Source organism: Peromyscus leucopus, chromosome X (genome assembly GCF_004664715.2).
Source record: "Peromyscus leucopus breed LL Stock chromosome X, UCI_PerLeu_2.1, whole genome shotgun sequence".
Taxonomy (NCBI): domain Eukaryota; kingdom Metazoa; phylum Chordata; class Mammalia; order Rodentia; family Cricetidae; genus Peromyscus; species Peromyscus leucopus.
The window spans coordinates 73,623,215-73,695,303 of NC_051083.1; the positions used below are offsets into that span (position 1 = coordinate 73,623,215).

At 36.7% G+C, this 72,089-nt stretch overlaps 1 pseudogene; it reads right to left on the reverse strand.

Moving 5' to 3' along the window:
* Positions 1-32,275: 32,275 nt before the first annotated feature.
* Positions 32,276-34,025, reverse strand: LOC119086638 (annotated as a pseudogene).
* Positions 34,026-72,089: the final 38,064 nt, after the last annotated feature.

Genomic DNA, 72,089 nt, shown 5'->3' on the forward strand with positions numbered 1-72,089 from the left:
AACACAATTAAAAATACAACTTATAAAGTTGATAAAGTAAATACTGTTTTATGACAGGGGGAAAGAATGCTAAGTTTCATTTAGTAACATTCCACATATTGAATAATAAATATTTAATAGGAAATGGCAAACTTAGGCCTTGAAATTTTTCAAAACATACAGCAAGGAATGGGGATTTTTATGTGATAAATCCAGATATATATCCTTTCAACTTTGTCAGTTTCTGAATGTTTATTTGCCAGGTATCTTTAGTTCAGCCTCTGTAGCATAAAAATAGCTATGAATCATACAAAAACAAATGCATCTTCACAAAATTTTCATGTATGGAGTCTGACATTTGAATTTCACAAGATTTCACAAGCCATGACACATTCTCTTTTTCACTTAAACTTTTAAAACATAAAAATACCTTAGCTTATCATGTATAAAAAGTGATTGCTGGTGTATTCTGTGGACCTTGGTTTTCTGACTCCTAATTTAGACTATAGCTGTCACTAATGGAATGCATAAAAATGATTTAGATAATAAAACTATGTAACATGAGTCATATTTACTATGATGTTTATTAAAAACCTTTATTTTCCTTTCAGAAATGTTTCCCCATTGGCTTTCAATATAAATATTTGGCTGGAGAAAAAAATAATATCATATTCAAGTATTCTCTGAATGAGTACATTATTCTTTCCATGGTTTATTCAAATATTAGAGATATTTACTTCTCTGGTTACAATATTTGAGTTCTGAGAACACTAAAAGAACGTTACAGACTTTAATAGAAAGATTTATGATATGATTGTATAAACATACAGTTTGAAATATTAATTAGTGGGCTATTTTTGTTTTCTTTAACTAAATGGAATATTAGATCTAAAAATTATATGCTGAATTAATTTAGATTCCTAAGTTATATTTATATTTACCATTACATTAATTTGAACGATGATCTTTTTATTTGGTGTTTATATTATTGTATATTCATTGTCCAAAATAGTGTTTAATATTTTTCATATTCAAGCATGTATAACATTAACATTGATCATGTTTATACCCAATTACCTTCTCTTACCCTCCACTAATCCAATTGTACTTGCTATTATGACCTCTCCACCACCTTCCCTTCATTTTCTTTGAATACATACGTTGAAATGAACTAAATAAGGATGCTCACTTTAACTTCTTAGGTTTAACCTAAGAAGTTAAACAAGAAAAGCACTGGGTACCCTGACAGATATCAGAACTAGCTCCCACCATCAGGGATTCATTGTTGATTTCCACCTAGGAAAATTATTTTCTGAATGTATGCCATTGAAGGATTTTTAACAAACACACAATGGTATAGTAATTACATTCTGAAACTTTAGTGAAAATAATAAATACTTTATGTGACAGAAAAGTATAGCATTTGGAACATGATACTAATGATTATAATTTATAATAATTTACACAACATCTTGTGTATTCTTTTTTTTAGTGGTAAACATTTTTATTAATTAAATTTGTTCATTTATTTTACATTTATTTTACTGCAATTTCCACTCTCTCCTCTCCTCTCATTGCCTCCATCCAGCCACTCCCCTGCATTCCACTCTTCCTCTGTTTCTGTTCAGAAACTGGCAGGCCTCCGGTGGGTGTCAACGAAGCATGGCATATCAAGTTGAAGTAGGACTAAGCTCTGTAGTTAAAGTTTCCTTCAGTCCTGCCCAGCTCCACAGACCCCACAGCTACTTATAAAATAATCACTCAGAAGCTTATATTAATTAAAACTGTATGGCCTATTTGTTCAGGCTTCTCACTAGCTAGATCTTCATTATAATTTTTTGGTTATGATAAATGATAAATTGGATATGATATTTTAGATTCACAAATATAGGATAGATAAGATATTTTCTTTAATTTTACAAAATACAAATAGACTAGATATTGTAACTGTAATTCTTGCTTGATACATAATTTTATCGAACTAGAAAGGAGGAAGAGCAAGGTAGAACAGAGGAGACGCTGCCAGCTGCCACCATGAGTAGAGGGCAGGGGAATCCGTGGTTGATATGTAAGACGAATAGAAACTCTCTTAATAAAAAGGGGGGGAAAAGCAGAAAAAAAAGATACTAGTGAGCCACAAGTCACGTAGTAAAGTATAGATTTATAGAAATGGGTTAATTTAAGATGTAAGATCTAGCTAGTGAGAAGCTTGTTGTGTATTCTAAACATGTACTTAAGCAATTAATACAGGTTAGCACACTTAACTCTTTTTTGGGGGGGGGGAATTTTGGGACAGGGTTTCTCTGTGTAGCGTTGGAGCCTTTCCTGGAACTCACTCTGTAGCCCAGGCTGGTCTCAAACTCACAGAGATCTGCCTGCCTCTGCCTCCCAAGTACTGGGATTAAAGGTGTACACCACCACTGCCCAGCTTGCATACTTTACATTTTATCAACAAATTAAAGTATATGTGATTTTATAAACTAGCATTCCATTGGTAGTTATTCAAAGTCATTAAATATAATAATTTACCTTAGGTAGAATGTTATGAATCTAAAATATTATTCTGAATAATTTCATATATTTCATCAGGCTGCTAAGAAATCCATGACTCAAAAAGTGTTCAAAGTTAATAATGACAAAAATTATAAATTAGTCCAAAAGAGTATTGTGGAGCCATAAAGTTAAAAAAAAAACTCTCTAGCAACAAATGTTCTATAATTAGAATGGTGTTGAGAAGATTACCATGAATTAATTGATTTAAAACTACTATCACCTAACTTCACTCTAAATAAATGTAATTTAGAATCAGTAGACTGCACAAGTTCCAAATACATGAATACTGATATCTATTACTTTAGTCTACATATGCACAAATTATGATATACAACATGAAAGTCCTTATGAAATACATTCATTGAAATAGGCAACAAATTTAATAAATAGCTATTTGGGTTCCCACAACCAGTAGCCTTTATGACTCTCTGGAACTTGATCTCTCTTTTCTAATTTATTAAAGAAGTTGAATTTGAAGATCTTTAAAGGGGCTTTCAGCTCAAAAAGTTTGTGATTACTTAATGATGATGTTACTAAATCAATAAAAATCAATAACTCTTGGTGACTTTGGTTCACTGACTTTGATGAGCGTATCCATTCTAGAGAAGCAATGTAATTTAAAGTTGGTTTTGTTGGTTAAGTTACCAGCATATAAAGGTGCAGTTCAATTTTGAAAGTTCCTATGATCATGGGAGATGCCATCAAGCCACAAAGACAGACATCCTCTTTGTGGAATCTCTTATAATCCCTTTGTACTGACAAGTGATAATGAAACACTCGGAGGACTCCTCTTCAAGTTCTTACCAAACTAAGGCTGTGCATTTTCTTGAGTCCTGCAGACAGGAATAAATCATCCTATAATAAATGAGAATATTCCTATAGGAGGGAGCTAGAAGGAGGCCACTCAATTAGTTTTCAAGACTGCATAGACTGCATAGAAGGGGCAAGTCCAAAGAAGCTATTTTTTGATGAAAAAAGTAAAAGACAATTTATAAAAAAATTGATACCCATTAGAAAATTTGCTAAGTGATTTACAAAACTAGTTTTCTTTCTCCTTTGACTATAAAAAAACATTGTGTTTTTAAAAGGATCTGTCACTTTCAGAACAGAATTATTTCATAAAAAGACAAAAAACTTTCTTTCCTTGTGTTGACCATTAATCTTCTAAAAGTAAAGGAAAATACTTGCTTTGTTTGTCTGCAGCCCAAAGTTAGAAATTATATAACTAAATATGTAGCTAATCTTGGAAATAGAGCTTATTGTTTCATAATATAACAAACATCCTAAAACTCAGGAATTACTTGATAATTTAGCATAATATATTATGTTTGATACATGCATATAATGTTGGAAAATATTTAAGTAAAATACAGATCTTAAAATTTAGGATACTATAGCAATTAATCAAATGTGAAATATTTATTTACTTAGAGATTCCTAGCTAGTGACCAAAAGAGATTTTCTACTCTGGGAAGTTTTATTGTCACGGTTCCACCTCTGTTTCTGTGGGGAGGGGAAGTGAGAGATATTAAGTCAGCAGATGACTTCTCACAGAAAGTTCTCAGCATATATTGCGTTTAAGGATTATGATTCTAAAACCAGTGAGGACAAAAAGAGAAGACGGGGACTGACTTCTGCATTAAGAAATCTAACAGGGATAACTGTTGTCGGCAAGCAAGGCTTTCAAACCCCTTATGACAGAGTTATTCACAAACTATTCAAGATTTACTTTTTATTATAATTACTTATCCTTAAAATAGCCTTTTTTTAAATCATATTAAATAATAAGGGGAAAATGTTCTAGATAGGAAGGAAAAGAGTAATGAACTCAATAAAGCTAATTTCAATCATATAACAAAGTCCTTAAAGAAGAAAAGCTTACAAGGTAGGGATAGGAAACATATGCAAATGTGAAAATGGAGAAAACTTTGGTAATTTGTGTTTATGACTGTTTTAATTAATTCTAGGAGGATATCGACCCCACTGATGAAGAATGAAGATATTCCTTTTCTTATTGAAAGGAATTATCAAGATTTTAATTAATCTACAAATGTGAAACCTGCTAATCTCTTTAAATATAATAAATAATATTCCTATCAAAACTAGTATTTAGGGTAAAGATGACAAGGAAGTTGTGAATGGCAATGGAGTAGGTTTAAAACAAGCTGACTCAGTAGAGAGATGAGTATAGTTGCTGAGATCTTTGTCTGCTGATTAGGCAACTAATCATTCACCATAAAGTAAAAAGGATTCTTTAAAATAAAATTTGACTTTTATACACATCATTAGACAATTTTTACATTCATACCTGCTTATGTACAGTTAAGGATATGAAGGTGTACAGTAAGAGCACAATGTTGGTACCAATATTGGAAAAGTGCTCAAGTGTTGAGTGACAATTTGGAGGCTGCAGACACCTCTGTATTTGCATCATACATATTCTGAATTGCAGGCTTTCATAAAGCTATTTATGCTTTACCCATGTTGTTTTTTCTAAGGATATACTGCTGGGTACCTAGTGACATTATTTTTTTTAAGAAGTGAATGTGCAAGCCTGACTGAAATATCAGATTTCTGTATCATGTTTCTACACTTCCAAGAATACATGAATATTAGAGAAAAGACATGAATCTGAGTAGTCCTCAGTGTACATAGCCCATTCATTTATGCTTTTCTCCTCTCAAAGATGCACTCTCAATGTTTCTTTCTTCCTACGGCTTTCAAGAATTCAAAGCTGGAAGTAATCACTCCAACAAACAAGATTATGTAAGACTTTATCAGTACTGTTTAGATTCTCCTTTGTATGCATTTGTGTCATTAAAACATATGCATGACTTCTTTTATATTCTTCTAATACTTCAAGGCAAATATTTTGTTCATATATATACATTGAACTGGTGTAATATTAATTTATTAATTTAGTTATTCAACAATTATTTTGACTGTCATCTGTATTTATTATATTACATTACTATTTATATACAAAGACTGAAGAAAGAGAGGGATAGCAAGGATGAGTAATGATGGAACAGCAGGAGGAATTAAATCATGTGAACACTTTGTTGTTGATTGTTTACCAGTGATGGGCACTGGGAGAATGGAGCCAATAAATAATGCAGACTAAAGTCCTGATGCAATAGACAACTGCATCTAGAGCATCAGACAATTTATACTCTGAGGGTTAAGAAGAATCACTAAAATAGAGTGTACAATCACAAGAACAAGCTTCACTTGGCAAAAACATGTTTTTCTGTAGAGGCATATAAACAAACAACAATAGACAGTTGATATGAATAATCTGAAGTAAACTCACCCCCATCCACTACACCTGGGAGGAGCACAGAAGCACATTTCAAGAACAATTCTGTGTTTTAAAAAACTGAGTTCACAAGACTCTTCTTTTGTTTTCTTCTTTTCTTTGAGTCTTCTAACAAGCACTCAGAATTCTCCTCCTGTGGACCATGTTCCAATTGTTGATGAGCAAAGGATATTTCAAATGTTAATGAATTAAAGGAAAAGAGAAAACATGAGTGATATTTCCTTAAAAAATCTTGTTGAATATGTATATACCGAAATATAATACAATCTTATCTATTTCTATATAGTGATTATGTTTTATATTTTAAAGGAACTTACAATATTTTAGATTTTATTAGCAGTATTTTTTTAAATTTTTGTTCTGGTTACTGATCTTTATGTACTTGAAAGGCATTGGCCCTGTTTCCCACTTTATCATTATTATTGAATGTGATGTCAACAGTACAGAAAGTTCAGAGTTTTTTTTTTAAAAATCTTGGATATGGTTTTGTAACTGAATCTTAGTAAGCAAAATCCCAAAAGCACACTCACGATAAAAAACTAGAGAGAGTTTTATTACTTGCAACAGACAAGTGTTACTGGAATTGTTTACAAAGCAACATTTTCCCTAAAGAGAGAGCTTATGAGAATTTAATTATAGAGATTATATTTAATCACAGGAAAGCTCAGGAAGGGAAAGACAAATTCTTGAGAATGTTCAATTCCAGGCATACATTTTTGAGTAGGCTCAGTTTAACACCATGTTCAAAAAGTAAATAAGATTGACATATTTCTGAGTAGAGAATTTCATATTATACTGAGCCAAGTTTACTCTAGGTCACCTAAAAATGAAACACAATGACTCAACAACCTTAGCTTATTCTTTCTCAGATTCTCCAATGCTTTTAGTTGAAACAAACAACAAATAAACAAAAAACACAACTGATACTGTGCTAATGCTCTCTTAAAGGAGAAACAATTTCTTCAACTGTGAATATAGAAATTTGTCTCTAAAAGTACCAGTCTCACATAGAAGCTAACAGTATCTATAAATTATTCCCCCTAAATTATGTTATCTAGCAAGGGTCACTAAATAGTAGAATTACCAACTGGGCTTTTTAAATTTTTATTGACTATTTAACAGCTCCACACACATATAAAATGTACCTTAATCATTGTCCACTTTAACCTCCTCCCCTCTTTTTCCCTTCAATAATCCTCAGTATATCCCCCTACACCTTCAAGGCTTCTGGGTTTTTTGTTGTTGTTTGGTTGGTTTTTTTGTCTTTTGAGAATATTTTTTTTAAATTTTTTCATTTATTTTACACACTGACCACTTTTCCCCTTCCCCTTCTCCTCCAATCCCCTACCCTACCTCCCAACTATCCCCCAATCCATTCCTCCTCTGTCACCTTTCAAAAAGGGAAAGGCCTCCCATAGGAGTCAACAAAGCATGGTATATCAAGTTGAGGCAGAACCAAGCTCCTCTCCCTACATCAAGGTTGGGTGAGTCAACCCAGCAAGGGGAATGGGTTCCCAAAAGCCAGATCAAGTGCCAGGGGCAGGTCTAGATCCCAATCCCAGGAGCTAAACAACAGTCACATAAATACAGAGGGCTTACTTTAGTATCATGCAGGCTCCCTGGCTGTTAATCTTGATGAGGGGGAGAGGGCATTATTGGGTTAATGAGAAACCTAGTGCCAGGGAAACTCCCAGAAATCCACAGGATGACTGCAGTTGAGACTTCTAGCAATAATGGAGAGGGTACCTGAACTTCTCCTGTAATCAGATTGGTGACTACCCTAATTGTCATCAGAGAGTGTTCTTCCAGTAAGTGATGGAGGCAAATACAGAGATCCACAGCCAAGCACTGGGATGAGCTCCAGGAGTCATGTTGAAGAGAGAGAGGAGGGATTGCACCAGTCAGGGAGGGGATGTCAAAGTCTTTTGACAACTTTATACATCACTGTGATTGTTTTGGTTTAATATATCCTTCATTCACCCCTCTCCAGTTCCTCTCCTATACCCTCAACTACTTATCCCTCCCAACTTCATGAGCTGTTTTCATATCTACTGGCATCACTTAGTGATAACTGTATGAGCATTTGTGTATATTTATTTAAAATGACTTTTTTCCAAGCAGCCATCAACTGACAATAGTTTTACAGCTAGAGATGGGACTTAATGATAGTCTCCTCTACCAATTCTTGGATTTTGGCTGGATTGATCTTTTGCAAGTCTTTTGAATGCACTCACAATTTCTATGAGTTTTTCTGTGAAACAACCTTGCTATACTAGGCTAACATTATTTCATTGTAAAATACTTCTGGCTCTTACAATTTTCCCAACACCTCTTTCATGATAATCTGAGCCTTCGTCAGAGGACTTTGATATGGATATTCCATTTAGTACTAAGCACTCCACAGTTTCTTATTATTGCCATGGTGATCAACTGTTAGTCTATGTATTAACTGACAAATACTACAAAAGGAATGATGATAGCTGATAGAAACTCAGAACTGTGTGTATAAAGATTAGAATTTAGGTGTCAGCTGATTGATTCATCCATTAAACAGAATAACAGTGTTGGATTCTCCCCTCAGGTGGACCAACTCTGCTGCTAGAATTTTAGTTCAGATAATAGTACCAGGCATTTTCTATATTATAGAATGGGCCTTAGATCTAATTAGAAAGTGATAGGTTACTTTCATAACATTCATGCCATCATTGCACCACTGGGCATATTTTACTAGATTTGTCATAATTATAGCCCACAGGATTCAAATCTGGATAAGACTGCTGGGTGTTTTCTTCCCTAGTAATGCACACAGAACCTTCCATCACATTGAAAGTTAGCCAGTAGGGAATGAAGCTTCCATGTTTAGTAGGGATTTATCTATGTGCCGTGAATCATGTATGTGGTGTATCTTCAGAAATAAGGTTTTGCCTAGAGGGAAACAAAGAGCAATGGAAATAGCCTATAATGTTGGAGGGAACCATGAGATCCCACTGACAAATAACCAGAGATGAGTTATCCCATGCCTAACTTGGGCTTTGAATTTGAATGCCTATGGTATTTGGGAGATGCTATTTTCCTCATTATACAGTAATTCCATTTCAAACTTTTAAAAATACATGTGTATATATTTTGGGAGCCTTCTACAGTAGTATGTGGTTTTTCACTCTAGAATTTTATTTTTATTTACCTGACTTTACTCATTATACAAATGTTGAAGATGTTGAGGAGTATAGCTCATGGAAATTAAAGACCGGAAGTCTCATAACTCCATTAATCCTACTATGAAAATTAAGAGCCAACAGGAAACGATAAGTAATTCCTTAAGAGTTTGGGAAGAACACCAAGAATTTTCCCACTATAACAGTTAGAAGATTCAAACTTGGAGAAGAGAAGCTGGGGTTGCTTGTAAGAAGGAGCACCTGAGTTTCTAATGGGTGCTTACTCTCTCTACTGCTGACTTAAAGCATATTCAGGCCTGTTCCTGCAGACTGACCACTGTTTCCATTTAAAGAATGTTTTTATTGGACTTTTCTGAGGTTACATAATGTGTCATCACTCTTTACATTTGCAATAATCTGGAATGGATCCATGTCATAATAAGGATTGTCTTAGTAGAGAGAGTAAATGGTCCAGTCTTCAAGAAATTCATTCTAGTTAGAAATTTTAGAACTTAAGATTTATTCGGTACTGGGAAACTACAACCACTGTGTTAGAAATGATAACTCTAACTTATCTATCTTTGTTCCAGAATTTCTAAGCATATGTAGCAATACTAAGGCATATCTAACTTTATGTATACATATGAATTCCCATTTCATAAGTATACAAATACATATTGTATGCAAAGCATTTAAAGTTGTGAAATAAGTAGTACCAATTCAAATAAATGGAAGTACACATTGTAGCAAGCAAAGACCTCAATAAACTTCATTAAATACTTTGCTAGATTTATATTTTTTCTTCAGAAATCATTTCTTACCCAAAAATGTTAAAAATTAATTTTATAAAAAAAATATAGTCTGATATATAAAACTGCATTCTTATGGTATAAACCACTAAAAACAGCTCAAGTTCTAAGTCACTAGCTTCTACAAATGTATTCATGGCACATGAATTTTCTGTTCGTTAAAATATACCAGAAAGGAAAAAGAGGCAGAGCCTCCAAAGGACATGAATGTACATGAATCTCATTATTTTACAACTTGAGGAGTCTTTCATTTGCCAACATGGGGCCACCATGGGTTCTTTGGTATTATCTTTAAAAATTGTCAGAGGTGTGCATAACTTAATTATCTTTCCCAACAGAACATTTACAGAATACAGTAAGGGAGAGGGGGAAATGGACCTCCAATGTGGCCTGTAGTGTCTCTTTCAACCAGTAACAATGATAACATCATATTCAGGTGGTAGCATAAAGTTAGATATGCCTTAGAAAAGCTGTAGTAAAACCACTTTTTTCAAAAAAATTGAAAATATGTTTTTTTTTCTGATACAATGCATTCTAATCATGGTTTTTCCCTCCCCAAATCCTCTCCACATCTCTACCTACCCATATCTACACTATTTCTTTCTGTCATTAGAAAACAAACATGGATTTAAAATTATAAAATAAAATTTAAAAAAATATAATAAGATAAAACAAACAAACAGAAAAAGTAAAAGACAAAGGAAAACCACAAGAAATATATGTAGTTACAAGGATATATGCATTCATACAGAGAGAAATCCCATAGAAACACAAAAATCAGATACTATAATACTTAAGTAAAACACAAGTTAGACTTTTAATAATTCCAAACAAAGCATTTTGAGAAAAAATGTCAAAAAGAAAAACAAAACAAAACACTGAGTTCAATTTGTGTTGGCCAGCTACTGATGTCCATGGAAACCTACTACAGAAGAAGCTTCTTAACTTATATAAGTATATGAACGGAATCTAAAAGGATTCGCCAAATAACAAGGGAGGCAAAGCCTCAACTAGACATCTTTTCTTACTGAATGAAATTTCCAGTATCAGAAATGGGTCAAACTTAATTGATTTGTTGTCCCCAAAGTACTCTCAAACACACACACACACACACACACACACAGAGAGAGAGACAAACGGGCTATTGCCAAAGTTATTTGTTGCTCTCCACAAATAGCTGGCAAGGCTCTATTGCTAAAGATAACACCTACACACCACATTGAACACAGAGAAGATGAACTGGTGCCTACCTACTGAAAAGTGGTAATGGTACTGGAGGGTAATCTGCATACTAACAAAGGAGAAAGGCAAACCTAAGCCCAGATACAAATCTGCAGTCTACAATGGTGTCCTGCCTACATGATATGCTGTTGCAATGGTGGCACAAATACTGTGGGAGTAATCCACCAATGATAAAGGCCCACTTCATTAGATATAACTCATGATAAACACTGCTCAGGTGTCCAAGAACATGGGGCTAGATAGGCCATGGACATATTGGAAACAAATAATGATGTTCTGCTAAAGGATCATGGCAATAAAATGACTTCTACCAATATTCTTCTGTACTCATTGATAATATCTCGCTCATCTATCAACAGAGAACCTTCTACCTGCAGTAGATGGGAAAAATACTTTCTGTTTTGTTGTTGATCAATATTAACATATCTTTTACTGTATGTCCATATATACTGATTGGCATTGCTCCCATCCCTCAACTCAGAAATGTCATTTTAACTCCCAGGTATGCCCCCTCCCATTGTACTCTATCTCTGGGAGTTGCTTTTGATATACCATATCTTGCTCTTTCATTCTTCCCTCCTTCCTTTTCTTTCTTTTCTTTAATTTCACATCAATAAACCGATAACAAATCCCTTTGCAAAAATGAACCCTCCTTATAGTCCATGAAATTCAGTCTATGAATTTCCAAAACAAGAAACCAGAATCATTGTCTCAGTGCAAGTTGTATGTGACCCTTAATTCCAGCATCCTAACTAGTGACTTAATTATATCAAAAGCAAGAAAGTTCCTATCCTTTTTTCTCTGTTTAACATTCAGACACTTACATTTTTTTAGGAAGAATTCTCCAGGTAATTCTCTCAGTTAGAAAACTTTAGCTAAATAATTTACACAGACACAGATGTACACACACACACACACACACACACACACACACACACACACACACCACTACCACCACCACCATCACCGTCACCGCCACTGCCACCACCACACCTTAATGGGCAGCTGAAATATATTACTTAAAGCAATTCAAAGAGAAATAAATTTATTTAGATCTTGATACCATTCCTCACTAGCTATATGCTATTGTTTTTCATCTTTAAGTTTTTATTGTTTGATGCATAAGGCATTAAGAATTGACTAGAGAAAGGAAACTTTGCCTTTAGCTAAACTTCTATGCTAGTGCTAATATAAACTTTTGGAGTGTGCTTTGATCTTGGGTGAAAAAAGAAAAGACAAATGAGGCCCCAATCTATGCGAGGAGAATCAATAATGGCGTAGGAAGACAGAATATAATCAAGCACCTAGAAGGACTTAAAAATATAGCCCTCACATGCCTAGTCCCTCAAATATGGATGAATTAGGTGTTATTAGTGGCACAGATCTTTATATCATCTACTAGGAAATAAAATTGAAACTGACACAACCCTGTGCTTTAACTTTCTCCCACTTCCATTCATCTGTACCTGACTTTCCCCCAAGCTGTGTCAGCACAGATTAAATTCCTTGCCTTGAAGTCTTGTTAGGTTAACACTAGTGGTGGGCGAGTTGTGAGCTGTAATTGAAAAGAGAACCTTAAAATCACAGAACATATACTGCTCACTTCAATTTGTTAGTCACTGAAGGTAGAGGCAAGCATGACAAAGAAAAGGACAAAGTCTGTCAGATCGATTTTTCTGAAGCATGATAAATAGGTGGAGTAAGCTAAAAATGGTCTTACCTTTCTGAGTCAGGGTTACCTCAGTCAGAATGATTATTTCCAGCTTCACAAATTTGCTCAAAAATTTCACAGTTGAATAATATTCCATTTTGTATATGTACCACATTTTCATTATCCATTTTTCAGTTGATATCTAGATTTTCAATTTCCTCTCTATTGTGAATAGTATGGCAATTAAGATGGCTGAATAAATATCACTGTAGCAAAATATAGAGTCCTTTGAGAGCATGTTCAGGAGTGCTATAGCTTTTGGAGGAATTTCCACATTGATTTCCATAGAATATGTATATGTGTACATCTCCACTAACAATGAATAAGCATTCTTATTTCACCACATTTATGCTGATGATTGTTGCTCTTCTCATTTGACAAATTTCATAGCATCTTTGGATATTATGAGAACGAGTCCTCAGGGAATAGGTCCCAAAGTCAGTTCCAGCTAGATTCCTCCAATTCTTTTATCTGATGTTTGTGGTGTCTTCAGCAACAGGATATTACCTTCAAGTTCCAGGAGGCAAGATAAGGAAATGGGAATAACCTATATTATTCTGGAAATCTCTTCAACTACCTTATCCAACAATTCATGTGGAGAGTTACTATGCATGGTACTAGTTTTTTTTTTTTTTTTTTTTTTTTTTTTGTTAGTCTGGTTCTTGTGAGGAGATTCATATCCATGATTGACATTATTTTGATCAAACTACGTATTTCATTCAAATATATAATCTCAAATTTCTATTTTGTTATTTCTTTGTGTATTAAGCACTAACCTTCTACCAGATGTATAGCTGGTAACCATTTTTTCATATTCTGTAGGCTGCCTTTTCACTTGAACAATGGTCTTCTTTACTTTACAGAAGCCTTCTATTTCCTTGAGGTCCCATTTGTCAACTTTTAGTCTTAATGCATAGACTACCAAGGCCCTATTTAGATAGTCTGTACCTGTACCTAAAAGATGAAGTATATTCCCTACATTTTCTTATATCAAATTAAATTTATCAGGTTTTTTTTTTTTCCATGTGGAGACTGTTTTCTCTCATATGTTGCTTTTAGGTTAGAATCTTAAGATATGTGTGTTCAAATCCGAGTATTCATAGGAGTCATTAAACTAGGAAGGTGTCATGGAGAAGGGCGATTTAGGAAAGGGGATAGAACACAGGTACTAAAAAATGATATTATAAATCATTAAGAAAATGCTTTACAGCCTTGCCTACAGCCTGATCTTATTGAGGCATTATCTCAATTAAGGTTCTGTCCCTCAGATGACTATAGTCCCTATCAAGTTGACATCAAACTAGCTATCACATGGGATTTGTTGATCAAATTCCTTCCCTCAAGACTCAGGGATCAATGCAGATTTGGTAGAAAGATTGTAAGAACCAAAGGTGATGGATAACTCTAAGCAAATATGTCTTCTAGACACAACAGTGCTGAACATGTTAACTCTGAGAAATGAAAATAGCATGCACAAGACATGCACAAGTTCAAACCAGAAAGAAAGTCCCAGCACTGAGAAGAGAAAGTGCTCACAGAATCCTACCCATAACCAAAAAGTTATTTGCAATTGATACCTATTAGGAAAGTGAAAATCAGTGTTTTCCATGGAATGTCACTGGCTATCTCAACCATATTCCAGGGCAGGCTCTAAACCTAGACTCTATAAAGTTTTGTTTGTTTTAGTTTGTGATTGTTGTTTGGTGAGTTCTTTGTTTTGTTTTGTTTTTTATTTGTTTTTATTTTTCCCTATTTTGAAATTTTAGAGATAGTGAGAGAAAAAGAGAAATAGATATGTAGATAGATAGATAGATAGGTAGGTAGGTAGATAGGTAGGTAGATAGATAGATAGAGAGAGATAGATAGATAGATAGATAGATAGATAGATAGATGATAGACAAAACAAATAGGAAGTTGGGTGGGAAAGGAGATAAAAAAGATTTGAGAGGAGTTGTGGGAGGGGAGATACACTGGATGAAACATTTTTGAAAAAAAATCCTGGGATGAATCCTGATCCTAATGCTAGGGTGCCCCTTAAGCGGATTAAGCTACTCAACTGTCTCGTCTATTTAGAAGGCCTAATACAGTTGCATTCAGGCTCCACAGCTGTTGGTCTAAAGTTCATGAGTTCGCACTAGTTGAGTTTGGTTGTCTCTGTAGGTTTCCCCATAATGATCTTGATGCCCCTTGCTCATAGAATCTCTCTTCTCTCTCTTCGGGCATTTTGGAGCACATTGCCTATGGTGGAACACCTTGCACAGCCTTAATGCAGGGGGAAGAGCCTTGGACCTGCCTTAACTGAATGTATCAGGCTCAGCTGACTCCCCACAGGAGGCCTTACCTTGTATGAAGAGAAAATGGTGGGTAGGTTGGGGTAAAGGCTGGGGTGTGGGAGGAGGGAAGAGAGGGGTTTCTGTGGTTGGTATGTAAAATGAATAAAAAGATTTCTTAATAATAAAAATACTTTTAAAAAATCATGAGAACATGCAGAGTTCAAATACAAAACAAAAACAAACAAAACATAGCTACAAAAGAAACTGGATTTATAATGAATAACACTGGAAAAAATCAGAAAGCACAGCCCCTAAGGTTTCATTAGTTAATTCTATCAAATATTTAAGACAGAATTGGTAGTAATCTCTCAAAAATTCTTTGAGAAAATGCAAATACTTCCTAATTTATTATTGTCATTATTTTTCAAATATTAAAACCATGAAATATTATAGTATAATATATATTGCACATTTGATACATATATCACACATTTATATATCACTGTTCATCATATATATACATATATATATCAAAAATAAATATAACATATTTAATAGCAAATGATGACAATTTGAATCCAATAAAACATAGAGGTGTAACATATCAAAACTAATGGAATTCATTCCTTGAGTTCCAAGTTCATTTAATATTCATAAATTAGCATAATCATCTTGTTAAAGACTATATAAGAGAAAAATGATTTTATCTAGAAATTTATAGTTGACAAAATTCAGCAGACATTCATGACTTAAAAGAAGAATGTGACTCTTCTTTTTCTATTGAGTTTTTTTATTCATTTTAAATAGCAATCACAGATCTCTCTCTTCCATCCTCCCAACCCTCCAGCCTCCTCCCTCAACCCACCTGCCATTCCCTCCTACAAGAAGGTATAGCCTCCCATGAGGAGTCAGCAGAGCTTGGTACATTCAGTAAGGGCAGATCCAAGTTCCTCCCCCTGCCTCAAGGCTATATGAGGTGTCCCACCCTAGATAGTGGGCTCCAAAAAGCCATTAAATTAGGAATAAAAGTGAAAAGATAAGTTCATACAAACTGGAAAACATCAAATATTTTTCTTCTAATTGGGAAAGAAGAAATAATACATTCCCTTAAAGAAGAAATAAAAACTTTCCTTAAAGAGGAAATGAAAAACTCTCTTAAAGAGGAAATAAAAACTTCCCTTAAAGAGGAAATGAAAAACCCCATTAAAGAGGAAATAAAAAACTCCCTTAAATAAATGGAAGAAAAAACGAACAAAAAATGGGAAGAAATCAAATCAAGCCAAGAAAAAGCAATTAAACAGATGAAAGAAACATTCCAAGATCTGAAAAATGAATTTGAGACAATAAAGAAAACACATGCTGAGGGAATGCTGGAAATAGAAATCCTGACTAAATGAACAGGAACTACAGAAACAAGCATAACCAACCGATTGCAAGAGATGGAACAGAGAATCTCTGACACTGAAGACACGATAGAGAAAGTAGATTCGTCAGTCAAAGAAAACACTAAAGACAAAAAAGTCATAACACAAAACGTCCAGGAAATTTGGGACACCATGAAAAGGCCAAACCTAAGAATAATAGGGATAGAAGAAGGAGAAGAACACCAACTCAAAGGCACAGAAAATATATTAAACAAAATTATAGAAGAAAACTTTCCTAACCTAAAGAAAGAAATACCTATGAAGATACAAGAAGCTTACAGAACACCGAATAGGCTGGATCCAAAAAAAAGTCCCCTCGCCACATAATAATCAAAACACTAAACACACAGAACAAATAAAAAATATTAAGAGCCGCAAAGGAAAAAGACCAAGTAACATATAAAGGCAAACCCATAAGAATAACACCAGACTACTCAATAGAGACTATGAAAGCTAGAAGATCATGGACAAATCTCATGCAGACACTAAGAGACCACGGATGCCAACCCAGATTATTATACCCAGCAAAACTCTCAATCACCATAGGCGGAGTAAAAAAAATATTCCAGGATAAAACCAGATTTAATCAATACCTGTCCACAAACCCAGCCCTACAGAAAGCACTAGAAGGGAAAATTCAACCCAAAGAAGCTAAACACATCCATGAAAAATCAAGCAAGAGATAATCCCACACCAACATACACCACAGAAGGACAACACAACACAACCACAAAAAATAACAGGAATTAACAATCACTGGTCATTAATATCCATCAATATCAATAGTCTCAACTCACCTATAAAAAGACATAGGCTAACAGAATGGACTTTGCTGTTTCTGGCTTGTTTCTTGCAGAGTGAGAAGTCATTCTTTGAAGAGTTTCTTTTTTCAATGGATGGTTGATGTTGGGATGGTTGCTCGGATCAAGTGATGAGTGATGAACTCCAGGTCATCCTTGGAAATAGCAGGTCTGTAGCCCAACATAATTATCCTTTAAACTAGAGAGTATCACTTGTGAGAAAACCATCATGGCCTCATGGATGATCTAGAGTGGAGTGCTGAGTTCTGGCAAACAGCTGCATCTTTCTTCCAGTGAGTACCTGAAGAGGGCTGATGTGAATTATGTACAGTCCAGATTTTAAGAATCATACTTTCTCAGGGATCTCCACAAACTAGTGGGTGTCCTCGCTGCCCCTGTGAGACAGCCTCTGTATGGGAGAGGCCTCACGTGACTTTGTCCCTGGTGTTCCTCTGGGGACACTTGTGTGAGAAACTGCATGCTCCAGAACCAGCTCTCGTGTCCTTTGGCCAATGCCGGAGTGTGAAATAGTCCAAAGTGGGATTTTTCTTACTAGTAGTAAACAAAGGATGATCCCAATCGGGAATCGTGACATTTTTTTTTTTTTCTTGATGATGGTCATGTTCTGTTTTGAAATAACCTCTGTGTATTTCATTTATTTTCTTTTACCTGGTGATCTCTGAGCAGGCTTCAGATTTTGACAGTTGATGAAAGATACGACAAGCATTAATGTGTGGGTGAAAAGCTTGGTGAAATTCTGAGTGAAGTTTTAGTTAAAGTTGGTTGAACTTGGGATTGACTGGGAGGCCAAAGATTTAAAAAGCAGAAGATTCTCTCAAGACACAAGTTGTGTGATAATAGTGTGTTTTGTGTGTGTGAATGAGAATTTGTAAATGTTGAGTTCTAGGCTCCGACAATTATTGTCAGTGCAGATCAAGCTGCAAGTATTTATGTTTTAAAACTTAAATTATAAAGCTAGTTATGTCTTTCTAACAACTAGTTTTAATGTTTATGAGCATATTTTACCTACATTACTTTTTCAGGATGTTGAGAAAGCACAGGCTGGAGGCTGGGGGCTAGATGGTTTTGAGGAAGAGGTCTTGGTGGACTCTTTCATAGAGCAAAGGGAAGCAATGCCTTCTGGGAAATGAGCTAAGTTTTAATCTATTCTTTAAGATTAGAAGTCAAAAACAAAAATATTAAGGAAATGAAAACCTAATTGATCTTTGAAGTATTGTTATGTGGAATTGAGTGGGACTTTTGAGGCCTTTCTTCCAGAAAACAAGGACTTGGTTGTCAGGCCTATATTAGGCCTAAACCTTGGTGCCATGTAGTTGTACTTAAATCATTTCAATGGAAAGTGTCTTAGTGATTGGAACTTCTAGTGCAGTTTGGAGTTCTGCCATTTGAAAAATGTGATATTTGCATGGGATTGTTTGAATCTTGTTTTCTAGTGCCTCCCCATCACCACCCTCATAGTCTGAGTGCTGTGGGATGTTCTGTATGTCCTGTGGGAGCCCTTCTTGGGTTCTTTGTGGCGTTACCCAGCAGGTCCATATAGAGGATAATTAGGACCATGGGCCTGAGTGCAGGTGTTTGAGATGGTCTGCACTTGGCTGTTCTGGGGGATGGTCTGTATGTCAAGTTGTTCTGATTGGTTAATAAATAAAACCTGATCGGCCGTGCCTTGGCAGGAAAGATAGGCGGGACTAACAGAGAGGAGAAATAAAAGGCCCAGGAAGGCAGAAGGACTGGCTGCAGCCGCCACCAAGACCAGAGACACTGCAGCCGCCGCCATGACCAGCAGCATGTGAAGATGCCGGTATGCCACCAGCCACGTGGCAAGGTATAGATTTATGGAAATGGATTAATTTAAGCTATAAGCACAGTTAGCAAGAAGCCTGCCACGGCCATACAGTTTATAAGCTATATAAGTCTCTGTGTTTACTTGGTTGGGTCTGAGCGGCTGTGGGACTGGCGGGTGGCAGAGATTTGTCCTGAATGTGGGCAAGGCAGAAAAACTCAAGCTACATCTGAAGGTAGATTTTTCTCTTGATAAAGGAACAAAAAAAGTAAACATCTTGTTTGTAAATAGGTATCTAGTAACTAGTGGTAAACTTGAAATGGTAGAATTCTTTAAAGCCTAATTCTAGTTAGCCTTAGAAAAATGTATCTTAATTATTTTTGAACCTGTTTTTTTCGAATATCTTAAGCTATATTTTCTTTTTCAGAGCTGCTTCTTATTTGTGGCTACTTTTTTTTTTAATTGAGGCATAATTTATAAAAGGGTAGATTGTTTTGATGAGACTTTTTACAACTGTGGCTGGATGTCTTTCTTTAGTCTTCCAAGAAGGGCCATTTTCCTTTTTTAGAGTTACTTTTTAAAGTCATGAGGTCAACAACTTGGACTACTATGCATGTAAGTGCTAATGCAAATTAAAGCCCAAGTTGACCTCCAGCAGCAGTTTATTCTATGTTGACAGTGAGAGAACACTTTGCCTGTTAGGATACTGTTACTCGTGGACTGAAATGCTGAAGAAATCCCTCCCCCTATTTTGTTTTTTGCAAAATTCAAGATATATTCTAGGGTTTACTGGTTGACCTCAACAGATAAACTGAGATGATAGTCTTAGTTCAGAAATGATCTGAATGTAGATTTACAGTCTACGTGTATAGCTGGCTAAGTGAGATCGCTTTCACAGTTCTGCATGTATCCCATCTGCTCCCCATTAGTCACTGAACTCTTAAAACTGGTATTGTAACATTACCACAATGTTTTGCGCCAATTTTATAAACTTTACAGTGCAATATATGTTCCTTTTCTGAGGCAAACCAAAGGTATATTTCTCAAGGTTCTGCTGCTATCAGCAGCGTTGATGGAGGATTTTTTATACATTTGTAATAGATAGAAATAAACCAGAAAAAAAAAGTGGATGAGGAAAAAGTAAACACTGCAAGAATACTCAAAGGGGCTGAGAATTGCAAATACCAAGAATGGCTTTGCATAGTAAATGGAATAGAACAGCTCTGAACTATAGCTTACTTTTCCTGGTTTGGTCTGACAGAATGATTGAATGCTTTTGTACAAAAATCAGAGCCTTAAAAACAAGGATTTGGTGAGATTGTAAAATGGTGTGCCACTTTGGCAAAACAGTTTGGTGGTTGGTCAAAATGCAAAACATTGTTACTCTGTTACTCAACAATTCTACCCTTAGGAATATGTCCTCAAACTACTGAAAATGTGCACCTATGAAACATGTACATGAAGGGTTACAGCAGTGTGTTGCTAATAGTAAAAAAGTTAAAACAACTCAAATAGCTATCAAATACTGGAGAGAAATAAAATGTGGCTTATTCATACAATAGAATATTATTAAGACATAAAAATGAATGAGAAACTGACAGATTAAATGACTTTGGTGAACCTTCATAATTTCATTTGTAGATCTTTCCATTTCTAATTTATAAATACATTTGAGGTTATAAATTATAAATGTACTGTCTCCTGTCAACATTGTATACTTCTATTTGATGATTTCTGTGTCAAACATTATATGGAAATGTTTCCAAGTATTTTCTGTATTAACTGTGAATGAATAGAACAAAATAAATTGTCTGTGATGGAAAAAAAAAATAAATAAATAAATAAATAAATAAATAAATAAATAAAAAACCATAATCATTAAGCTGGTATCACATACATGAAAGACTAGGTCAAAATAATTGAATAAGAATCCTAGAAAAAGACATGAAAATATAGTCAACTGGTTAAATGAGATAATTTAGTGGAAAGACAGTAGGTTTTTTTCTTCTTCAATAAATTATGTGGAATAATTGAACATTCTTGTGTAAAAGTGCACCCAGACCTATCATTCTAGTTTAAAGACACATTAACACAAACTGGATCATAGATCTAGTTATAATAAAAAACATATATATTTCATATGAAATGTTTGAAGATGTAGATTTGTTGGAAAGCTTTTGGATAAACCAAAACTAACTAATTAACAAAGTATTTCATTAGCCTTTAATAAAATTAAAAATGTTTTTCTGTGTATTATAATTTTAAGAAAATGAGAAGACAAGCCACAAAATGTATACAATGTCTTTACATCAAGTGCATACACTGAGACTATTAAAACATGCTTGACAAGCGAGAAAAATAGGTACAACTAATGGGCAAATGATACTAATATATTTTATTAAAGATAGATGTTGAGAATCTACATAAAAGCAATGTTATGTATTAAAATGTATTAAAACAATGAAGTACCACTATGTATCTAGTAAAATGGATTAAATAATGAGAGTAAAATTCTAATGAGAAAAAGAAAACTTTCCATTCATTGCAAATGAGAATACAGAGTATACATGTTACATGAGTACAAGAAATAATCCCGAAGCTTTTGTCCCTCTCCTCTTCTCTCTTCCTCTCTCTCTCTCTCTCTCTCTCTCTCTCTCTCTCTCTCTCTCTCTCTCTCTCACACACACACACACACACACACACACACACACACAGACATACTTCCTTGCTCATTTTTCTTATAAGTCATACAATCAAAAACACATTAACAACAGTCTGTTTTAGCACCTCATGATTATTTCCAACACTATTGTTTCATTAAAAGTAACCAACTATTCTTGAATAACTGGCTGTATAAGAAAATAAGGTAGTAATGGAATATCATGCATAGTTAAAAGCAAAATCCATGAACCATAATTCATAAATTACATACATAAACATGTGTGAGTGTGTGTGTGTGTGTGTGCATGTGTGTGTGTGTTTATAGAGAAATATGTAGGATAAGAGAAAAAGATTTGGTCAAATTCAAAAGAGATGAAGAAGAAAGTAGTTATAAAACAACAGTAAAGTTTAAAAAGTCATAAAACATCATGTGGACATCTCACATACCTATAATACATATAAATCTGTGTATATATACATGATCACTTCTTCTGACAATACTTATCCCAAGAGCCATAGAATTTCCATCTTAAATAAGGTTTCTCTTACTGTGATAAAAACAGCTTGACCAAAATCAACTTGGGAAGGAAAGGGTTTATTTCAGCTCACTCCTTGTGGATCATCATCTAGGGAACTCAGGACAGAACCCAAGGTATGAATCTAGAGGCAGGAAGCGAGGCAGAGGTCTTGGAGTAGTACTGCTTACTGGATTGCCCCCATGGTTTGCTTTTTTATAGCACTGCAGACCACTTGTTGAGGGGTGGTACCATGCAATATGGTGTGAACCCACTTATATCAATAACCAACAAAGAAAATGCACCACAGCATTGCCTAGAGGACAATCTAATAGAGACATTCTCTCGGTTTATATTCCTGCTTCCCAGATATGTCTCTAACTTGTGTCAATTTGACATAAAAGTAGCCAGCACAGTATCTTACAAGAACTCCAACACCAAGCAAGAGAAGCCTTCTTTAAGGTTGTTGGCCAGGGTTGTCCAAGAGACTCTGACAACATTATAGGCTATTATTATTGCCCTTGGTTTCCCCAGAGGTGGAAGACTAGTCGCTACTGCTGATGAAGCTGTGCAGTTCAGACAAATGACCCAGAAGGCTGTAGCTGAATCGGACCTGAAGACCTCCAGAGGCACTATGCAAGCATCCAAAGGAGGAAAGAAAGACAACAACAACAACAAAAACAATAGTCCTGAACTGCAGTGATGCCTATGAATCCAAACAATGACCAGCAAGGTAAAATATTCTTTTTTTTTTTTTTTTTTGGTTTTTCGAGACAGGGTTTCTCTGTGTAGCTTTGCGCCTCGAACTCACAGAGATCCGCCTGGCTCTGCCTCCCGAGTGCTGGGATTAAAGGCGTGTGCCACCACTGCCCGGCTAGGTAAAATATTCTTAATGGTGTACTATTGGCACATACCAGGACTGTAACCAGCAGCTCTCTAATTGGATTTAAGGCCTGCCCAAAAGTGGGAAAGTATTCCTGGTTCTGGAAACCTAACCAACTACCTGGGGCTACTGAAGTCATGGATCTGGGAGGAGAATATACAACTTCTGTTTTACTACAGCAGCATAATTTCAAATTACATTCTTACATATTTATCTTTATACCCACAGATAAGTGTAATTCTCATCCCTTAGCAAAGAAATTACTCTTTCCAACAGTCAGAGACTATTGTGAAAAAGTACTTATATAGCTTTAATTTGTAACAAGCTAGAGTCATTTGAGAGATGGAAACCTCAATTGAGAAAGTGCTTCAAAACAGTTAATATCAGGCTTCAAGCAAGCCTGTTGAGCATTTTTTAAATTAGTGATTGATGTAAAGGAGCTCAGTCCATTGTGGGTGGTGCCACTCCTGACTGATATTCCTGGGTTCAATGAGAAAGCAGGCTGTGTAAGGCATAAAAAACAAGTAAGCTGCATCCTCCACACTAATGCCTCTGTATCAGCTGCTGCCTCCTGGTTCCTGCCCTGTTTCAGTACCTGTCCTGACTTCCTTAATGATAAACATTGATATGGAAGCATAAGCCTAATAAATCCCTTCCTCTCTAAGTTGCTTTGGTCATGGTGCTTCATCACAGTAATAGTAACCCTAACTAAGACAGAAAACCACAACCAACTAAATGCAGCATTGTAGAGACCAGTCACAATAGATGCATGTACAACACAACTCCTGTGCCTAAGTCACAGGGATCCTTGAGAAGATGGACCAAAAGGATTGAGAGAACCAGAGGCCCAGGAAGTTTGCTCTGAGATTGTATCTCATATAAATGTTAGAGAAACTATACCTATAAGGCTTCAACAATATGGCTGCCTAAACAAGATGTAAAGAAGGATAACACCAACAGACATGCTAACATGGAAAGGGAAAATTTCTTTTTTTCAACCCTTGACAATCACCAGCATCTAAAAATTCCCAGGGAAGAGCACACCAATACTAAATGGTCAGCCCTGGAAACATACCTACAAGTAAAATTATACCAATTAATCAATATGTATTAATATGTGTGTGTTTATACTTTTATACATATGTAACAATAATTAAGATAAAAAAGCAGACATGTTTTAATGTTTTTTAATCATTTTTATTGCAAAAAAATATAATAATTTTAAAGTTCATTTTTAGGGAAACTAAATGTAACTTTTTATTATTATTATTATTAATTTTATTTTATTTTACAATACTATTCAGTTCTACATAACAGCCACAGATTCCCTTGTTCTCCCCCTTCCTCCCCCCTCCCCTTCCCCCCAGTCCACCCCCCATTCCCATCTCCTCCAGAGCAAGGCCTTCCTCTTCCCAGAATTCTCCTTGTCTGCTTGCCTCACCTATACTCCCTGCCTGGCCACTGGCTAATCAGCATTTTATTTATCAACCATTCAGAGCAACATATATTCACAGCATACAGAACAACATCCCACAACAGAGTCTCCAATAATGTGCTTCAACCTTTATGTGTACTTCTGTAGTCAATCAGCAAAAAGAAGTCTAAGTCAAGGGATTTTTTTTCAAATACTTTGATAGGAAACTCAAGTAGGCAGTAAAATGGCTACAGATCATAAGTGCAAACTGATGACATTCTTAACTTTGGTTTTAATGAGAGCTTGTGGTGTGTTAAGTTATACAAATTGTAAATTTTCTTTAATTATGATTTTGTACACGTCTGTGTGACTGCAGTCCCTGAGAAGGCCAGAAGAGGGAAACAACTCCTTTGGAGCTGGAATTATGTGTGGTTGTAAGCAGCCCAGTATGGGTGCTGCAATCCTAATTCAGATCACCTAGAAGTGCAAGCAATCTTAACTGCTGAACTATCTCTCCACTTAACCCTAACACATATTTTTCCCTGATATTTGAAAGGATGCTAGGTCAGACAAAATAATTGATTTGAATAGATGATAAGGGAACAAAAGATAGCCCAAGATAATTTGACTATGAATCTGTCATATTATCCTTATCCATAGTCATGCAAATTTAATCAGTCAAATTTGTCAAGTCTTTAATATATATGTGATTTCTCTCTGTTAATTTCATTTCACACTGGCCAGATTTAATTTCCATGATCCTCTTTCCTTATCTTTCCTATTTCTTGTCCTAAGTTATCATACATCATATTTTTCTTTCTTCCATGTTTATACTTGTGGATATTTGGAGTTTATAATTTTATATATCTTAACACTAGACTAAACTTTGGAGAAACAAAGTGATGTCATACTAGTATTTCTGTGCAGTATTTATCACAGTGATTTGCATTAAATGGACTCCACATGAGTGTATCAATAGATGAGTAATTACTGCTGTGAATCATACCAATAATAAATTTCTATACAGATTATTTAGGAGCATACTCATACTTTAAACTATTTTAAATAAACATTGTAGTGTTGATTTAATTAAAAAAAATCTATGATTCTAAGAACTGTATCACCTATGACAACTTCTCTTAATTGTCATGAATTAAGCACATGCATCTTCATTATTTGGTCAATAGGAAAATAAGAAAGGTCAATCCTGGCTGATTAATGTTTTATGATATGTGTCCTGCCCCTAGGACCCATCCCTGGGACATAACCAGTCCCTGGGAACCCCCACCAAACTCTGTCCCAGTTGCAGGCCAGAAGGCAAGATTCCTACCTATGGGAAGGCCCCCCCTCACCAAAACCCCCACAAGACCCTGCAATCTATATGCTCTGCCCCCATACCATCAGCCTGGGACCCCAGCAACTTCCTGAGACATGGAAATGAAACTGTCAGCTCTCATTGCACCAAGAGTAACTTTCTGAGGCATGAAAATCAAATAAGCCAGCTCTCATTGCACAAAGAGCTCTCACAGGACCAAGAGTAACCTCCTGAGACAAGGAATCTGCTAGCCCTCATTAGACCAACAGTGGCGTTCAGAGACATAGAATCTGCCACCTCTCATTGGACCAAGAGAGGCTTCCTGAAACACAGAATCTGTCAGCTCTGTCTGGACCAAGAGCCCTGATAAGATTAAAATCAGCTCCTTGAATCACAGAATCAACTAACTTGGGTTGACCCAAGAGCAGCTCCCTGAGAAAGAGAATCTGTCTGCTCCAATTAGACCAAAAGCTAAGATTGGACCCAGAGGGGCCCCCTGAGATACAGACACAAAAAGCACAGAGTGGACCAATAGCACCTCAGTCAGACACAGGCACCTGTTATTCCTATTAGAGGAGGAGGTGGGCAAACATCAAGGCAAAAGTACATACAACCGCATAAAGAGCAATACAGCATCACCAGAAACTAACCCTCCTCCAACAGCAAGACCTGAAAATAACAAGGTAGAAGAAACAGAAGAAAGAGACCTTAAGAATAGCATCATGGCGATGCTGGAGGCCTTTCAAGAAAAAATGAAATTGAGGAAAAGACAAACAAAAAAGTAGAAGAAATCAATAAAGAAATTGAGAAAAAGACAAAAAATTGGAAGAAATCTATAAAGAAACAGAGGAAATGATGAATAAAAAATGGGAAGTAGTCTTGAACGCATCGTCACCAGAGATCACTTCCTAAATATAACACCAGTAGCACAGACACTGAGAGCAACAATTAATAAATGGAACCTCTGGAAACTGAGAAGCTTTTGTAGGGCAAAGGACATGGTCAATAAGACAAAACGACAGCCTACAGAATGGGAAAAGATCTTCACCAACCCCACAATTGACAGAGGGCTGATATCCAGAATATATTAAAGAACTCAAGAAAGTAGACATCAAAATACCTAACAGTCCAATTAAAAAAATGGGCTATAGAGCTAAACAGAGAATTCTCAACAGAAGAAGCTCAAATGGCTGAAAGACATTTAAGAAATTGCACAACATCCTTGGTCAGCAGGGGAATGCAAATCAAAATGACTCTGAGATACCATCTTACACCTGTCAGAAGGGCTAAGATCAAAAACCACTGAAGACAGCTTATGTTGGAGAGGATGTGGAACAAGGAGAACACTCTTCCACTGTTGGTGGGAGTACAAACTTGTACAATCCCTGTGGAAATCAGTATGGTGCTTTCTCAGAAAACTGGGAATTAATCTCCCTCAAGACCCAGCTATACCACTCTTGGGCATATACCCAAGGAATGCTCAATCATACCACAAAGACACATGCTCAACTATGTTTATAGCAGCATTATGTAATAGACAGAACCTGGAAACAACTAGATGCCCTTCAACTGAAGAATGGATAAATAAAATGTAGTACATATACACAACAGAGTACTACTCAGCAGAGAAAAACAATGACAACATGAGTTTTGCAGGCAAATGAATAGAACTAGAAAATATCATCCTGAGTGAGGTAACCCAGACTAAGAAAGACAAACATGGTATGTACTCACTCCTATGTGGATACTAGATATAAAGTAAAGGATAACCAGACTGCAATTCACAACTCCAGGGAGGCTAGCCAGTAAAGAGGACCCTAGGAAAGACACAGGGATTGCCCAGCGATGGAGAAATGGATGAGATCTTCATGAGCAAACTGGGGGTGAGGGGCTTAATGGAGGGCAAGGTTTTGGGAAAAGAGAGATTTGGGGAGCGGGAGGTCCTAGCTGGATCAGAAACTGTAGCTAGAGTTTTCCTGCCTTGCCCACAGTCAGGACAAATCTTTGTCACCCGCCAGTCCCACAGCTGCTCAGATCCAACCAAGTAAACACAGAGACTTATATTGCATACAAACTGTATAGCCATGGCAGGCTTCTTGCTAACTGTTCTTATATCTTAAATTAACCCATTTTTATAAATCTATACCTTGCCACGTGGCTGGTGGCTTACCGGCGTCTTTACATGCTGCTTCTCCTGGCGGTGGCTGCAGTGTCTCTCCTCCTTCTTCCTGTTTCCCCAATTCTCCTCTGTCTTTGTCCCGCCTATACTTCCTGCTTGGTCACTGGCCATCAGTGTTTTATTTATATAGAGTGATATCCACAGCAAGAAACAGAGTGGGAGAACAAGGAAAGAGATACCATGATAAATGAAGACACCATGGGAATAGGAAGAAGCAGAGTGCTAGAGAGGTCCCCAGGAATCTACAAAGATGAATCTACTATAGACTATTGGAAATGGTCAAGAGGATGCCTGAGCTGACCTACTCTGTTGTTCTGATGGCCGAACACCCTAACTGTCATGATAGAACGATTATCCAGTGACTGATGGAAGCAGATGCAAAGATATACAGCCAAGCCCAGGCTGAGCTCCAGGAGTCCAATCGATGAGAGAGAGGAGGGATTATATGAGCTAGAGATATTGAGACCATGATTGGAAAAAGTACAGAGACAACTAGCCAAACTAGTGGAAACACATGAACTGTGAACTAATAGCTGAGGAGCCCCCATGGTACTAGACTAGTCCCTCTGTATAGGTGAGACAGTTTTTTAACTTGAATTCTTAGGGGGCCCCCAGGCAATGAGACCAGGACCTGTCCTTAGTGCATGAACCAGCTTTTTGGAACCTAGTGCCTATGCTGAGATACTTTGCTCAGCCTTGGTACAGGTAGGAGGGGCATGGACCTGCCTCATCTGAATATACTGTGCTGGGCTGACTCCCCAGGGGTTGGGTTGGGGGGGAAAGATGGAGAGTGGGAGGAGGGAGGACAGGGGAAGCCATGGTTTATATGTAAAATGAATAGAAAAATATCTTAATAAATAAATAGATAAATAAATAAATAAATAAATAAATAAATAAAAATCATCTCTATGAGCCAATAAAATGTACTGACTTAATTTTAGGAAATTTTTTGTTCAATCCACACTGGGTTTTTCCTTATCTCTCTACAAATTTCAATGAATTAGGCAAAATTAAGTCAGGAAATGATTACATGAGAGAAACTGTTTAAAGTGTATAATCTTCACTTTTAAAATGCCACGGCATTCAAAATAATTAGTAGCCCTGTGCTTCAATAATTAACTAAAATTTCTGTGTGTACAAAATAATCATCATGTATTTGATTATTACCATATTTATTTAGTTCACTGTTATTTTATACTTAATAAATTTATATGCTAAGAAAGGAAATGATTGAACTATTTTGTAAAAATCTGATAATACAGCAACATTAGGAATTTATTTTCGAGAATCAGGTGCTAATATCTGATATTTATTGATCAGTTAAGTGGGTCAGGCTTGTTTTTTCATTATTGATTCATATTTTATTTTTGAGATTATTAAATAATTTCAAATTACCTTCCCTTTCCTTCCTCCAAATTCTCCCATATAAGTCTCCCTATTCTCTTGAAATGTTGTGACCTCTTTTATGACTTATTTTTTACTTTATGCATATATTTATATGTATATAGCTGTATATTCCTAAATTTAACCTGTTGAGTCCATATAATGTTACTTATGTATATTTTCAGTGTTGAATGTTTAGCAGTGACCAAACAGTTGGTGTGCTTTTTCCTGGGAAAGGTGGCATCTCCTATTCCCAGCTTTCCTCAGGTGCCTTTAGCTCTTTCTGTAAGGTTGAGACTTTGTGGGCTTTTCTCCATCTATGTTGGCATGTCCATTGGTGGTATCCTAGTTCAGCTTAATTTTTAGCAGCCACGTTGATGAGACTTGAGTATAAATTCTGATGTTACAAAGTAACGTAATCTCATAGAATACTCCATCATCCTCTGGCTCTTATAATCTTTCTCCACTTTCTTCTTCAATGTTCCCTGTCGCTTAGTGTTTTATAGATGTATCCATTGTGACTGGGCTCCAAACCTGCATTTTGATTTGTTATGATTTTAAGTAGTAGTCTCTGTCTGTTGCAAAGAGAAATATCCTTTATAGGGGTAAAGACTACATTTTTCTGTGGGTATAAGTACAAATGTTACTTTTAGGGATTTTGTTTGTTTAGTAATGCTGAAAATCATCCTCCAATAACCATGACTTCACTAGCACTAAAGAGTTATCTAGAGTTTTCAGTACCAGTTAAGATCTATTGTTGAGTGGGCATTAAGTCCATTGAGTGGTCTTGATGACCACCAAGGTTATGTGTGCCCCTACAAGACCCTTAGGCTTCTCATGCCATGTTGGACTTTGATGTGATTCATAGGCATCATACCTGGGTAGGGCTTGTGCTTGCTTCCCTCCTTTGGAAGCTTGCATGATGCCTTCTAGTACCATTAAATCTAAGCCTCAGCATGGAGGTATTCAGGTAAGTTCCAGATCAGGTATCTCTGAGCCCTGTTTCTGAATTGTACAGTGTCCTCAGTAATAGTGACTTAACTTTCTACCTTTTGGGGGCAACCAAGCACAAAAAGAATAGGCTCTATGTTTGGGGAGTCTCTTAGAATGCCCTGGCCACCAATCCAAAGAAGGACTTCTGATATCTAGTAATGGAGCTTTTATTATGTGGTCTTTGGCTCATGGAGGAAGCACCTTTTATCACATGAGAAAAATTTATTAAAACTATTTATGTATATTTATACATGGCATTATGTTCATTACATTTTTTCTATAGTTAATGTTTTGATTTCTGGTGATTTTTTAGACATCTCTATTTTTATTTTAACCCCTTCTGTCTTTCTTCTCTTTTTACATTTCCCCCTCCTCCTTAAGATCTCCTATTTTCCACTTTACCTGATAAGATCACTTGTACGCTATTATTTCCCACTCTATTGCTTCCCAAACCCTCCTTACTGGCAATGGTCTAGTTTCACTTTCCTTGTTTCTGTAGTAACGGAAGTCTATATACTCACATATGAAGAGTTGGAGCTTAGAGCCTCTATGAGAGAAAACATGTGATGTTTATCTTTCTGTATCTTGTTTATCTCACTCAATATGATCTTTTGCTAGTTCTATCCTTTCACCTACATTCATGATTTTATTTTTCTTCACATGAATTCTGTAGTGTATATGTACCACATTTTCTTTATTCATAGGCTGAAGGGCATTTTAGTTCTTTCTATTTCTTAGCTATTGTGAATAGAGCAACAATGTACATGACTGAGATCAAGTGTCTGTGGAGTAGAATATTGAGTCCTATGGGTATATGCCAAGAAGTGGTATTATTTACATCATGTGTTAGATTTACTTTTAGATTTTTGAGAATTTTCCACACTGATTTCAATAGTGGCTGCACAAGTTTATAATCTCACCAAGAGTGAATGGGTGTTCCTTTTACCCTTGCACATTGTCCTGCATTTGTTGTTAGTTATTCTTTGCCATTCTGACTAGGGTAATATGAGTTCTCAAAGTTTTTTTTTTTTTAATTTAAATTACATTTCTCTAATTACTAGTGACACTGAATATTTCATGATATTTTTTAGCCAAAGTAAAATAGCTAAAAACTTCCTTATGTATTTATTTGATATGTGCTTTATAATTTTTCAGTGGTTTATGTGTTATCTTTATGCCACTGTTTCATCATCTTTACTATATAAATAGCTGTTAAAGTAGTAGTGTAAATTATACTTTTTTCTTCTTTTACATAATAAATTTGGCCATTTAATGACATTTACAGGAAAATTTTAGTTAATTTAACATAGTTTTATAAAAATACTTAAAAGTGTTTCAAATAATTTTATGGTATCAGGACCAGCATAGCACTACAACATAGCTGTGTTAATCAATCTCTTTTATAAATATGGAATATATTATACTCCTTTGTGTGTTTTACTCCTTTCAGCATCTTTTTTAGTTTTATTCCATAGGTACTTGCACATATTTTTTATTAAAATTATACTTACATGCTTTTATTTTTGATGGGTATTAGTTTATTTTCTTCTCTATTGGTATATTTACAAATAGTTTTTTATTTATAAAATGTATATAATGTGACTATCACTGATATTATTATGTTTTTAATATCTTTGAATGTTCTGTGGATATTTTCTACAAAAGCAATCATGCCATTTCAAAAGGTCCTAAAACTTCGCTTACATCTAATATTTTGTTCCTTTTGGATAGTTCATAGTGCTATGTCTTGAGTTTTGTTAATCCTTTTACAATATATTTTGTGTTTCAATTACTATTTCCTTTTAGATTATCCATTGTACTATTTTTTCAAGGTCTGATCATTTATCTGTTTCTTTTAAAGACTTATTTTTGACTGGACTGAGACTTAGTAATAGAAGCTCTTAGTGAGGACAGCCTACTTCTCTTGGCAATCTGTTCCTGGCATTTGGCTTCCTTCATTTTCATGGATAAAAATTTATCATACTATACAGCCTCTTCCTCAAACTCAGAATAATAATGTAAGGGGAAAAAGAAGCACAAGAAACATACACATAAAGTGAGACATATACAAAAACAAAACGCATAAAATTATAAAATTGGAAAGTAAATTAGAAAACAAAAACCAGTAAGGTAAAGAAATCTCCAAACATAGCAATATAGGACAAAGAATTCAAAATTACCAATGAGTTCATTTTTTATTAGCCTTCTACTGCTCAGCAAGCCCTTAAGTGTGGTTTATATACCCTGTAAGACTACACTGGAGAAAACTATTTTATTTTCCATAAGCAGTCATCAATTGGAGATAAATTCTTGGTTAGTGATGAGAGATTACATCCACTTCACCATATTAGTGCTTGAATATCATCTTACATGGACATATATAGGCCCAAGGTATGCTGACATAGTATTTGTGAGTTCATATGTGTAAAAGTCCTATTATGCCTAGAAGATACTGTTTCCTTAGTGTCATCCATCCCCTCCCTCTTTCTCTTACAACTTTTCTGGCTCCCCCTGAAAAGAGGGGTTTGATAAAGGTATCTCATTTAGGACTTAGTGGTCAAAAGACTTTTAGTCTAAGCACATTGTCCAGTTGTAGGTCTCTGTGGCAGTTCCCAACTCCTGCAGGAGAAAGCATCTCTGATAAGAGTTGAAGGAGACATTCATCTATGGGTATAGGAGGATGTCATAGGAGTCATTTTATCACTATGTGCCTTTAGACGAACAATAGTATTCTGTAGCCAGACTCTTTGTCTGAATGATGGTATTCTTTGCCATAATGAAGTTTTTCAGTTTCAAGAGGTCCCATTTATTAGTTGTTCATCTCAATGCCTGAGCAAATGGCTGAACAGTTATAAATAATATTAAGCCTCTGTGTGATTATTTTATAAAAGGCTGTGGGACTAAGGATGCGAGACTTGTCCTGACTGTGGGATAGGTGGGACACAGGAAATCTTCTGACTAACTATAGCTCAGTAGTAAAACAGTTGCTTACCTTGTTTGTTTAAGTGCTTTCTGACAACATATTGATAGACATAATCTTTTTGAATGATTTTCTAAATTGTATGTGCATTAGTGTTTTGCCTGCATGTATATTTATGTGATGGTGTCAGATCCTCTGGAACTGGAGTTATAGACAGTTGTGAGATGCTATATTGGTGTTTGTATTTCAACAAAGATCCTTTGGAAAACCAGCTAGTGCTTTTAACCAATGAGCCATCTCTCCAGATCCAGTTATATTTGCCAGTCCAGAAATATTCTGCTCTTTCTCATTTTAAACAACAAATAAGTTGAGAACACTCACATGGGCATCTACAATGTATCATAAACAGACTTGTTCTTCCTCTCTCCAGTTTTCCTTGGTTTACAACAAGCATGATACTTATTCAACAGCAGGAGCATTCTGCCATGGGGCAAAATGCCTTGCTTCATGGGAAAACCACGTTTGTCTTTCCCACCACAGATTCAGAGCACACAAGCCTTACACTTTTCAACCAAAGCATCAGTAGCTACTTCTGTGGCCATGTACTTCCCATAGTCAGTACAAAGACTTCTGTTCATCCATTTCAATGAGTTTTTGACAGTCAGTGCATAGAAAGGAGATATTCTGCTTCATCTTGACACAATTAACCATCTAGTAGGCACTAAGAAGAAGCATTGGATTATTTTTGTATTCACTGTTCATTTTTGTTTTGTGTTAAAGTTTGTGGATTTTGAAGTAGAAAATATGTCAACAGTATCTCTTTAAATGTCCTTGTATATTTATTCCATCATTTTTTCCATTTCTCCATTTGTTTTTACTTAAATGTTTATTAGTGATGGATCATATTTTCTTCTTTCTCTTTATGAGTGATGAGTTTGATTTTGAATCTGAATATTTTGAAAATTGAAATATTATATGTTACATTTTGCTGTACCCCTTTAACTTAATTTGTGATATTATGAAAATAGATATAATAATTTCCCTTTGAGGTTTGTTTAAACATAGCCTTTAATATAAAACTATGTTAGCCACAGTACCAAGCTTAATAATCATTCTGAAGTCCCCATATGAAATCCAATTAGTTAAGTGATTTATGTCCATTGTGGCAAGCAAATGATTCCTAGTTCTTTGAGAATGTCAAGATACTTTCAATGTATTCTTTTTTGTAGTTCTTTCTTATTATCAGTCACATTTACTCATTTGTAATTTAGAATTCAGGCATGTACGAAGAAACTCCCATATAGATTCTCAGACATTTTTATGTGTACAAAGAATTTTATAATTCTTTAATACTTAAACTCTGAACTAAATATTTTTAATGGAATAATATCATTGACCTATAACACAATTGACCTTTGAGTTTGCTCTCTATGAACTATAACTTGTAATGTTCTCTAACCACCAAGCATAGAAAATAATAGGATTCATGTCTTTTCTTCCCTTTTCTCAGGGACTACTCTTCTGTCATATCTAGTATTTAATGTTTGATGAACATTGGATAATGAATGTTGTTCCATTTTCTAGTTATTGATAGTAGAAAGGGACACCTTGTGCCTGTTACACTATCATGAACAGAATAATACATCTGGGTCCAGATACTGAATGAAATCTATTTGAAGAAAAAGTGTGGTTGAAAAAATTGTATAGCCTTAATCTATCCAAAGCCTGAGAAACTACAAAAAAGGACAACTTTAAAAAAATATAGACAGAACAATGATTTCTTTCTTATCTATAGTGGTGTGTTTGTTGTATTATTTTTAGGAGTATCATAAAGAAACATTATTTCATTTAGATAAGGAAAACATGACTAAAAATTTGTTAATGGAAGTTTTAAAATCCTCTATAATTATAAAAATTTCTCTAAGTTCCATATATATATCATATAGATGCTGCTATAGGCTAATCAATTTCTTTGCCAATCTGTGCCAGTTACAAAGGCTATATATATGAGGTAGAAATCTTGGAGATAAAAATGTCAGTTTTCTCCACCTGCTAAAATGTGTGCTATAAACATTTTCAAAATGATGCATATAATTCAAAGATATCAGGAACTATATCCATTAACATATGGAGGCATCTTATTTCTACCATACCAGAATCTTAAAACTTTGTCATACATCAAACCTTTTTTGTTCCTATTTCTTATTGGTAAGTAGGGTAAAAGACATACCTGACATTAAATTGATAGTTTGCATTCAGCAATGGTAGTAGGATGACTCTTTTAGCTGTACTTTTTGTACAATATATAAATATGTAAATATTAATATATATGCTACCCTCAGGATCAGGATCAGCTACCTATGCTACAATACAAAGAATGCACAGATTAATTGACCTGAGTTTTTTTGACAATAATTATTTTCATTTTAAGTAATGGTAAATATTTTTTTATGGGAAAGGTGCTAAACAGTGTTCTATCATTGAACCTATATTCATCCTACCTATTATGTGATTTTAAATTGAGACATAGTCTCACAAAGTTTTTTAGGCTGACCTTGAACTCACCACATCCTCTGCTAGACTTTGATCTTGGAAACTTCTTGTATCAGCCTCTGAATTCCTGACAGAAAAGGCTTATACAGCAAAGTTGAGATTTTAAATTATTTAAAGTGTCTATATAATTGCCTAGAATGAATTAATACTATTAATTAAAGAAAAGAAAAAAATCTTCTGTTGGTAAAGCCCTAGTCTGACCTAAAATATATACTATAGTGAGAATTTGATTTTGAGATTTTGACTTTCTGGCATTCTTCTCTTAGATTAGCACTAATTAAATAGAATATTAATTACTCTAATAAATATATCTTGCATATTTTACTTTGTTCTTCTCAAATTCTTATGCTTGTAGTGATGTAATATCTACTAAACTTTTGTCCTACTAAAATTCTTCTAAACAACAGGCAAGGAAAATTTACAACTCTTAAGTTTACCATTTAATAAACAACACATGTCATGTTGTTTGCTATTTTGAAAGCAAAGTATAGTTTTCTCTTGGGTTCTTATAACCTTAAAATCCATCAAGGAATAAATAATGGTCAGTATTTTTATTTTCTAAGCAAATATTTGAGAGTCTATAGTAGAGTTCTTTTCCGTGGATATGTGTCATCAACAATGAGAAATACAGATTCATTTAAATTCTGTGCAAATCTACTTAATATAATATTTAATCTACTGACATTTAAAATATTTATAGCCTATAACATCAAGATTAATTATGAGGTCATGCATGTCAGAAATATATTATTACTGGAAATGAGCCATCATTTAGATGCTGCTATAGGCTAATCATTTTCTCTGCCAATCTGTGCCAATTACAAAGGCTATAGATATGAGGTAGAAATCTTGGAGATATAAATGTCAGTTTTCTCCACCTGCTAAAATGTGTGCTATAAACATTTCCAAAATGATGCATATAATTCAAAGCTCTCAGGAACTGTATCCATTAACATATGGAGGCATCTTATTTCTACCATACCAGAATCTTAAAACTTTGTCATATATCAAACCTTTTTTGTTCCTATTTCTTATTTTTAAGTAGGGTAAAAGACATACCTGACATTAAATTGATAGTTTGCATTCAGTAATGGTAGTAGGATGACTCTTTTAGCTCAACTACTTACTATCTTTTTCAAAATAATGTAAGTAAAACTTACCACTTGTTATAACAGTTTCTGGTCTAGTATGTAAATTTAGAATGGTTTAGGATGTGAGCAGTGTTGAAAAGAATATGAAATAGCAAATGCACTGAAACACTTCTGTTCTGGTTGCAAGCAAATGAGTACTTAAATAACTTTCAAACTTTTCATGTATTAATATTACCTGGTGGGTTTATTAAGGCACAGTCTTTCAACCTCACATCTATAGTGTCTGCTTCAATAAATGTAGAGCCTGGTAATTTTCATTTGCTACAAATTTCCAGATAATGTTCATGATGTACATGACAAGATTCCAGTTTTCTAACCACATGTTACTATTTAAAGCAAGACTCCTTAAGTTATACCATATACAAGAGTTACATAAAAGAATGTGAAGAGGTGAAACTTAGGGTAAGAATGTATTTTATTGGCATTTTTCATGACATTTGAGTTGACAATAATTTATTAAATATGACTCCAAATGTGCAAGGAACACAAAATATTTAATTATAACCAACTGAGAACAATTGCTCTAATTTCTTTTGAAAAACACTGACTTAATGAATGGCTAAATGAAAGCACTGTACTTTTTGTACAATATATAAATATGTAAATTTTTAAATGTCAACTAACCAAAGCCATGGTTAACTAAAAGTAATATTCACTGATACATTTTTTTCATAGTTTTAAGAAAGAAAACAGTCTTGAATACAGGAACTGTGGAGTGAAACGGAATGTACTACTGTTAGTTTTAAGATTTGCATGAGAAAAACCAGTTCCACAATTTTAAGCCAACTTTAAAGTAAGCTTTAATTAAATACTGGTCAAGTAGATGATCTCTGGCCACATCCTTCTCTGGGTTCCAAGAAAATGGCCCCAAATCACATTTTGCAAGTGCATTTCCCATCAGATCCAATCAGAGGCAAGGATCCATCCTGGTGTATTTCCTACCTAAGTACCTCCTGCCTATATGTGATCAAGCACATCCAGTGTAGTTGGTTTACACAAATTTCTTTAGAGGAGTGAAAATATGGCTTGTTATTTCCCAAGAACTACAGCTCCCAGCATTCTAAGAAGTTATCTTGTCCTAGGGCAAGTAGAGCTCACAGTTTAACTTTGGCTCTTATATTTTCCACTTGAGTTGTATCCTGAGTTAAACCCTATATTCTGTGATACATACCTATTTATATTGGGATGCAATGACCATCAGTTTAATGATACTCAAACAGGAAACAGAAGGGTCAGAAGCCCTGTGATGTCTGACATCAGAGTTAATATCTAGAATGAGCCTGGAAATGGACAGGGTACCATTCATTAATTTTACCTCAGGTCCCCTTTTTGCAATGTTACTTTGATTATAATTATATAATTACAGATTATAATCTTACATGGTTTGTATAAAAACAGCAATTTTATCTCAAATTCATATAATGACTCTTTTTTCTGCATGAATCATGTCATGTACCCTTATGTAAAACTCTTTTAGTTAATAAATCTACCTGTTGATAAATCTGGGACCACTTTCCTAGTATGCCATTGGTATTATAGATACCCATTTTGTTTCCTATGCCAGGAAGTAGACTGTTGACTTAGCATGACTAAATATATAGCTATGAACATACTAAGGATTAATCATCTTTAACAGTTTATAATAAAAAAATAACATTTTCTGAATTAAAGCTCTTTGTATTATCAAAAGAAAAAACTTAAATCATGAATATAGTCCATAGGAAAACTGGCAAGTTTTCTTTCCTGGTCCTTACATAGTGCACCATTACAGAATATCACCATTTGTTATATGATTCAATTTACCAATAATGTTAGTTAGCCCTTTGTTGCCCATGTTGCCAGCCAGCAGAGAAGATTCCTGCAGGCCAGCTCCCCCAGCAACCCCTCCCCATCAGAGCCTACAATCTATAAGACCCACACCCTACCTCAAATATACCCGTCCCACTGAAATATCAGTGACTTCCTGAGACACAGAATCCACCAGCTTTCATTGGACCAAGAATGGCTTCCTGAGACACAGAATCTGCTAGCTTTCATTGGATCAAGAGTGGTTTCCAGAAACAAGAATCCACCAGCTCTTGTTGGACAAAGAGCTCTCATTGGACCAAGCAAGGCTTCCTGAGACACAGAATCTACCAGCTCTGATTGGACCAAGAGCCCTGATATGACCAAAAGCAGCCCCCTTGAGACAAAGAATCAGCTAGCTTGGATTAGACCAAGAGCAGCTCCCTGAGTCACAGAATCTGCCAGCTACAATTAAACCAAGAGCTAAGATTGGACACAGTGTGGGCCCCTGAGACACAGACACAGCAAGCACAGATTGAGCTAAGAGCAGCTAAGATACAGATACCTCTTACACCTATTGGAGGAAGAGATGGGTAGACACCAGTGGGAAAAAAAATACAGCAACTAAAGGCCAATATGACATCACCAGAACCTAGCAGTTTTACAACAGTAAGACCTGAAAATCACAACATAGAAGAAGCAGAAGAAAACAACCTTAAAAATAACTTTATAAAGATAATAGAGTCCTTAAAGAGGAAATGAAAAATTCCCTTAAATAAATTGAGGAAAAGACAAACAAAAAATTAGAAGAAATCAATAAATCCCTTACAGAAAGCCAAAAAAGATGAAAAAGCAATTAAGCAAGTAAAGGAAACAGTTCAAGACTTGAAAACTGAAATAGAAACAATAAAGAAAACACAAACCAAGAGAATGCTAGAAATAGAAAATCTGAGTAAACGAACAGGAGCTACAGATGCAAGTATAACGAACAGAATACAAGAAATGGAAGTAATTTTTATATATTTTGGAGATCAATCATCTGTCAGATGTGGTGTGGCAGTATTCTAATTGTACTGAAATGTGATTTTAATTGTATGTTTAATTGTATGTTAATAAATAAAGTTGCCCGGGGGTCAGAGCTATTAGAGCCATAGACAGAGTGTGGCGGTGGTGGTGCACACCTTTAATCCCATAGATCTCTGTGTGTTCAGGGATACAGCTAGCATTGGAGACATATGCCTTTAAGATCTGGGGGACAGTACATACAGAAAGTGACGAGGCAGTCACGTGTTTGGGTTTACAACCAATGAGAAGGCAGAACAAAAGACTATGAAAAGACGGACAGACAGGAAATAGGTCTCTTTTGGGAAGCAAAGAGCTCGCAGGAGGAAGGGTGAGATTTTAGCTCTGAGCTCTGACCTCTCAGCTTTCTCATTTACATTGGTTCTGTGTTTCTTATTTAATAAGATGATTGGTTACATCTACAATGTGGGGTTGGTGAAAATCTTTTCCCATTCTGTAGGCTGTCATTTTGTCTTATTTACAATATCCTTTGCCCTACAAAAGCTTCTCAGTTTTAAGAGGTCCCATTTATTAATTGTTGCTCTCAATGTCTGTACTACTGATGTTATATTTAGCAAGTGATCTCCAGTGACAATGCATTCAAGACTACTTCCTACTTTTTCTTCTATCAGGTTCAGTGTAACTGGATGTATATATATTAAGGTCTTTGATCCACTTGGACTTGAGTTTTGTGCATGGTGACAGATATGGATCTATTTGCATTCTTCTACATGATGACATACATCCAGTTATGCCAGCACCATTTGTTGAATATGCTTTCTTTTTTCTATTGTACATTTTGGCTTCTTTGTCAAAAATCAGGTGTTCATACATGTGCAGATTAAGGTCAGGGTCTTCAATTCAATTCCATTTGTCCACATGTTAGTTTTTATGCCAGTACCAAGCTGTTTTTTATTACTATACCTCTACATTAGAGCTTGAAGTCAGGAATCATTATGCCTTCAGAGGTTGCTTTATGGTACAGGATTCTTTTATGTATCCTTTTTTTCCTCATATGATGTTGGGTACTGGGCTAGGCCCTCTGGATAGGCAAAACAGTCATTTAGCTTGAACTGTTGGGGAGTGGGCAGTCCCAGGCAGTAGGATCAGAACCTGCCCTGGTGCATGAGCTGGCTTTTTCGAGCCTAATGCCTATGGTGGGACACTTTTTACATCCTTGGTTCAGGGAGGAGGGACCTGGACCTACTTCAAATGAGTGTACCAGGCTCTGCCTTGAAGGAGGAAGGAATGGGGGATGGGTTGGGGGGGAAGGTTATAGGTGGGAGGAGGGAGGAGAGGAGAATCTGTGGTCAGTATATAAAATGAATAGAAACTCTATTAATAATTTAAAAATGAAAAAATCATAATAAAAGAAATGGAAGAAGGAATCTCTGGCATAGAGGATACAGTAGAGGAAATAGTTTTTAATCATTCAAAGAAAACACCAAAGCTGAAAATGTCATAACACAAAATGTCCAAGAAACCTGGGACACCATGAAAAAGCCAAACCTAAGAATAATAGAGAATAGAAGAAGGACAAGAATACCAACTCAAAAGGACAGAAAATATATGCAACAAATTAATGGAAGAAAACAGTAGCTGGGGTTATCTCCAGTCCTGCCCAGGTCCACAGCCACTCAGACCCAAATAAACTCACAGACGTGTATATTATTTAAACTATTTGGACTAATGGCTCAGGCTTCTTGCTATCTAGTTTTTATATCATAAATTAACCCACTTCTATTAATCTATAAGTTGCCATGTGGCTTGTGGCTTACCAGTATTTTATGTCATACTTCTCATGGCAGCAACAGCTGGCATCATCTCCTGACTCAGCCTTCCACTTCCCAGAATTCTCCTCTTTCTTTGTCCTGCCTATACTTCCTGCCTGGCTACTGGCCAATCAGCATTTTACTTATCAATCAATCATAGGAACACATTCACAGCATACAGATATCCACAGCAGAAAACTTTACCAACATAAAGAAGGTAATACCTACGATGATACAAGAAGCTTATCAAATACCAAATAGACTAGACCTCCAAAAAAGTTCCCTTGCCACACAATAACTAAACCACTAAACATACAGAATAAAGACAGAATATTAAGAGCAACAAAGGAAAAAGGCCAAGTGACTTAAAAAGGCAGACCTATCAGAATAACACCTGAATTCTCAATGGAGACTCTGAAAGCCAGAATGACCTGGACAGAAATAATGCAGACATTAAGAGACCACAGATGCCAGCCTAGACTAATATACCCAGCAAAACTTTCAATTACCATAGATAGAATGAACAAGACATTCCAAGACACAACCAGATTTAAACAATACCTATCCACAAATCCAGCCCTACAGAAGGCATTAGAAGGAAGACTCCAACATAAGAGGTTAGATGCACCCACAAAAACACAGGTGATAATTCTACTGCAATAAATTCCAAAGAAGGGAAATACACATAATAATACCATCAAAAGATAACAAGAATTAACAATCACTGGTCCTTAATATCCCTTAATATAAATGGACTACATTCACCTATAAAGAAAAAAAAAAAAAAACACAGGCTAACAGAATGGATATGATATCAGGATCCACTCTTCTGCTGCATACAAGAAACACACCTCTCTTCAAAGACATACACTACCTCAGAGTAAAAGGCTGGAAAAAGACTGTTCAAATCAAATAGATTTAAGGAGCAAGCTGGTATAGCTATCCTAATATCTAACAAAATAGGCTTCAAACTAAAGTCAGTTAATACAGATTGGGAAGGACACTGCATATCCATCACAGGAAAAATCCACCAAGATTAAATATCAATTCTGAACATTTATGCCCCAAATACAAGGGCACCCACATATGTAAAAGAAACATTACTAAAGCTTAAATCACACATCAAACCCCACACATTAACAGTGGGAGACTTCAATACCCTACTCTCACCAATGTACAGATCTGCCAGACTGAAACCTAACAGAAAATAAGAAAACTAACAGATGATATGACTCAAAAGGACTTACTAGATATCTACAGAACATTCTACCCTAACACAAAGGAATATAACTTCTCCTCAACATGCCATGGAATCTTCTCTAAAATCGACCACATACTCAATCACAAAGCAAATCTCAACAGATACAAAACAACAACAACAACAACAAAATGGAATAACCTCCTGTATTTCATCAGACCACCATGGCTTAAAGGTAGATTTCAACAACAACAAAAATTACAGAAAGCCTACAGTTGCATGGAAACTGAATAATGCTCAACTGATTCACCAAGGAATCACGGAAGAAATAAAGAAAGAAATTAAGGACTTCTTAGAATTCAATGAAAATTAATGTACTACATACCCAAACTAATGAGACACTATGAAAGCAGTGCTAACAGCAAAATTCATAGCACCAAATGCCCACACAAAGAAGTTGGAGAAATCTCACACTAGAGATTTAATAGCACACCTCAAAGCTCTAGAACAAAAAGAACTTATCCAGGACATATAGATGCCAGGAAATAATCAAATTGAGAGCTGAAATTAACAAAATAGAAGTGAAGAGAACAATACAAAGAATCAATGAAACAAAAACTTTGTTCTTTGAGAAAATCAACAAGATAGACAAGCCCTTATCCAAACTAACCAAAAGGGAGAGAGAGAGAGAGAGAGAGAGAGAGAGAGAGAGAGAGAGAGAGAGAGAATCCAAATAAACAAAATCACAAGTGAAAAGGGAGACATAACAACAGACAAAGAGGAAATCCAGAGAATTGTTAGATTATACTTCAAAAAACTATACTCCTCATAATTGGAAAATCTAAAAGAAATGGACAATTTTCTGGATGGGTACCACATACTAAAGTTAAATCAAGACCAGATAAACAATTTAAGTAGACTTATAACCCCTAAGGAAATAGAAACAGTCATTAAAATTCTCCCAACCAAGAAAAGCCCAGGAACAGATGGTTTTATTGCAGAATTCTACCAGTTTTTCCAAGAAGAGCTAATACCAAGAGCTAATACTCTTCAAATTGTTCCACAAAATAGAAACAGAAGGAACATTACCAAACTCCTTTTATGAGGCTACAGTTACTTGGATACCCAAACAACAAAAAAGATGCAACAAAGAGTATTACAGCCAAATCTCCCTCATGAACATTGATGCAAAAATTATAACATACTGACAAACTCAATCCAAGAACACATTAAAAAAATTATCCACCATGACCAAGTTGACTTCACCCCAGAAATGCAAGGATGGTTCAACATACAAAAACCTGTCAATGTAACACACCATATAAACAAACTGAAAGAAAAAAACACATGATCATCTCATTAGATGCTTAAAAAAACCTTTGACAAAATCCAACACCCCTTCATGAAAAAGGTCTTGGAGAGAACAGGGATACAAGAAATATATCTAAACACAATAAAGGTAATTTACAGCATCCTGACAGCCAACATCAAATTAAGTGGAGAGAAACTCAAAGTGGTTCCATGAAAATCAGGAGCATGACAAGGTTGTCCACTCTCCTCATATTTATTCAATAGAGTACTTGAAGTCCTAGCTAGAGCAATTAGACAACAAAATGAAATCAAGGGGATACGATTGGAAAGGAAGAAGTCAAACTTTCACTATTTGCAGGGGATATGGTAGCATACATAAGCGACCCCAAAACTTCTACCAGGGAACTCCTATAGCTGATAAACTCCTTCAGTAATGTGACATGATACAAGATTAACTCAAAAAAATCAGTAGCCCTCCAATATACAAATGATAAATGGGCGGAGAACAAAATCAGAGAATCACCACCACTTACAATATCCACAAATAATATAAAGTACCTTGGGTTACCAGTAACTAAACAAGTGAAAGACCTGTATGGTAAAAACTTTAAGTCTCTGAAGAAAGAAATTGAAGAAGATATCAGAAAATGGAAAGATCTCTCATTCTCATGGATAGGTAGGATTAACACAGTAAAAATGGCAATCTTACCAAAAATGACCTAGAGATTCAACACAATTCCCATCAAAATACCAACACAATTCTTCACAGACCTGGAGAGAACAATATTCAACTTCATATGGAAAAACAATAAACCCAGGATAGCTAAAACAACCCTGTACAATAAAGTCACCTCTGGAGGCATACCATCCCTGATCTCAAGCTCTACTATAGAGCTATAATAATTAAAACGGCTTGGTTTTGGCATAATAACTGACATGTGGATCAATGAAAATGAATTGAAGACCCTGATATTAATCCACACACATATGAACACTTGATTTTTGAGAAAGAAGCCAAAACTGTATAATGGAAAAAAGAAAGCATCTTCAACAAATAGTGCTGGCATAACTGGATGTCAACATGTAGAAGATTGCAAACAGACCCATATTTGTCACCATGCAGAAAACTCAGGTCCGAGTAGATCAAAGACCTCAATATAAATCCAGTTGCACTAAACATGATAGAAAAGAAAGCAGGAAGTCATCTTGAATGCATTGCCACAGGAGACTACTTCCTAAATATAACACTAGTAGGACAGACACTGAGAGCAACAATTAATAAATGGGACCTCCTGCAACTGAGAATCTTCTGTAAGGCAAAAGACACAGTAAATAGGACAAAACAATAGCCTATAGAATGGGAAAAGATATTCACCACCCCCAAATCTGACAGAGGGCTGATCTCCAAAACATATAGGGAATTCAAGAAACTAGACATCAAAATACTGAACAATCAAATTAAAACATGGGGAACAGAGCTAAACAGAGAATTCTCAACAGAAGAATCTCAAATGGCTAAAAGACATTTGAAGAACTGCACAACATCCTTAGTCATTAGGGAAATGCAAATCAAAATTACTCTGAGATATCATCTTATACATGTCAGAATGGCTAAGATCAAAAACACTGAAGACAGCTTATGTTGGAGAAGATGTGGAGGAAGGGGATCACTCCTTCACTGTTGGTGGGAGTGAGAACTCATACAACCACTTTGGAAATCAGTATGGTTGTTTCTCAGAAAACTGGGAATCAGTCTACCACCAGACCCAGCTATATCACTCTTGGGCATATACCCAAGTAATGTTCAATCATACCATAAGGACACATGCTCAACTATCTTCACAGCAACATTATCCATAATATCCAGAACCTGGAAACAGCCTAGATGTCCCTCAACCAAAGAATGGATGAAGAAAATGTGGTACATATACACAGTGGAGTAGTACTCAGAAGAGAAAAACAATGACATCATCAAATTTGCAGGCAAATGGATGAAACTAGAAAATACCATCCTGAGTGAGGTAATTCAGACTCAGTACAAACATGGTATGTACTCACTCATAAGTGGATACTAGATGTAAAGCAAAGGATATACAGACAACAATCTATAGCTCTAGAGAAGCTAGCTAACAAGGAAGACCCAAAGAAGGATAAATTGTTCACCCTGGGAAGGGGAAATAAATGAGATCATCCATCAGTAAACTTGTGATGAGAGGTGGGCAATGGAGGGTAGATGATAGAGGATGAGAACATAAAGGAATGTGATAGTTGAGCTGGAATAGAGATGGAGTGGGAAAGCAATGAAAGAGATACCATGATAGAGGAACACATCATGGGGATAGGGAGAAACTGGATGCTAGGGAAGTTCCTAGGAATCCCCAAAGATGATCCCAGCTTAGACTACTAGTAATAGTAGAGAAGGTGCCTGAACTGACTTACTCCAGTAATCAGATCAGTAAATACCCTGTCATCATAGAGTCTTTCTCCACTAATTTATGGAAGCAGATGAAGAGATCCACAGCCAAACACCAGGCTGAGCTCCAGTTGAAGAGATAGAAGAGGGATTCTATAAGCAAGGGGCATCAATATCATGATGGGGAAACCTACAAAGAGAACCAAACCAAAAACTAGTGGGAACTCATGAAATTTAGATCAAAAGCTATGGAGTCTGTATGGGAATGGACTAGGGTGTCTGCATAGCAATCCAGTTGTGTAGCATGATCTGCTTAAGGGGTCCCTGGCATAGGATAAATATTCATCCCTGGTTCATGAGCAGGTCTTTTGGAGCCCATTTCTATGATGGAACACCTAGCACAGCTTTGAAGCAGGGGAGGGACTTGGACCTGCCTCTACTAAATGTACCTCCCCATGAGAGGCCTTACCTTCTTGTAGGAGGGAATGGGGGGTGAGTTGGGAGGGGGAGGCTGGAGGGGCAGGAGGAGGGAAGAGGGGGATCTTCGGTATGTAAAATGAATAAAAAATTTCTTAATAAAAAATAATGTTAGTGAGAGAGCAAGACAAACTTCATTTTAAAGAAAAACGTCCTTTCTAATAGCACTAGGACACAAGCTGAAATAAGTTTCAATAAAACTTAGAATAGCCTTCAAAATAACTCTTAGAGAAATATAAACAACCTGCTAGGACCCTGGTCAAGGAGACCCCACCAGGGTGGGAAGGCTGTTGGCCAAGAAGTAGTTATGATAAACAACATCTGCTGGACTCAAATGTCCTTGGATAATATCTGAGAACTCCAAATGTCCTTTGATAGCTGTTGTTGATGAAAATTCCCCTGGACCCTAACCAGTAATCTAACCATCTAAAGCCAAAGCTTGTACTTCCCAGCTTGCGGTTTTTCCCTTTAAAAACCCCTCACTGTGTAAGCACAGGGCCGGTCTTCTCCACCTGTTAGTCAGAGTGTTGGAATAGGACCAAGCCCAGGCTTGCTTTGCTATTAATAAACTCCTTTGTGCTTGCATTGGATATCGGCTCTGTGGTGGTCTTGTTTGGGGATCTCAAGATGTGGGCATTACATTAGCTAAACAAGGAGGTTAGTCATACATTCCTAAATCAGTCTCTGTTAGCCTGAATAGACCTTGGGTAAGAAGAGGTTCTTTGCCAGACTGCTTAGGTCATTGTCTTGCTGCATTATAAGATGGGAATACTTCAGTCTCTGGTGTTTAGTGTTTGGTGCTCATATCTGCAGCCTTAATTTTTTCAGTCTTTTATTTATCTATTTATCAAGATTAAAAACATCATAATAAAATATCTTATAAATTCAAAGTGTCCCACAGCCTTATAAAACTTAAAAGCTGTTCCACAAAATTTATCCATGTTTTTAATTTGAATTTTCCATAAAACTCCAAAATTTCCTGTAGGTAGAGTTTTCCTGCCTTGCCCACAGTCAGGACAAATCTTTGTCACCTGCCAGTCCCACAGCCACTCAGACCCAACCAAGTAAACATAGAGACTTCTATTGCTTACAAACTGCATGGCCGTGGCAGGCTTCTTGCTAACTGTTCTTATACCTTAAATTAATCCATTTCTATAAGTCTATACCTTGCCACGTGGCTCGTGGCTCACTGGCATCTTCCCATGCTGCTTGTCATGGTGGTGGCTGACAGTGACTCCTTCCAACTTGCTATTCTTTTCTCCTCTCTGTTAGTCCTGCCTATACTTCCTGCCTAGCCACTGGCCATCAGTGTTTTATTTATTGACCAATCAGAGTAATTTGACATACAGACCATCCTACAGCAATTTCCTTTTAAAGAAGTTTAAAATCATTCAACCATATGCTCCTAAAATATCAAAATAGAGTATCTTTTTATTTCAAAAATGAACATACAGGATACAACCACAATCTGCACAAGGCAAAACCTAGCTCCAAAAGTGCAAACAATTCAATGCTCAATATCTAAGATTTGTCTGAGGCTTCTTCAAGGGGTTTGGGTCATTCCCTGGCCTCACCCTTGGCAACACACACAACCTGTTTTCTAGATCACAGCTGGCTCTATGATACTTTAATGTCTTTAAAACCAATACTATCTGGGTTACTCTTATGTTACAATGTTTGGCTGCCAGTGTGATATGTTCTTGTATATGAACACATGGAGGGGAGGCTTCGATATCTCATTAAGCAAACATTCTTTTTAAGTTCTATCTTTTGTAAAATTTGTTTTTAGGACAAGATAGAAATTATACAAAAATACATCCCATTCTAAACTATCTTGGAGACCTGTTGTTATCTCATTGTTTGGGCCATACCACATGGTTGCCCTTAGCCAAGATGGTAGTGAAGTCATATGACATCTTTCTTCTCCATCCCTAGCAAAGGTGGCACCTAATGATGGTGGCAGTCCACGTGTGGCTTGTGTCCCAAAATGGAATCATGCCACATGGTTCCTTTAAGATTACCTATGAATAGATTTCCAAAAACCAAACTCATATTATGAGTTTTAAATTAACTTTTTGTTACACATATTACAGATATTTTTTAACCACAGAAAGTTTATGTAATTGTTTTTGGCAATTAAATGAAACCAATGATCTCTTTAGCTGTTCTGCTTTGCTCTTTTCTCCCTGTCATAGCTCTTGACCCTCGAAATAGACTTTAAAAGCATGCCTGGGTCTGTAAAAGGGAGAGCCATAACCCAATTCCACAGCTAGCTTTTCAATAAAGTAGAACAATATAAAACAACTTTAATATTATCTGTACCCAAATGACATTTGAATTTCTGCTAAATTAAACCCAGTGACTAGAAAGCTTAGTGATATATTTTGAGTCCAGGCAGCTAGCAGCAAAAGGAACAGTAAAATTATAACCAAGAATCATAAAACACAGTAAGCTCACACATTCAAAGAAGGCCAGTCAGAAATAAACATGTGATGGCCATCATATATTCATACATTCAATTGAGTCTGTCATGATCCTGCCTCAACTCCATGTCTGCAGCAAAACTTAGACATATCAGAAAACACAGCCCCATCTGTAAGGATAAGGCACTCAAGAATTCTTGGCGGGTTTGGACCAAGGTGCCCTGCAGGGGTAAGACATACCATGCAGCCACTGCAGACTGGGGAAAGTTACAGGAAGTTTAAGTGTTGTCAAGTTTATTGGGGGGAGGGGAGAGGAAATGGAGGACAGGAGAAAAGTGAAAGAAAGGGGGTGGGAGAGGGAATAGGAGGGAGAGGTGGGGAGGGGAGAGGGAATAAGAAGGAGAGGGAGGAAGAAGAGGGAGGAGAAAGGAGAGAGAGAGAAAGGGAGAGAGAGAGGGAGAGAAAAAGAAAGAGAGAGAGAGAGAGAGAGAGAGAGAGAGAGAGAGAGAGAGAGAGAGAGAGAGAAAGAGAGAGAGAGAGAGAGGTGGAGCTACTTCTGGCAAGAGAAGGGGAGGAGTTTCTTTCTCTTAAGGGGGCTTTAACATAAGATGATGCTAGGAACACTGGGCGGGTTTCCAAGGGGCAGGTCAGAATACTAACACCATCCATACAGACAAAGCTTCCTGCACAAAACTGATAAAACTTTCCCTACCTTTTTCAGTGTTATAATTTCAATGGGGGGTGGGAGTGGGCCCATAGTTGCACCTCCTAAATTAAATGCCCAGTTGGGGATAGTGCCTGTCTGCATTGTAGGGGGAAAGGAATGCAATGGAACCTTTTGGTGCAGCAGGAGGCTGGATAACCTTATGAGCTTCTGTAGTTAGTGGTTACAGGGTGTGGGCCTGGAGCTGAATCTAACTGTACAGTGGTGCTGCAGCAATGGGATGCCACTCACCTGCTTCCACATGCCAACTCTGGGCCTCCACATGGCGCTCCTGGGCTTTTCTTCAAAGCTGCATACTGGGGCCCAAGCCTGGCCCTGGGCATCGCATGTATGTCCTCCTGTGCACAGACCCACCCCATACTGCCACTGAATACCATGCCTCCAAATTTCAGCCATTTTCGGAGTGATCTTTGGAAGAGTGCTCTAGCTTATCAGTTTTGTCATTTGTTCATCCCATCGCCCTGAGTCAGAACACAAAAAGACGGGTACAGACAAAAGCCAAGACACAGAGTCAAAATGACAACAAAAAACACAAGACAGTGACATTAACAATTGGAGTCATTCAAAGGTCTACCAATCTGACCAAGGGAAATTCTCTTAACAAACAGGAGGACACTTTTTTTTAATAGTCTCCCTGCACAAACAGAAGCTGAGAACCCACCAGAGGCCGGCTCTCTCTCTCTGAGTTCTCCTAGTTTACTGAATGCCTAACATCCCACACGATCTCTCCAACCCCTCGGCTTGGTACCCAGTATCATGGAGTGTCCTGGGTTCCTTAGCTTTGTTGTGTAGCCTAGACAGTGAAAGCCTGTTGATGGGCCTCTCTGAGGTCTTTGGCTCCAGGTCTCAACAAGGCATCCTCAGGGCTCCAAGGTAGGTCAGAAGAGAAAAACTGGTGGTTCTGGCTGAACCTTTAATTAACCACAAATAACCAATGGCCCATGGAACATCTCCCTTTGCCATGGACAAAGAATTGGTGGGCCTCATCAGATCCCCAACATCAGGAGATTGGGGTCTGCCAGACCCCAGAAGCCTCTGCAGGAGAAGGGGAACAAAATGCTTGCTGTATTCCTCTCAAGTGCAAGCCTTCACCTTGGAAGTTTGCAAAGTGGAAGGCATCATCTTGGAGTGAAAAGTCCAGCTTCAGGAGAATTTGGATTGAACGATATTTCATCTCCAAATGTTAATCTTGGGATTCTCAAGAGAAGAACCAGTTCCACAAATTTGAGCCAAATTTAAAGCAAGCTTTAATTAAAGACTGGCCAGGTAAATGGGCTCTAGCCATGTCCTTCTCTGGGTGCCCAGAAAATGGCCCAAAGTCACTATTTGCAATGGCTTAAAAAGGCAAAACTCTTATATATTCTGGATATCAGTCCTCTGTCAGATGTGGGGTTGGTGAAGACCTTTTCCCATGCTATAGGCTGTCGCTTTGCCTTGTTGACTGTATCCTTTGCTCTACAAAAGCTTCTCAGTTTCAAGAGGTCCCATTGATTGATTGTTTCTCTCAGTGTCTGTGCTACTGGTGTTATATTTAGGAAGTGATCTCCTATGCCAGTGTGTCAAGACTACTTCCTACTTTCTCTTCTAGCAGGTTCAGAGTAGCTGGATTTATGTTGAAATCCTTGATCCACTTGGACTTAAGTTTTGTGCACGGTGACAGATATGGATCTATTTGCAGCCTTCTACATGTTGATATCCAGTTATGCCAGCACCATTTGTTGAAGATGCTTTCTATTTTTCCATTGTACACTTTTGGCTTCTTTGTCAAAAATTATATGTTCATAGGTGTGCTGGTTAATGTCAGGGTCTTCAATTTGATTCCATTGGTCCACATGTAGGTTTTTAAGCCAGTACTAAGCTGGTATACCCAAATGGATCAGGCCCTCTGAATAGGTGAGACAGTTGATTGGCTTTATCTGTTTGGGAGGCATCTAGGCAGTGGTACCGGGTCCTGTGCTCACTGCATGAGTTAGCTGTTTGAAACCTGGGGCTTATGCAGGGACGCTTGGCTCAGTCTGGGAGGAAGGGACTGGACCTGCCTTGACTGAGTCTACCAGGTTGATCTCAGTCCTCGGAGGAGGCTTTGCCCTGGAGGAGGTGGGGATGGGGGATGGGCTGGGGGGAAGAGGAGGGGGACAGGAGGGGGGAGAACAAGAGAATCCGTGGCTGATATGTAGAACTGAATGGTATTGTAAAATAAAATAAAAGGAAAAAAAGGCAAAACCCATAATTTATTACATTTCCAATAAGGTCATCAAGGACAAGGGTACATACTGGCTTATTTCCTGCCTTAGCACCTCCTACCTACATGTGATCAAGCACATCTGATGTAGTTCATTCAAACAAACTTCTTTAGGGGAGAGAAAATATGTGACTTTTTATGTCCCTAGAACTACAGCTTCCAGCATTCCAGGAAGTTAATGTTGTCCTTGGGCAAGTGGAGCTTACAGGTTAAATTTGGCCATGATTTGTGATCTTACATTCAGTTACATACTCAATAATAATTGACTGTAAATGGCATTAGATACACTAACCTGTGGTTTCAATATAGGGATATTATTGTTATTATTATTATTATTATTATTATTATCATTATTTATTATTATTATTTGGTTTTTCGAGACAGGGTTTCTCTTGTGTAGCTTTGCGCCTTTCCTGGAACTCACTTGGTAGTCCAGGCTGGCTTCGAACTCACAGAGATCTGCCTGCCTCTGCCTCCCAAGTGCTGGGATTAAAGGCGTGCGCCACCACCGCCCGGCTTTTTTTTTTTTTTTTTTTTTTTTTAGGAATATCATTAAAATGTATTAAATTGAAATTCAGAACTCCTATATTAACATTTCCAATATCCTACAGATTATGTTATACTAACTTACATAAATTATTGTGATGTTTAGATGCAAGGCTAGCTTACATATGTTGTTTTTGAATGAACTCTATTATTACTTCTGAGAGCTTCTAAACAATTACCTCTCTTCAATTGTTTCTCCCACGACAGAAATTACAGTATTTAAACTGAAATCACCTCTTTGGGCAATTGTATTTTTAGCAGGTCCTTTACTGGTGTTTAATTTTCAAGAGACAACTTGGTTTACAGGGCATTTTCATAAGAAATTGCAAAGAAAAGTAACTAAGGAAGGTTTGACACAATTGATACTGCCACCCAGATAGAATCAGATATTTAGTTAGTGAGAAGGTGACATTGGATTACCAAATACCTGAAATGTATCCTAAGGAAAGGTTTTTGTCAGGATATCAAACTAAACATGAAGAAAACATGAGAAAATTAGTAAAGTAAAATTAGTGAGTCAAATTAAGCTTCATACACTAGTTTCCAGGTTGACTTGTACTGCCTCATTTATCATCCCATTTTTCTTTTAGGTACAAAGCAAAATTCATTTGAATTTGCCCAAGAGCAGAGCATCTGGAGGGAGTTATTTAGCTATGGTAATTATCCTATTTTTCTCAAAGCGACATAATAAAAGACTTGTGGGTAGCAACAGCAACAATAAAGAGGAGAGCATAAGGATTTGGGGAACATCTTATTAAATACTAAAGGAAAAATTCCAAATAATATACATGAAATAACTTCCCTCAGAATTGCTTGAAAGAGTCTTATGATTTCAAAGAAGTACCCTAAATATGGTTTCTTGGAAGCTCTCAGGGATATCTTGGCTAGGGGTATAATAAACTAGCTGGTTTTGGCTTTTAATAAATCTTCTATTGGAGTAGGAGGTGAAGTATCCAGATTCAGTGTGTTCTGATGCTTCAGTTCATAAGCAATTACACAAATGCTGTATTGAATGCCAGAAAGCATGATTTAATTATATCTCTAATTTCTTATCTTTACTTGTCACTTAGAGTTCACATCACTTTATTGCTTTCCTTCCTAATTTTCCTCTTGGGTTAAAGACAGAGTCTGATAATAGCAAATAATTAAATTGCTTTCAGTTCAGAATGTCAATGTGAGTATGATTAAAAATATCAATGGGCTTCCTAAAAGGAATAATTAAATCCCAAGATTTTTTTCTTGGGAAAATTATTATATTAAAAAAGTACTAAACTTTATGTATGTTATCCTATATCTTACTGACAACAAATATACTAATTTTTTACTGAATCAGACTACCCCAATGTCTTTAATTGCAAACAATTAAATGTTGATATCCAATTAATTATATACCAAGGAAGTTGGAATCCTCTAGGAGTCAGTTACCTGTTCCCAGAAGCAATAGGGCTCTCTGGCCAGGCTAGTGGTGAACAGAGACAGTTCTACACCTGTGATATGAACAAATGATGCTAATTATGAGTTTTTTGACAATAGTTTGAAATAAATCAAGACACAGACTCATTTTGGTGCTCTCTCTCTCTCTCTCTCTCTCTCTCTCTCTCTCTCTCTTTCTCTCTGTCTGTCTGTCTCTCTCTCCCCGTGTGTGTGTGTGTGTATGTGTGTGTGTGTGTGTGTGTGTGTGTGTTTGTGTGTGTGTGTGTGTGTGTGTGTGTGTGTGTGTGTGTGTGTGTGTATCTCTCTGTCTGCCCTGGTGAGGAATTAGACTGGCAGTTGATAAAAGATGACAGTGGTGGGTAGTTTTTTTTGAGTGAGGTTTTGGGGAAATTCAATGAAATAATAATGATTAAGTTTACTAATTTGGGATAGCATATTTCTTTAAGGAAGGGCTTAGATAAATAAGAGTATGTTCTATTTTGCACTTATTATTTCTTTAGATGTAGTGATTTTTGTCCACCATAGTTTCATGATATCCTCCTCCCATGTTCTCATCAACTCCCACTTAGTCAAAATTCTTTCCAGACTTTCCTTCCATATATACATCTTCATAAATACAGCACAATTTCCCTGGGCTTCATCAGCTTTCTTCTCATTCTGCACTATTTATTTTCCATATTTTTGTGTATGTGTGTGTGAGTGAGAGAGAGAGAGAGAGAGAGAGAGAGAGAGAGAGAGAGAGAGAGAGAGAAAGGGAGAGAGACAGAGAGAGACAGAGAGAGATGGAGACAGAGAGACAGAGAGAGGCACAGAGAGGACTTAAAATATATGTATACTATAATTTCACCTTAAATTTGAAAGTAAAATTGCTTCCTATGTAGACAGACTGAAGGGTTCACAACACGCCCCCACGGTCGCATATACCGGGCGGAAACTTCCGCCTAGCCAATTCCAGGTCAGGATAGGCATTTCTGGGTCAGAGCATCTCTCGTAACCAGGATACCCAGCGGACCTGGACACCTCCGCCTAGCCTAGCAAGTTCCAGGTCAAGGCGTCTTGCATGACCAGGATCCATGACGTTGCATGGCCATGTAAGCACGCAACATGACCATGTGATCTACGCACACGCGTGGAGTAGTGACGTGACCTGGCCACGCCCCCAGCCAGTTTTAAAGTGGAGCGCCATGCTTCCCAGTCCTTCTTCTCCATGCACGAGTCTCTCCCACAGGCCTGCGCACTCTGTCCCTTTAACTCTAATAAACTCTATAAGCGGATTCTGTCGTGTTTTGTGACATTTCCTTGCAGGGTAAGAACACAACGCAGCTAAATAACTAACACAGACAGTTGAAGGATTTCAGAAAGTTGCATGCATGTTGTGCTTTGGTCATCCTTTCCATTAATCTCATCAGCCACTAAAGTGTGTTAGTTTTTGAAATGCCACTTAAACATCTTGTTATGTCCCTTATTAATGTATGTGTTATAAGATCAACCATCTGTTATGTCCAATAGGAGGATATCTAACAGGACCCTGACTTTCACATTCTACTAGTTTTTTTGTACTTTTTTTTCTCAAACCAGACAAGTTCTTGTTATATAGCCCAGACTAGCACCATAATTGTCCTGCCTCAGCCAATTAAGTTCTGCAATTATAGGTGTGTTCTTTACAGCATACTTGGCTCAAGAGCATTCTTTCTAAAAACCAAATCTAATCAGAATGATTAGACTTTTAGTAATTAATAAATGACTAAATAATGTATTCTCCAATCCTCTCATAAGTACCACCATGGTAGAGCTTCCAAGAGATCAAAAGGCATCCTGCCTTTCCAGGTTCCCAGAGTCACCTGTCTCCACTGTGACATCTTTAGACATTACAAAATTAGAAGTGCATATAAAAAGAGATAGACAGACAGACACACATACTTCTATTGTAAATAACACCTTTTTGTCAACTTTTATGCCAAATTACACAGATGTGTGTCTGGAAGACCTGAAAAAATGGTGGAGTCTACAGTCTAAGGCTGCAGGCCATTTTACCTTAGTTTCAGTGTACTTTTATACATGAATGTAACCAACAAAGGAAGGTGGTTTGAATTCAGAAAAACCTGTAAATAAAGGTCAGAAAGTGTTATGCCCAGATCACGACCCCAAAGAGACCACTGAAGACCTTAGATGTCCAGAATGCAACAGCAAGGTTTATTCTGTAGATACAAGTCTAGACAGGGAGTTCATTCCTACACCCAATACAGTGAGGCAGGGAGGAGTTGCTTTCTTTGTGAGGCTAGCTTTTTAAAGGCAAAAATCACAAGCCCTTCAGGGCGGTTGGGGGTGGGGTTGGGGGTTTTGCACGGGTGCAACTCGGATTAGTTTATTTTTATCTCTGTTCTCTTTTAATTGGGTGAGGGTATGTAACCTTTGAATTTACTGGTTGGGGGTTACAGTTATCATTTTGGGGCCGTCTAGCACAAGTCCCAGGCTTTGTCCTTGAGCTGCCATGGGGGCTGGCTGGCCTAGCACGTACTGATTGTGGGGGCTGCCTCAGTGGTCTAGGCTCTGTTTTTGACTCATGTACATAGCTCTAAGTTGGTGAGGGGTCCCAGACAGTAAACATCTGGCTGAACTTTGAGCAGTCAGAGTACATGCAGAAAGGGAGCTACTGTTGTTAGTTATTTAGCTGCGTTGTGTTCTTACCCTGCAAGGAAATGTCATGAAACACGACAGAATCTGCTTATAAGAGTTTATTAGAGTTAAAGGGACAGAGTGCGCAGGCCTGTGGGAGAGACACGTGCGTGGAGAAGAAGAGAAGCTGGGAAGCATGGCGCTCCACTTTAAAACCGGCTGGGGGTGTGGCCAGGCTACATCACTACTCCACGCGTGTGCGTAGATCACATGGTCACGTTGCGCGCTTACATAGCCATGTAACGTCATGGATCCTGGTCACGCGAGATGCCTTGGCCCGGAACTTGCTAGGCGGAGGTGTCCGGGTATCCTGGTTACGAGACGCTTTGACCCGGAAATGGCTATCCTGACTGGAATTGGCTAGGCAGAAGTGTCCGCCTGGTAAATGCGACCGTGGGGGGAGTGTTGTGAACCCTTCAACTGTAAGGACTATGTCTTTTGTTCACGGCTCTCTCCAGAGACTGCTTGCTCAAGTCTCAAGAAACTGAAATTGAGGCCTGGTGTCTGAGAGAAGACTGAGCAGCCTGTTATGGCATCTGCGTGGTCCTTTCAGAAAGCACATACTATTTTGCATAATATTTAAGGTCCAGCCTTAAATTTATACAAATCTAGGGGCCCAGGAGAGACACTACCAATGGCTCAGAATGAACCCAGCTGCTCAGATCCCTAGTTCAATTCATTTATTCCTCAGTCACCATCATCCAGTCACCAGTTCAACTCTCTCAGATCTCTCTTTATTTCCTTAGTTCCCTTCTTCTTGTTCCCTCAATTCTTAATTCCCTCTAATCCTCAATTACTCATTCCTTAAATCTTCAGTCCCTAGTTCCCTCAATTCTTCAATCCTTACATTCCTTATTCCTTCAGTTCTTCATTCTCTCAACTCTCTGTTCCCTCCACTCCTAGTTGTTTCCAATCCTAATTCTCTCTGTCTTCAATCCCTCAATTCTCCATTCTTCAGTCCTTCCTCCTCTCAGTCCTTCCTTTTCATCCTTCCCTGGGGACCAGGCTATATCCTGTCCCAAACAGAAACACCTCTTGTTTTGTATACAGCACAAGATTGTAGGGGTCCCTGCTACAGGCCTCATGGCAACTTTATTTGCAACCCAAAAGGGGAGAGATAAGAGTGAAGTCAGTTAGTAGTTGGGATAGATCAGAAAAGGAATTTATGTGCTAGAAATATATCCTTACTGTAGTTAGGTGAAGGCATTACGAATCTATCAACTATACTTACAAGTGATAGGGTAGGGAAAGTCTGTAGGTCACTAAAAGTTAAAACTGTCACTTTTTTTCTCTGCTGCCAGTTTCCTGACTTGAGGGTAGTACCTATAGCTAGTCAATCTGCATCACAGCTTGAGGCACCTGCTGAGGGGAAAATCCCTTTGATCTAAGAGGTTCTCTGGGGCAGTGAGAGAGGGAGGGGAGGCCTTGATTTGCACAAGAAACAAAGCTTGTTCCTCAAGTTGGTAGGCATTTGGCCTGTGAGACATGTAGTCTCAGAAAGGAATATATATATATATATATATATATATAATATATATATATATATCTTCGGCAACATAGCAGGATACAAGAGCAACTCAAAAAAATCAGTAGCCCTCCTATATACAATGGACAAAGAAGCTGAGAAGGAAATCAGAGATACATCACCCTTTACAATAGCCACAAATGACATAAAATACCTTGGGGTAACACTAACCAAGCAAGTGAAGGACCTATATGACAAGAACTTTAAGTCCCTGAAAAAAGAAATTGAAGAAGATGTCAGAAAATGGAAAGATCTCCCATGCTCATGGATAGGCAGGACCAACATAGTAAAGATGGCAATTTTACCAAAAGCAATCTACAGATTCAATGCAATCCCCATCAAAATACCAACACAATTCTTCACAGACCTGGAAAGAATAATACTCAACTTCATATGGAAAAACAAAAAACCCAGGATAGCCAAAAGAATCCTGTACAATAAAACAACCTCTGGAGGCATCACAATCCCTGACTTCAAGCTCTACTATAGAACTACAGTAATAAAAAACAGCTTGGTATTGGCATAAAAACTGACATGTGGACCAATGGAATCGAATTGAAGACCCTGACACTAACCCACACACCTATGAACAAATAATTTTTGACAAAGACGCCAAAAGTGTACAATGGACAAGAGAAAGCATCTTCAACAAATGGTGCTGGCATAACTGGATATCAACATGTAGAAGGCTGCAAATAGATCCATATCTGTCACCGTGCACAAAACTTAAGTCCAAGTGGATCAAGGACCTCAACATAAATCCAGCTACTCTGAACCTGCTAGAAGAGAAAGCAGGAAGTAGTCTTGAATGCATTGGCATAGGAGATCACTTCCTAAAAAAAAACCAGTATCACAGACACTGAGAGAAACAATCAGTCAATGGAACCTCTTGAAACTGAGAAGCTTTTGTAGAGCAAAGGATAATGTCAACAAGGCAAAGCGACAGCCTACAGAATGGGAAAAGATCTTCACCAACCCCTCATCTGACAGAGGACTGATATCCAGAATATATAAGGAACTCAAGAAATTAGACATAAAAATGACCAACAGTCCAATTGAGAAATGGGCTATAGAACTAAAGAGAGAATTCTCAACAGAGGGAACTCAAATGGCTGAAAGACATTTAAGGAATTGCTCAACATTCCTAATCATCAGGGAAATGCAAATCAAAACAACTCGGAGAAACCACCTTACACCTGTCAGAATGGCTAAGATCAAAAACACTGAAGACACTTTATGCTGGAGAGGATGTGGAACTAAGGGAACTCTCCTCCACTGCTGGTGGGAATGCAAGCTTTTACAACCACTTTGGAAATCAATATGGCGCTTTCTTAGAAAATTGGGAATCAATCTCCCCCAAGATCCAGCTATACCACTCTTGGGCATATACCCAAGAAATGCTCAATCAAACCACAAGAGCACTTGCTCAGCTATGTTCATATCAGCATTGTTTGTAATAGCCCAAACCTAGAAACAACCTAGATGTCCTTCAACTGAAGAATGGATAAATGAATTGTGGCTCATATACACAGTAGAATACTACTCAGCAGAGAAAAACAATGACATCATGAGGTTTGCAGGCAAATGGATAGATCTAGTAAAAATCATCCTGAGTGAGGTAACCCAGACTCAGAAAGACAAATATGGTATGTACTCACTCATAGGAGGATTCTAGATGTGAAACAAGGATGACTGGACTGCTACTCACGTCACCAGTGAGGCTACCTGGAAAACAGGACCCCAAGAAAGACACAGAGAAATGGATGAGATCTACATGAACAGCCTGGACATGAGTGGGAGCAATGAATGGCAAGAGTTGAGGAAAAGAGAGTGAGAGATCCTAGCTGGATCAAGAAAAGAGAGGGAGAACCAGGAATAGGAGACCATGGTAAATGAAGACCACATGAGAAAAGGAAGAAACAAAGAGCTAAAGAGGCCCACAGAAATCCACAAAGATACCCCCACAAAAGATTGCTGGCAATGGTCGAGAGACAGCCCGAACTGACCTACTCTGGTGATGGGATGGCCAAATACCCTTATAGTTGTGCCAGTAACCCCATCCAAGTACTGAGGAATCTGGATGCCAACATCCACGGCTAGGCCCCAGGTGGAGTGCTGGGAGTCTAATTAGTGAGAAAGAGGAGGGTCTATATGAGCGAGAATTGTTGAAACCAAGGTTGGATAAAGCACAGCGACAAATAACCAAATGAATGGAAACACATGAACTATGAAGCAAAGGCTGAGGGGCCCCCAACTAGATCAGGCCCTCTGAATAGGTGAGAGAGTTGATTGGCTTTATCTGTTTGGGAGGCATCTAGGCAGTGGTACCAGGTCCTGGGCTCATTGCATGAGTTAGCTGTTTGAAACCTGGGACTTATGCAGGGATGCTTGGCTCAATCTGGGAGGAGGGGACTGGACCTGCCTGGACTGAGTCTATCAGGTTGATCCCAGTCCTCCGTGGAGACCTTGATCTGAAGGAGGTGGGAATGGGGGGTGGTCTGGGGGGAAGGGGAGGGGGCAGGGAGGGAGAGAACAAGGGAATCTGTGGCTGTTATATAGAACTGAATAGTATTGCAAAATAAAATAAAAAATAAATTAAAAAAAATAAAGGACATTTTATGTGAGTTGGGGGATTTTCAGGTGTCTAACTGATGGCCTGGTAGCTGTCTGTTCCTTGCTTGTCTTTTAAGACTTTGTTTGGGTTTGGCTTTATCTTAGGAAGTATCTCAAGGAGGGTATTTGCAAATGGCAGATACCCAAAACAAATTCTAAAGAGGGGGCCTGGAGTTCAGAGGCAGGAGGTTTTGTCTATGTGACTATACAGGTGATTTGAAACGGAGACTCACACACACACACACACACACACACACACACACACACACACTTTAGGAGAATTTTGAGCAAAAGGAATTTATAGCAAGATACAACTGAATATTAAGCCACATAACACCAATAGACTTTGCTGACTGGCTTTCCCACTTGACTGACCCTTGGCCTTGTCATGGTATAGTTTATAATATACAGCTGGACTTCTATTTCATATTCCTGTGGCTCACCTCAATACTAGATATTTACAGAACAACCCTTTCCCAGAACTTTCTCAGGACAGATCAATTTACACAAAATTGCCTGGAATATACTGTAGATTATATCTGGGGAAGCACAAAAGCAAGGCAGATAGCCATATTGAAGCCTTAACTAATTATTCTTTATTAATAAAAAAAATCAGGAGTCAGGTATCAGGGTAATAATGTGAAAGATCAGAGAATCAGGAGAGCAGCCACCAGTGACTTCTTACCTCTTCCATTTCTTCCTCCAAAAGGGCCAAGATCCTCTATTAGCTCTGCCTTACTGTTTGTTTCCTGTCTCATATTTGTCTACAGTCCTCTATACCTCTATGGCTAATTTTAGTTAGCTAGTGGATAACTCCATCCTCTGACTCCAAGCAAGTTTTATTTGTCAGAACACAATCAAAATATTACACAACACTATATCCAGATTCAGGGTACACTGACAAGACTAGGTTCTATAGCTATGGTCTGACATCTAACAAGAATAAACATGTCTTATAAATTGAATATAAATGTTTGTCATAGGAGGCATGAAATCATGTCCAAAAACAATCCAGGTGACAAAATACACCTGAGGTAAAGGGCCCTCAGCCTTTTTTCCTGGATTCTTTCTCAGTGCCCAAGGCACTATTAACCATGCAGCATTCTTTTCACTGTGTTCCGACAACTTTCCTTACATAAAACTAGTGACTCTGGATTTTTCTCCATAAGGAGAAATAAGTGTCCAGTGTAAACTTTTTTACTGTATTAAGAGAGCTGTAAAACAGCACTAATCACTCTACCTCAAAATTGCTGATAACATTGGTGTTTCTGAAGTGCAGAAATGAGTTTTTTTATGTTATCAGTAATAATGGTATTATATATTACCTGTGCTTATCAAGTACTTGATAAAAATTAGATGAATAATATCAATATTTCTTATCTCTTCTGGCTGTGTATTTGTTGATATGCTGGATCTCAAAACAATGGAATAAGATTTTTTTTTAAAATTATGAGTATCTTTATAAATATGTGAAATTCACTTTCATTAGTCAATCTTAGAAATGGTTTGATTCAGTATTACAACATGTTGAAGAAATTAAATAATTAACAATTTAGTATAAATTATAAAATCAAACTTTAAACAGTTACAGCTAACAGTAGAAATGTTTAGAGATTGCAGTAATAAATCTTTCTATTATCAAACTTGTCCTAGCTAGGGTTATTATTGCTATGATCATGACCCAAAGTAGCTTAAGGTTTATTTTTCTTTCATATCCTGAGAAATAGTCCATTGAAGGAGGAAGCCAAGGCAGAAACTCAAACATGGCAGAAACCCACAGGTAGAAACTGATGCTGAAATTGTGGAGGAGTGATGCTTACTGGTTTTCTCCTTATGGCTTGTTCAGCCTGCTTTCTTATAGAACCCAGAACCACCAGCCCGGGGGTTAGCACCACCCACAATGTACTGGGTTCTTCCTGATCAATCACTAATTTGAAAAAAATGATCTACAAGCCTGCCTAAAACCTGGACTTTTGGATATATTATCTCAATTGAGGTTCCTTCTTCTCAGATCATTCTAGCTTATGTCAAGTTGACATAATACTAGTGAGTACAATATTTATAAATATTGCAAGAGCATGTAAGTAAAAGAAAGTAGTACCTATATTCCAAAAGTAAATATTTTTGCATAATGTTTGGATCTATGGAATAATATATTTAGCAGAACTATTCAAGAAGTGGTAGAATATATTCATTTCATATGGCTTATTTATACAAAGAAATATATTTAAAAACTAAGTCTTTGAAAATTATTACATTGAGAGCTATTAGTTTTAGATAAACGGTGATTTATAGGTCTATGAATGTGTTGTTTAGTTACAAATGATAGTGTAACACTATGTTCTTTGGTTTATTAGTAGATTCTAACAGAATTCTATAGTTAGAGCTCTCATAATATACAATTATTGCTCATCATTTTGAATCTTGAAACATGCCACATTAAGGAAGCAGTAGATATGGTGTTGGTGAAAGCCAACTCTTCTTTATGCTGTAACCTTACATGGTGGAAGGGATGGGCATGATATTCTGGAGTCTCTTTCAAAAGGTGCCAAAATTTCTCATAGAGATTCACATGTACCCCATCCTTGAGTACATATATTTGGGGATTAGGCTTCCACATATAAATTTGGGAAAACAATAGGGCACAAACTTTCAATCTCTAGGAAACACATAAAATACTTCATAATTGTCTTAGTCAGTGTTCTATTGCTGTGAAGAGGTACCATGACCACAGAGACTCTCATAAAGCAAAACATTTAATTGGACCTTGCTTAGAGTTTCAAAGGTTTAGTCCAGTATTGTCATGGTGGGAAGCATGGCAGCACACAGGCAGACATGGTGCTGGGGATATAGATAAGAGTTCTATATCCGGATCCTCAGGCAGCAGGAAGAGAGAGAGAGAGGTGGGGGGATCTGGCTTGGGCTTGTGAAATCTTAAAGCGCACCCCCAATGACACATTTCTTCCAGTAAGGCCATATCTCCTTATCACTCCCAAATAGTGCCGGTCCCTGATGGCAAAGAATTAAAATATGTGTCTATGGGGGCCGTTCTTATTGAAAGCACAGTAATGAGTCGTCAATATTTTAATGTGAGGTTATCCCCTGTTTGGCACTTGGTCTCCATAGATATATTTTACATTGAGAGAGAAAGAGAAAGGAAGAATGGAATCCAATATTTTACAAATAAGTGAGATACGCTTGATTATGCTTTAGAAACATGAAACTGTACATTAACATTAGCCACTGGAGAAATAGTGTTCAATATTAATAGATACCTTCATTGCTGATTTTTCAAAGATATTTATTACTTTTTAAAATTATGTGTTTATATTGGTAGGTGAGTATGTACACATGAGTGCTCTTGTCCATGCAATCCAGAAGTGAGTGTTGAATAGAGTAGAGCTGAAGTTACAGGTTGTTGTGATTCACTTGACATGGGAACTGGGAACCAAGCTCTGGTCCTCTGAGACAAAAGTATACTGTTAATGCTAAGGTCAAGAAATATAGTTCTATTACACCCTGGATCTCTAATTTTTACAGAATTTGTTACATTTCTGTTTGATAATTCATAAAAGGAAAGATGTACAGAATTCGAAGTATCTGCCAGTAAGAAAAAGAGGTTTTAAAAAAGACACAGAAATAAATAAATAGCAATTGTAATATAGCTAGTTTTGTGAATATTTCCAGTTGTTGATATGTCTGACATTATACAACATTTTGAAATAAATAATAAGTTAAAATTCAAATGACACACTATGGATAATTAAAAAATCTCACCATGTGATCTTCTCTTCAGAGTAGATATTTTGTATTTGTAAACTATAATTCTAAATTGTGTTTCCACTTACACAAATATATATATATTTATTACTTCAGCTACTATTCTGACATGAGATGGTTCTAAATCACATAAAACAACTGGAGGATCCCAATATAGGTGAAATTCATTCTGAAGAAGGGAAAGTGATAAGAGGATAACAAAATGAAAACTTCAATTCCATTAAGATATATTAATTCAATTTCATTAAGATATATTAATTCAATTAGCAAGACAGTATAACAATTATTAATTTATTATTTTTATAAAACAAAAAATAAGCAGGGAATTCTTTAACATAAAATGTCTTCATCTTAAACATTTTCAAAGTCAGACAATTAAAAATATATTGAAATTGATGGAAAGACATTTTTAGTTTCTTTTAAATTAGGATATGGATAAAGCATATCTTCTATTATTGATCAGAATAAGTAAAATACTTTGCTTTGTTCACTTACTTTCTAGTCCCATCTTCGTCATAAACTCATTTCTTAGTAAGACATTCATCTTTTCAAAGTCTTAAAGAGATAAACAGTGATAGAAAGTATTGTATCTTACACTGAGATCATCTGTGAAGCTAGAGCAATGATAATTTCCATTTAATACTGACTGTGGTGGACAATGTCCTAAAACTTTACATAGATTATTTTGTTTCTTCCTGACAAGAACCAAGTGAGATAATAGGTGGTGTGTTAGAGAAAATGAAATGTTTTAAAACCCTGCTTTATAATAAGAAACTTTCCATTTGGCTTTTGAATATTATTTTGTCTAAAAGTATCTTCCTTTTGTTGTAATCCTTAATCCTTTCATCCATGAATGCTTCCACTGCCACCCCCTGAAATACTGCCTCTGCAAATTGTACACAGTGCATACATACTTCATCCATTGTCCCTTAGAACAGTTTGGCTCATTCATATAGAACTCACATCATTAATTTTATTATTGTATCCATCTCATTTGCGAGACTCTAAGCCTCTATTAAAAATCAACAACCTTACAGTTTAACAGTTTTTGCAATATATTTAGTATTACATAAATGTTTCCAGGTTGTGCAAAATATACGATAAAAGAAATACTGTTTTATTTCTTGGTGGCACAAACTTGCTCATTTTGATTATTTAGTTTCAAGTGACTTTGCCAATTGAAAACACCAGAAAACAATATGCCAAATTTTGTATATGTCTTTCTAAAATATCACATACTCTAGGACTTTGCTTTTCTCCCAAATTCACCAAATTAATAAACATCGCATATACTTAATTTCTGGAGGACATGGTTAATGACTGGCTAGCAGATATAATAAATCAATTTAATCAAGGTATTAAAGAGCTGACCTATTAGTTTTCTTATTATTGTGACAGTATAATTGACTGAAAAAATGCCAAAATGCCTAATAGAAGGGTTATTCATATTTGCTCATGGTTCCAGAGGTAATAATCCATCATAACTGAGAACACATGGTAGGGAAGCTTACACCATGGCATACAGTAAGGAAGTGTGACAGTAACCTGAATGAGTAGAACAAAATACAGCACCAAAGGCACATGATCTAGTGGCCAATTTCTTCTCAAAATGCCCCACTTACCATAATTTCACCCAGTAGTCTCTTCAAATTGTGAGTCCATTAATGAATGAAGCTATTATTATAGTGTACATTAACTAATTTAATCAGGGAATATTCCTACCAAATTACCAAGAAGTGTGCATTAAAAAACCTATTAATTGGTGGTTTTTAATTAAATGAAGTTGGTAAACATTTTTATTCAACAGTTTAAGACCTATGTTACCATTCATTGGAATGTTTAAGATGATACTTGGAAACATTAATAGTCTAATTCTAAAGATTCCATAGCTATTAAAGGAATTTCAACTACCACTAGGCAAGGAGGTGAATATAGGTGTAGAATAGAGTATTCTTAATTCCTCCCTCCTATAGCATTAAAATTGAGGAAATTGGAAAAAAATTACACAAGAAACTCTTTGGAGAAAAAGAAAATGAATAAAGAAATTTCCATCTATATAAAAAATGGAATGAATACCATTAGAAAGTAATCAATGAACATAAAATTAAAAGTCATTATTATTATATTTAGATTGCCTGATAAATAACCATTTATTTATCCTCAAAAAAGCATGAGTAGATTCAGTGATTAGAACTCATACATAACTTTCAACACATTAATGTTAAGATAGATAAGTGCAGTCCCCAGCAGCCAGCCAGCAAGTGAAAGAACTGCAGGCATGCCACACCACTACTTCTGCCACCCACTGGACTCTGTTCCCCCATGCCACTCTGCTGTGCAACCCTACCTATCCCAGCATCCTTCCTGCAGATAACCCTCCCATAAAACATCAGCAGATCCTATAGGCACAAGCACTACACACACCAGTTGGAAGAACAAGCAGAAGAACAGGTACAAGCACCACTCACACCATTTGGAAGAACAGATTCCATAGGTACAGGCACAACACACACCCATATAAAGAACAGACTCTATAGGCACAAGGAAAGCTCACACCAGCCAGAAGAACTAGAGGATATGCTGAATTTAGGCACACAAGCCCCCACAAACCTCAGCTGAGACAACACGACCACAGATGACTAGCCAATCAGCAGAACCCTTGGACATTCAGGCCAAAAGACAATAAAGGATACAAATAATAAAGGAACAAAGGGCCCATCCAATGAAGACATCGCAAGAATCAATATTTGTACCTATAATTATTCCCAAACACAGATGGATAAATGGCAGTGTAAGGATACATTCAACAACATAAAGGCCCATATGGCATCACCAGAACCCAATGGTCATACAACAGCAAGACCTGAATATACAAATACATATGAAGCAGAAGAAAATGACCTTAAAAAAATAACTTTACAAAGATGATAGAGGCTTTTAAAGAGGGAATGAAACAAAAAATTGGAAGAAACCAATAAATCCTGCCAAGAAAACCAGGAAATAATAATCAAATAAATGAATGTAAGCAGTTCAAGTCTTGAAAATTGAAATAAAGGCAGTAAAGAAAACACAAAATTTGGGAATTTTGTAAATGGAAAATCTGGGTAAGTGAACAGGAATACACATGAAAGGATCACCAACAGAATACAAGAGATGAAAGAGAGAATCTCAGGCATTGAAGATATGATAGAGGAAATAGATTTATTGGTGAGGAATAGATTTATGCAGGTGAAGGTACAAGAAGCTTACAGAACACTAAATAGAGTATACCAAAGAAAAAATTGCCCTCTGCATAAAATAATCAAAACACTAGACATGCAGAATAAAGAAAGAATATAAAGAACTGCAAAGGAAAATGGCCAAGTAACATATAAAAGAAGACCCATCAGAATAACACCCAACTTCTGAATAGCATCTCTAAGAGGCAGAAGATACTAGAGAGTTGTTTTGCAGACACAAAGAAACCACAGATGCCAGCCCAGACTACTAAAACTTAGCAAAACTTTCAATCACCATGGAGAGAGAAAACAAGATATTCTATGACAAAACCAGATTTAAAAAATACCTATCCACAAATCCAGTCACACAGAAAGTACTGAAAAGAAAACTCTAACCCAAGCAAGTTAGCTATACCCATGAAAACATGGGCAATAGATAATATCACATGAGCCAAACTGAAAGAAGGGAAACACATACAATACCACTACTACCAACAAAACCAAAAAAATAGCAGTAATTAACAATCACTACTCATTAATATTGCTTAATATCAATGGGCTCAATTCACCTATTAAAAGACACAGGCTAACAGAATGGATATGAAAATAGGATCCATCCTTCTGCTGCATATAAGAAACACACCTCAACTTCAAATGCAGACATTACCTCAGAGTAAAGGGTTAGGAAAAGGTTTTCCAATCAAATGGAACTAAGAAGCAAGTTGGCAGAGCTATCCTAATATCTAACAAAATAGACTTATAACTAAAATTAATCAAGAGAAATGGAGTAGGACATTTCATATTCATCACAGAAAAACTCCATGAAGATTATATCTCAATTCTGAACATTTATGCCCCAAATACAAGGGCACCCACATTTTGTTGTTTTTTGTTTGTTTGTTTTTGTTTTGTTTTTTTGAGACAGGGTTTCTCTGTGTAGCTTCAGTACCTTTCCTGGAACTTACTTTATAGCCTAGGCTAGCCTCAAACACACAAAGATCTCAAGTGCTGGGATTCAAAGTGTGTGCCACCACTGTCCTGCTTGGGCACCCACATTAAAACAAACAAACAAACAAAAAACCAAACCAAAGCAATAACAACAACAACAAAAACCCTACTAAATCTTAAATCACACATGAAACCCTACACATTAATAGTGGGAGACTTGAAGTGTCTCCTCTCCTAGCTCAAGATTACTGAGGCCCCAGGGGCATTACCCATTCCCCCTTCCCCTACCATCACTGTCCCAGGTACAGGAGACCAGAGAAGACTCTAGAGGACAGGCATAGCCACGAACACCCCCCCCATCAGACGAGACTCTGCAATCTACAAGACCTATTCCCTGCCCCCAAACCACCAGTCTCCCTGAAACCTCAACAGCTCCTTAAGACACAGAATCTGTCAACTCTGATTAGACTAAGAGGGACAAGAACTCTGATAGGACCAAGAGTTACTCCCTGAGACACAGAATCCACCAACCCTGATTGGACCAAGAACTCTGATTGGGCCAAGAACTCTGATTGGACTAAGAGGGGCCCCCTGAGACACAGACACAGCCTGCACAGAGGGGACCAAGAGCACCTCCCTTTGACATAGACACCTCTTGCAGCTATTGGAGGAAGAGATGAATAAACACCAGTGCAAAAATACATACAACAACTTAAAGAGCAATATGGCACCACCAGAACCTAGTGGTACTGTAACACCAAGAACTGAACACTACAACATAGAAGAAACAGAAGAAAAGAACATTAAAAAATAACTTTATGAAGATGACAGAGGCCTTTAAAGATGAAATGAAAAACTCCCTTAAAGAAATTAAGGAAAAGAAAAACAAAAAATTGGAAGAAATCAATAGATCCCTTAAAGAAAGCCACGAAAACCAGAAAAAGCAATTAAACAGGTGAAGAAAACAGTTCAAGACCTGAAAATTTAAATAGAAGCAATAAAGAAGACACAAACAATGGGAATGCTAGAAAAAAATTATGAGTAAACAAACAGGAGCTAAAGATGCAAGCATAACCAACAGAATACAAGAGATGGAAGAGAGAATCTCTAGCATGGTGGATGCAATAGAGGAAATAGATTTGTCAGTCAAAGAAAACACTAAAGTCAAAAAAGTCATCACATAAAACATCCAAAAATCTGGGATGCCATGAAAAGGCCAAACCTAAGGTTAATAGGGAAAGAAGAAGGAGAATACCAACTCAAAGGCACAGAAAATATATTACAGCAAATTCATAGAAGAAAATTTTCCCAACTTAAAGAATGAAATACTTATGAAGATACAAGAAACATATAGAACACCAAATAGATGAGACCCTTAAAAAAAGTCTCCTTGCCAAATAATAATCAAACCACTAAACACACAGAATAAAGACAGAATATTAAGAGCAGCAAAGGAAAAAGACCAAGTGCCTTAAAATGGCAGACCCATCAGAATAACTCCCAAATTCTCAATGTAGACTCTGAAAGCCAGAAGGTCCTGGACAGAAATAATGCAGACATTTAAGAGACCACGGATACCAGTTCAGATTGCTATACCCAGCAAAAATTTCAATCACCATAGACAGTGTGCACAAGACATAATCAGATTTAAACAATACCTATCCACAAATTCAGCCCTACAGAAAAAAAAAAAAAAAAAAAAAAAAAAAAAAAAAAAAAAAAAAAAAAAAACACCAGAAGGAAACCTCCAACCTAAGGAATTTAGATGCACTCCCGAAAACACAGGAAATAGATAACCACACAGCAACAAATCCCAAAGAAGGAAAATACACATACACTACCACCAAAAGATAACAGAAATTAACACTCAGTGGTCATTAATATTCCTTACTATCAATGGACTCAAAAAGCCTATAAAAAGATATAGTCTAAAAGAAGAATATGAAAACAGGATCCACCATTCTGCTGCATACAAGAAACACAGTTCAACTTCAAACACAGAAACTACCTCAGATTAAAAGGCTGAGAAAAGACTTTCGAATCAAATGGACTCAAGAAGCAAGCTGGTATAGCTATCCTAATATCTAACAAAATAGACTTCAAACTACAATCAATCAAAAGAGATCAGGAAGAATACTACATATTCATCACAGGAAAAATCCACCAAGATGAAGTCTCAATTCTGAACATTTATGCCCTAAATACAAAGGCACCCACATATGTAAAAGAAACATTACTAAAGTTTAAATCACATATCAATCCCCACAAACTAGTACTGGGAGACTTCAATACCCCACTCTCACCAATGGATGGGTGTGTCAGACAGAAACTTAACAGAGAAATAAGGGATACAACAGATGTTATCACTCAAATAGACTTACTAGATAGCTACAGAACATTCCACCCTAACACAAAAGAACATACCTTCTTCTCAGCACCCCATGGAACCTTCTCTAAAATTGACCACATACTCGGTCACAAAGCAAACCTCAACAGATCCAAAAAAATGGAATAACCTCCTGTATTTTATCAGACCAACATGGCTTAAAGTTACATTTCAACAACAACAAAAATTACAGAAATCCTACAATCACATGGAAACTGAATAATGCCCAACTGAATCACTAAGAGATCAAGGACGAAATTAAGAAAGAAATTAAAGACTTCCCAGATACAATGAAAATGAATGTACTACATACACAAACTTATGAGACACTATGAAAGCAATTCTAAGAGGAAAATTCATAGCACTAGGTGCCCACATAAAGAAGTTGGAAAAATCTCACACTAGTGACTGAAAGCTCTAGAACACAAAAAAGCAAACTCATCCAGGAGAAATAGACACCAGGAAATAATCAAATTGAAGACTGAAATCAATAAAATGAAACAAAGAGAACAATACAAAG